Source organism: Perognathus longimembris, chromosome 20 (assembly GCF_023159225.1).
Source record: "Perognathus longimembris pacificus isolate PPM17 chromosome 20, ASM2315922v1, whole genome shotgun sequence".
NCBI lineage: Eukaryota > Metazoa > Chordata > Mammalia > Rodentia > Heteromyidae > Perognathus > Perognathus longimembris.
Window position 1 is genome coordinate 8492804 of NC_063180.1, and position 72089 is coordinate 8564892.

The 72089-nt window shown below is 39.1% G+C and overlaps 1 protein-coding gene across 9 annotated transcripts; it reads right to left on the bottom strand.

Annotated features, from left to right (window-relative positions):
- Positions 1–28517: 28517 nt before the first annotated feature.
- On the bottom strand, positions 28518–51979 carry Insig2 (insulin induced gene 2). 9 transcript variants are annotated; one of them, XM_048369165.1, is made up of 8 exons: positions 51796–51926; positions 44351–44738; positions 36755–36879; positions 33013–33179; positions 32741–32840; positions 31362–31408; positions 30595–30623; positions 28518–29057 (listed from the first exon to the last, which is right to left on the bottom strand). In XM_048369165.1, the coding sequence occupies exons 2-6, from the start codon at positions 44592–44594 to the stop codon at positions 31367–31369; spliced, it is 678 nt and encodes a 225-aa protein (XP_048225122.1). In that variant the 5' UTR covers positions 44595–44738; positions 51796–51926; the 3' UTR covers positions 28518–29057; positions 30595–30623; positions 31362–31366. The 9 variants fall into 9 exon arrangements, with proteins under 9 accessions (XP_048225122.1, XP_048225121.1, XP_048225120.1 ...); XM_048369164.1 differs by having other exon boundaries at positions 28518–29817; XM_048369163.1 differs by having other exon boundaries at positions 28518–30623.
- Between the last annotated feature and the right edge of the window lie 20110 nt (positions 51980–72089).

Sequence of the window (72089 nt, forward strand, 5' to 3'; positions counted from 1 at the left end):
TTAAAGAATATTCCATTTGGGGCTGGAAATATGGCCTAGTGGCAAGAGTGCTTGCCTCCTACACATGAAGCTCTTGGTTTGGTTCCCCAGCACCACATACATAGAAAACGGCCAGAAGGGGCACTGTGCCTCAGGTGGCAGAGTGCTAGCCTTGAGCTGGAAGAATATTCCATCTATTACTGTTCTCTCCAGAGCTTTTAACAAGTATGGATGTTGTATTTTGTCAAAGGCTTTTTGGGCATTGGCTGAGATAACAATGTGATTCTTGGTTTTAGCTCTGTTTATGTGGTGAATTACATTAATTGATTTACAGATGTTGAACCATCCTTGTGTCTGTGGGATGAAGCCTACTTGATCATGATGTATAATTTTCTTTATCAGTTTCTGGATCCTGTTAGCTAATATTTTATTGAGGAGCTTTGCATCTGTGTTCATTAGTAATATTGGTTCGTAGTTCTCTTTTATTGTTGGGTCTTTGCCTGGTTTGGGGATGAGTATAATATTAGCTTCATAGAATGAGATTTCTCCCTCTGTTTCTATTTCGTGGAAGAGTTTGAGGAGTATTGCTATTGGCTCCTCACTAAAGGTTTTATAGAATTCATTGGTGAATCCATCTGGGCCTGGGCTTTTCAGCAATTTCAATTTTGAATAAGAATAATGATCTTAAAGCTGGAAAATGAAATGATATGAAATAACTTACGTGAAGAATGTTGTCCTCATCTATAATTTTATCTGTTCTCCACTCTGGCCCTATTCTCTGCCCCCATGAGATAGTTGTATCATTAACTCCTTAGCTGTCCTTCTAGAATTTTGTATGCAAATACAAAAATACCTTTAGGATCTATAGAGGTTCTCACAGGATTTTTCTCCATAGCTCTGTCTCGATGACCTGATTATGCATTCAAAGAATGAGGAGAACTGGGTCAAGAAGCACAGTGGCCCTTTGTGTCCAGCCACAGCTTCCAAACCTATCGACTCATCCAAATGTGGGCCATACATGTATTTTTAATTACATCTGTATTGAACACAAACTGACTGACTTCTTGTCATTAATATGAAAATAATACAGTAAAAGTACTATATAGTATTTAGCGTATAGTATTAGTAGTACTAGTATATAGTATTATAAGTGATATAGATGATTTCAGTACACAGGAGGAAACACACAGAGCTACATGCAAATACTACTTTTACAGGACATTTGCATGTACAGGTTTGGTTACATATGGGGGTTCCTGGAATGAAGCCCTGTGGATACTGAGGATATTATGCTTTCAGTATGCTGCTGTGCGTGCTAATACTTGATTTGGGAATCAATATTCATGTTTGAAACTAATTTATAATTTCTTCTTATGCAGCAGTTTTTTTATCAATATTGTATTTGCTGGATTAAAAGAATTTGGAAACAAATTCTGATCTTTTGGTCAGTTTGTATAGTGGGAAGCATTTCTCTTTAAAGGTTTCTTTGCCTGAGAAAATTCTAGCACTCATGCTTTTAATCATTAGCTCCTTCATAATAATTTTAGCTCTTTCTGTGCAAATAGGTTTATTTAGGTGTTCTGAGGTTGGTATTCATAGATTATATTCTTTTGGAAAGTACCCATGTCTTTCAGAATCACAGTTTTATATACATAAAATTGTGCAACATAGATTTCAAATTTTTTTGGTTCTCCCATTGCTTTGTTCTTGTTATTTATTACTTTTATCTCTTTTTTTGCCTCTTGGTCTCTGATAAAGCTTTTCATTTTTTCTTTATCATTTAAAAAATTATCTTTAAGTAGTTGTACAAAGAGGTTTCTGTTGTAGGGAACAGAGCTGACTCCATCTTGATTAGGGAAACATGGTAGGAAATATTGGGGGAAGTAGATTAGGTCAACCTGACCCCAAAATTCAGCTTCTGTAAATGGCTTGCTTAACTTGTTTGTTGCTTGTTCTACCCCCTGCATCAAGCCCCTACATCTGTGCTATGCTTTTACCTTTATAAAGCCCAATTTGAGGACTGCTCTGGGTCACAGTGGCAGCTCCTGAGACTATGCTGTGTCCCTGGGTGGTCAGTTCGCTTTTTGCTTCCCCAATAAACCCATCTCTTTGCCTGAGACTGTCTCTGAGTGGTGGACTCTTGGAAAGACAAGGAATCTCCTCCCTCAAACCCGGTAACATTTCTGACCCTGTAACAGTTTCAATTCACCATGTCGGTTTATAAATACAATGCATCTTGATCAATGTCATCCCTTTCATCATTCTTTCCCATCTCTGTCAACTATACCCATCCCTCAATTTTCCTAGTTCCATTTTCACTTTTATATATTAAATATTATGACTGCAGTTTTTCAATTTCACTTTTCTCCTAATGACCCAGTTTCTCATTTATTACTTATTTTCTTTTACTTCCTGTTATTGAACTCATTAATTCACATTATTTTTAGCTTATTTGTTGTTGTTTTTTTCCTTTGTGTCACCTTTTGTTCTTTTATCTATACTTCTGGTCCAGTTTTAATCCCCTCAATGTCATTCCTTTTGTAATAATGTGGGACTGTGACATTTCCTTGGGATCCTGCCTTAATTTTTTTCTTCAAAAGGTAAAGGGTCATATATAGTATTTCCATTATTTCTGAAAAAAATATACAACTTGGATTGGTATTTTTCTATTGGCCCAAAAGCTCATCTAAATGACAGCTTTCTCAAAGTTCTCCAACTATGTGTGTCTTTACTTCATTGCAAAATGAACAGAAAAAAAAATCCTACATTTTTACTAGTTCCTGAAATTATGACTTCTATTGTAGTGGCTTGAGGTCCATTATTTTGACTATTCCCTGGACATTTGAAAGGAATTATATGTCCTTTACCTTCTGGACACATATCCATCACAACTACATTTATGATTGTGTTGAGTGAGTCTTTTATATCATTATTTATCTTTAGTCCAACTGACCTGAGAAGATATGTCATTTCCTGATATGTAGGAAGGCTAGGGAGGAGTTCACACTAGGGTAGGTGAATGGATACCGAAAACCCTGTTGATATCTGTGGGTCATTTGCAAACAAAGATAATCTAAACAGAAGTAAGACACTCACTCCCAAATTCATCCAGTCTATATTTTCTAATTTTATTAGTATCATTGGAAAAAAAGTCAACCTCTTATTTGTTTGTATATTGAGTCATTTGATATCATTAAAAGTCCTTCAAAGCAAGCTCACAATCAAGGGCCCTCTGACCCTGTCTTACTTTTCCTCCAGCTTCATAAACATAGGAAGAGGCTTTCTGCAAAGTGTCTTGTAAGCTCAGTGTCAGGATGTACCAAGGAAATAGTCTGGGGTCAACCTTGAGTATTCACGAATTAAACTCACACTGGGGAGAAAAGCTGAATTCTGCCACCACCTGAACAAGACAAGCTTCCATCATACACTCTTGTCTTTATCTCAATCCCATTAAGAATCCTTTATCCACAGGCCCAACACTTTGTCCAGGGCTTTTTTTTTTTTTTTTTTTTTTTTGGCCAGTCCTGGGCCTTGAACTCAGGGACTGAGCACTGTCCCTGGCTTCTTCCCGCTCAAGGCTAGCACTCTGCCACTTGAGCCACAGCGTCGCTTCTGGCCGTTTTCTGTATATGTGGTGCTGGGGAATCGAACCTAGGGCCTCGTGTATCCGAGGCAGGCACTCTTGCCACTAGGCTATATCCCCAGCCCTGTCCAGGGCTTTTTTATATACTTTAAATTCACTGAGTTCTCTTGAAAATCATGCATTATTCTCCTAAAATCTGACTCTCAGCTAGGGCCAGTGGCTCATCACTGTTATCCTCGTTACTCAAGAAGCTGAGATATGAAGATTGTAGTACAAAGCCAGCCCAGGCAGAAAAGTCTGTGAGATTCTTATCTCCAATAAACTACTCAGAAAAAGCAAGAAGTGGCACTGTTGCCCAAGTAGTAGTATGCTAGTCTTGAGCACAAAGAGACTAAGAGACAGCACCCATAGCCCTGAGTTCAAGCCCCAGGACCAGCAACAACAAAAAAAAAAAAAAAAAAAAAGAAAGAAAAGAAAAGAAACAGGGTCCCCCCACTCCTTTCCTTCCTAAATTAGTATGTTGAAGTTCATTCCAATGAATATTCAATGGGCAGAAGAAAATTTTCTCTCACACATACACATTTATTTAAGCAATTTGTATTGTGCCTTAAATCCACCATAATTCAGTTTGCCTTTTCTATAACAATGGTTGAGGGAGGAGAAGGTCCTATTCTTGCCTTGAGGCCAAAAGTGATGATTACTGGCAATAATAACGTTTGACTATTCACTATGAGCCTTATCCAAGTACTTTGTAGGTGTTAGGTTACTTAATGTTTATAGCTACTGTTAATGTCCACATTTTATTGATTGATTTTAAGAAAGAAAGGCAAAGTGGAGATAAGATAATGTGCCAAATAGGGCCAAACTAGTAGAAAGTAGTAGAGCCAGGAACCCCAATCTTAGTCACTGTGCTCTGTGGCCTCTTTTAGAGACCAGATCATTCAGTGCCTTTAATTTGTGGATGAGTAAACAGAGACTTGAAGTTGTTGATTCAGCCAGCAAGCTCCCAGCAAAGCTGAAATGAAATCCCCAGTATTTAGACACTCCTCTGTACCCTTCCCATTTTATGGCACTGACTCTCACTTAGAAACAGAGAAGGATTTTGTGCAGAAAGAAACCAAAGTTTATTGGATGATACAAGCCAATCACCTCACAAGACTATAAGGCAAACACCATGGTAAACACAAAGATGATTTGATGAAATTTTACCTGAATAATACTTTTTTTTAATTCTTGAAGAAATCACTAGGCTTTAGGATAAATTCACTCTTAATATTATTAGGAGAGCCAGGCTCTTGTAGATCCCACCTATAGTCCTGGCTATTCAAGAGGCTGAAACCTGAGGATTGTGGTTCAAAGCCAGCCCAGGCAGGAAAGTCTGTGAGACTCTTATCGCCAATAAACTACTCAGAAAAAGCCAGAAGTGGTGCTGTAGCTCAAGTACCCTTGAGAAAAAGAAGCTCAGAGACAGAACCCAGATCCTGAGTTCAAGCCACCAAAATAGGGAGTGTGTGTGTGTGTGTGTGTGTGTGTGTGTGTGTGTGTGTGTGTAAGATAAAATAGAACTATATAAGAAGAAAAACTAAAATTTTATAAAGAATAAAGCCTTATGCTGTGGAAGACTGTATTTGTATGTTTTGTGTTGTTTTAATACTTTCCAATTCCCATGAGTATGACTTTCACTGTTTGTTTATAGGCTCTGGGTGTTAGATTTAGAAATAGGTACTTTCTCTGGGCTAAGGAAGAACTAAAGTAAACCAAGGGTAACATAGTCAACCTTTGGGAGAGAGGGCAGTTATTACAGACAATATATGGAAGAGTAAGCTATGCTTATTCATCACCAACTTCAATTCTCAAAGCTCTTCCATGTTGCCCACAGTAATTTTCTATTTGGCATAGCTTGCCTTCTGATGAAGAGATTTTTTCCATTTCATAATCATTCTAGTAGTTATAAAAAGGGAAAAAGAGTACATCATATTTTAGAGGAGACTGACCCAATTGGTCACCTTAACTAAGAAAAACGTAATGGTTTTGGTAATGTAAGAAAATTTCCTTGGACCACAGTAAACCCACCAGCACAACAATGTTCATCGCAGCACAATTTGTCATTGCTAAAATATGGAACCAACCCAGATGTCCCTCAGTAGACGTGTATCAGGAAAATGTGGTACATAAACACAATGGAATTCTATGCCTCTATAAGAAAGAATGGCATTGCCCCATTTATAAGGAAATGGAAGGACTTGGAAAAAATTATACTAAGTGAAGTGACCCAGACCCAAAGAAACATACATGGACTCTATGGTTTCCCTCATAGGGAATAATTAGCACATCTATAGGATAGTCATAGCGGAAGATCACAATAACCCAACATGCCATGTGAAACCATACCTTTCTTTTGTTTCTCTCGTATTATCCCTTCCTGTGATTGCCCCCTGCTCCCAATCACTGTATCTCATCTGAGTACCCTGTCTACTGTATGTACTTGTATTAGAACTAGGGAAGGGAAAGGGAATATCAAAATCGAGAAACAAAGGATAAAAATACAAACAATTCCAAAGCAATACTTATAAAACCATTTGGTGTAAATCAATTGTACAACTTATGGGGGGAGGGGAGGCTGGGGGGGAATGAGGGAGGAGGTAACAAGTTGAACAAAAAATGTACTCACTGCCTTACATATGAAACTGTAATCCCTCTGTACTTCACTTTGACAATAAAGGAAAAACAAATTTCCTTGGAAGATTTGACTTGCCAGAGATGCAAGTTGTTCAACTGGCCAGGACAGGAAGCTGAGCCAGATGCCTGGAGGCAATGCTTTTGGACTGCTCTACACAAGATCCTTCCAACAGTGCTTTGTGGCTGGGCTGCTAGGACTTTTCTGTGATCCATTCATTTCCAGACAGCAAGACAAGATCAACAAGCCTTCCTAGAGAATCTTTGCAAAGTACAATAGTAGAAACCGGTTTTCCCCTCAAATTGTGACACCATAAACACATTTCTCCAAAGATTCTACAGCCTGCCTACTTTGCTGCAGCTTCAACTGAATAAAATGTATTCCACCTCTAAAGAGTAAATTGATCCCCCAGCACTCTAATCGAGTATTCGATGAATGCAAACAAAGACAAGAGAAACTGAAATTTTGAGATGACTTTCTTGGAGTACTTCAGGAATTTCCTTTTCAAACAAGAGACTGAAATGGGAATTTCTTCAATGGTGTCTCACCCCACTGGCCTCAATGTTCTTATTTGCAAAGGGGGATCCTATTTAAAAGAAAGTGTCACCAAATATTAGCTATAGTGGCTAATCAGAAACCTTCCCCACTATGCCAAGTGAGAGAGCAGAGCTGAGTGGGATAAAGGTTGGAAACAAATGTGAGTTTTGCATGGAACAGAGAGTGTGTAGTATTGTCTGAAAAGCAGAAAGCTTCAGAGCTCTAAGTTTCATGGATCTCCAAGATCATTTAGTTCATGTTATACATCTAACTTTTGGGTGATGTGTTTGGAAAGCAGATGTGTCTTTCCATACTGGGGGATATAGGACACCTATAACATGTATTATCAGGAATCCTGTCTTAAGAAGTAGAAGAAATCTGAGGAAAGTCTCTTAGTCACAGTCATTTGAAACCACAAAACAGAAAATGACTTGCCTTGAATCATTTTTAAAGGGTTTAATAGGATGAAAGGATAAGTTTTCATCAAACAACAGATGTATTCGCTCTTCTTCATCCCTCTCTGTTCCTCTCTCCCTCTCTTTTCTCTCAAACTCTATCTCTCCTTCCCCCCTTTCCCTCATTTTCTCTCTGTATTTTGTCCTTTGCCCTTACTTCTGTAATTTCTGCTTCAATATGACTTTTTGACTCTGACATAATGTTTTTTATAATATTCTATTTTCTCTGTACAGAATCAACCAAGTGGATTGGTTTGGGGCAATGGACCCTAGCTTCACAAGAGCCAGTAAGCTGATAAGACTTTGGCTGAGGCTTTTGAGAAGTGAGACATGAATGAGAAAGGACAAGGGCCAAAGGTGCTGAAGCCCTGCATCTGTGAAGCTCAAGACGAACATCAACTCAACAGAAAAGGTGAAGGCATGGAAAAAAGATAAGTCCTCATGGCAACTTTTGAAAATTTGAATTCCAGCAATATGCAACACCAATCTTTGTTTTTAGTCTCATGAACCAATGCTTTTCTCTTTTGCTCAAGCCACTGAGTCATAAATTCTGTCATGCACAGCTCCTATGATTATTTGGAAACAAACTAATAGAACTGTCATAACGGATTACCATCAGGCCAACCCAATTCCTCCACATGAGCTCACTAGTTTCCCCCATGGCCTCATTAGGAAGGTCATGCTCAGGGGATAGTAGAGTTTACAGTGTGTTAGGGACCACACTTTCCAGAACTAATGGTAGGATGACATAGGGGGGCAATAGTTGGCATTTTCCATGTCTATTCACTAGTTATAGTGCTTAATCTGACAATTAGCCTGATTATATTTTTTCTATCCTATCTTCATTCTTCAGTAATGTTTGTGAGCTTTTCTAATCATATGTAAGTCTAGTGCAAACTTAGAAAATGGCATTTACATTTCATAGTTACTCTATTGTGGATGACACACCTGTTTCAATATTTAAAGTGAGAACATCCAAGTAGTTTTGAGGTTCGAGTTTAAATTAAAACTGAAAATATGGGGCTGGGAATGTGGCTTAGTGGTAGAGTGCTTGGCCCAGCATGCATGAAGCCCTGGGTTTGATTTCTCAGTATCACATAAACAGAAAAGGCCAGAAGTGGCATTGTGATTCAGTTGGTAGATTGCTAGCCTTGAGCACAGAGAGGCTCAGCGGTAGTGTAGATACAATCACAAGAAGGTGATACACGAACATCATCAATAGTAGAAACTACAGATACACATGGGATGTTGAAAGTAGTTTCAACTCTGATATAACAATCGTTTTCATAAAATGGAGTTCATTTCACTTAGCATCATCTTATGGGATCATAAGGGTATAGCTATTGGGCCTTAGCATCATCTTATGGGATCATAAGGGTATAGCTATTGGGCTCTTGTGATCCTCTGTTGTGACTTGCCTAAACCTGTGCTAATTAGTCCCAATAAGGGAGACCATAGAGTCCATGTTTCTTTGGGTCTGGCTCACTTCACTTAGTATAATTTTTCCAAGTCCTTCCATTTCCTTACAAATGGGGCAATGTCATTCTTTCTGATAGAGGCATAAAATTCCATTGTGTATATGTACCACATTTTCCTGATCCATTCGTCTACGGAGGGGCATCTGGGTTGGTTCCAGATTCTCGCTATGACAAATTGCACTGCAATGAACATAGTTGTGCTGGTGGCTTTGCTTTGATGTTGTTTGTAGTTTTTTGGATAAATACCCAAAAGTGGGGTTGCTGGGTCATAGAGGAGTTCTACATTTAGCCTTCTGAGAGTTCTCCATACTGCTCGCCAGAGTGGCTGAACCAGTTTACATTCCCACCAACAATGAAGTAGGGTTCCCTTTTGGCCACATCCCCTCCAACAACTATTATTGTTAGTTTTCTTGATATATGACATTCTTACTGGGGTGAGATGGAATCTCAATGTTGGTTTGATTTGCATTTCCTTTATGGCCAGTGATGTAGAGCATTTTTTCGTATGTCTCTTGGCCATTCTCATTTCCTCATCAGAGAAGTCTCTTTGTAAGTCTTTAGCCCACTTGATGAGTGGACTATTAGTTCTTTGCGGTTTTGTTTTGGAGGAAAGTAATTATTTTAGTTCTGTATATATTTTAGATATGAGGCCTTTGTCTGTTGAATGGCCCATAAAGATCTTCTCCCAGTCTGTGGGCTTTCTGTTTATCTTGCAAGCTATGTCCTTTGCCGTGCAGAAGCTCTGCAGTTCGATGCAGTCCCATTTGTCCAACCTTTCTTTGATTTGTAGCCTTTCTGGGTCTTTGTTCAGGAAGTTCCGTCCTGCACCAAGGAGCCCAAGTGTTTCTCCTACTTCTTCCTTTAGTGTTTTCAGGGTGTCTGTTTTGATTTCGAGGTCTTTAATCCATTTGGAATTGATTTTGGTGCAGGGTGATATATATGGATCTAGTTTTAGTTTGTTGCATGTGTTGAGCCAGTTTTTCCAGCACAATTTGTTAAAGAGGCTATCTTTCTTCCAAACTATTGTCTTAGCCCCTTTATCAAAGATAAAGTAGGCGTACTTCTGTGGGTTCATTCCCGGGTCTTCAATTCTGTTCCATTGGTCTTCAGGCCTGTTCCGGTGCCAATACCAAGCTATTTTTATTACTATAGCTTTATAATACAGCTTGAAGTTGGGTATTGTAATTCCTCCAGCACTGTTCTTTCTGCTTAGGATTGTTTTTGCTATTCTAGGTCTTTTATTGGTCCATATGAATTTCTGGATTGCTTCCTCTATTTCATCAAAAAATGTTGGGATTTTAATGGGTATTGCATTGAATTTGTAGATAGCCTTTGGCAATATTGCCATTTTGATTATATTAATCCTCCCAATCCAGGAGCATGGGAGGTTTTTCCATTTCCTTACTTCTGACTTAATTTCGTTTTTCAAGGTTTTAAAATTCTCCTCAAAGAGGTCTTTCACTTCTTTGGTTAAGGTTATTCCTAGGTATTTTATGTTTTTGGAGGCTATTGCAAAGGGGGTTGCTTTCCTGATATCAGCCTCGGTCTTCGGGTCGTTAGCATACAGAAAGGCCATTGATTTTTGAAGGCTTATTTTATATCCTGCAACTTTGCCAAAGTTTTGGATCAGCTCTAGTAGCTTGGGGGTAGAGTCTATGGGATTCTTTAGGTATAGGATCATGTCATCTGCGAAGAGGAGAGTTTAACTTCATCTTTACCTACTTGGATCCCCTTTATATTTTCTTCTTGCCTGATTGCTCTGGCTAGGAATTCTAGTACTATGTTGAAGAGCAGGGGAGAGAGTGGACATCCCTGCCTTGTTCCTGATTTTAAAGGGAATGGATTTAGTTTTTCACCATTTAGAGTTATGCTTGCTGTTGGTTTGTCATAAACTGCCTTGATTATATTCAGGAATGTTCCCTGGAATCCCAGTTTTTCCAGGGCTTTAAGCATAAATGGGTGCTGGATTTTATCGAACGCTTTTTCCGCATCCAGAGATAAAATCATGTGGTTCTTTACCTTGCTCCGGTTGATGTGGTGGAGTACATTAATTGACTTGTGTATATTAAACCAACTTTGCATCCCTGGGATGAATCCAGTTTGATCGTGGTGTATGATTTTTTTGATGACCTGTTGAAGTCGATTGGCCAGAATTTTGTTGAGAATTTTTGCATCTATGTTCATCAGGGAGATTGGTCTGTAGTCCTCTTTCCATGATGAGTCTCTGCCTGGTTTTGGGATGAGGGTTATACTGGCTTCATAAAATGAGTCTGGTAGTGAACGTTCTCTTTCAATTTCATTGAAGAGTTTGAGAAATATTGGAGTGAGTTCTGTTTTGAAGGCCTTGTAGAATTCTGCAGTGAATCCGTCTGGACCTGGGCTTTTCTTGGATGGGAGATCATTGATTGCCGTTTCTATTTCAATACTGGATATGGGTCTGTTTAGAAGGTTTAAATCTTCATGGTTGAGTTTGGGGGTATCAATTTTTTCTAGGAAATCATCCATTTCTTCCAAGTTCTCGAATTTGTTGGCATAAAGGTTTGCAAAATAGTCCCTTATTATTTTCTGAATTTCGGTTATTTCTGTGGTGATGTTACCTGTTTTATCTCTTATCTTGTTTATTTGAGTGTGCTGCCTTTGTTTTTTGGTCAGGTTTGCCAGGGGTCTGTCTATCTTGTTGATTTTTTCAAAGAACCAACTCTTTGTTTTGTTGATTCTTTCGATGGTTTTTTTCGTCTCTAATTGATTTGTTTCTGATTTGATTTTAATTATTTGCTTCCGTCTATTGACTTGGGGTTTGGCTTGTTGTTCTCTCTCAAGAAAATTAAGGTGCTTCCTTAAATTATTGAGTTGCTGTTTCTCCAGTTTGTTGATGTATGCACTCAGAGATATAAATTTTCCTCTAAGTACTGCCTTTGCTGTGTCCCAAAGGAGCTGGTACTTTGTGTCCTCAACTTGGTTGAATTCCATAAACATTTGAATTTCCATTTTAATTTCTTCAATGACCCTCTGATGGTTCAGCAGTGTGTTGTTTAGTCTCCATGAATTGTAGCAATTTCTGTGGTGGCTGGTTGAGTGGAGCTCTAATTTTATTCCGTTGTGGTCTGAGAGAATGCAGGGAATGGTTTTGATACTTCTGAATTTGTACAGATTTTCTTTGTGCCCTAAGATGTGATCTATTTTGGAGAATGTTCCATGTGCTGCCGAAAAGAATGTGTATTCTGTTGTTGATGGGTGGAATATTCTGTAGATGTCGATTAAGTCTAGTTGGTCTATGCAATTGTTTAGTTCTGTGGTTTCTTTGTTCAGTTTTTGGCGTGCTGATCTGTCCAGAGGTGATAGTGGAGTGTTAAAGTCCCCAACTATCAATGTGTTTGGGTCTATGAGTGATTTTAGAGCCAGTAGTGTTTGTTTGATGAAGTTGGGTGCTCCTGCATTTGGTGTGTAGATATTTAGAATGGTTATTTCTTCCTGTAAGAGAGATCCTTTTACTAGTATGTAGTAACCTTCTTTCTCTCTTCTTACCTTTTTTAATTTGAAGTCAATTTTGTCTGATACTAGGATTGCAACTCCAGCCTGCTTATGGGGGCCATTTGCTTGATAGATTTGTTTCCAGCCTTTCACTTTTAGAAGATGTTTACTTTTGCTGGCTAGATGTGTCTCTTGGAGGCAGCAGAAAGATGGATCTTGATTTTTGATCCAACTTATGAGCCTATGTCGTTTGATTGGAGAATTAAGTCCATTAATGTTGACAGTTAGGATTGAGAGATGATCGTTTGTTCCTTTCATTATCACTATCTTGTTTAAAGCTGTGTCTTCCCATTTCTTGATCTGGTGTTTAATAATTAGGTGTTTAATAATTAGGGTTCATTTCTCTGTCTGTGTTGGGATCTTGATTATTTTCCCTGTATAGTACATCTTTAAGGATTTTGTGTAAAGCTGGTTTGGTGGAGATATATTGTTTCAGTTTTTCCTTATTGTGGAAGACTTTTATTTGACCTTCGGCTATGAAGGAGAGTTTGGCTGGGTACAGAATTCTTGGTTGGTAGTTATTTTTATTTAGAGTTTGGTATACTTCATTCCAGGCTCTCCTTGCTTTCATGGTCTCTGCTGAGAAGTCTGGGGGTAATTCTGATTGCTTTTCCTTTATATGTGATTGTTTTCTTTGCCCTAACAGCTTTGAGTATTTTTTCCTTTCACTCTGCTGAAGCTGTTTTGATCACAATGTGTCAGCGGGATGTCCTATTCTGGTCTGGTCGATTTGGGGTTCTAAATGCTTCTTGTATCTGTATAGGCCTTTCCTTCTGGATATTTGGGAAGTTCTCAGCTAATATTCTGTTAAATAGGTTGCCTATCCCATTAACCTCTTTCTCCAAGTTTTCCTCAATACCTATTTTCCTTAAATTGGGCTCCCTGATCGTGTCTTGAATCTGCTGTAGCGATCTGTTTTGTTGATTGGACTGGATTTGTATTGATTTTTGATCTTTCTCCATGGAATCTAAGGAATCTTCAGCTCCAGAAATTCGATCCTCTGCTTCAGTTAGTCGGGACTGTAGGCTAGTTACTTGATTTTGAATCTCTTTTGCTTCTGACTGGTCTTTCATGATAATTTCCATGTCATTTCTTAGGGCTTGTATGGACTTCTTTACTTCATTAACTTCATTACTTTGGTTTTGAGAGTTGTCTCTCAAATCTTTAAGCTGGTTAGCTATCTTTTTGACTCTTGAAGTTCATTTATCTTTCTATTTGTGGATGCCATGAAATTCTCCATTAATTCTTGCTTTGCCTCCTCACGCTCTAGAATAATTGACTGAAGAGATTCGAACTTTTCATTTATCATGTTTATCAGTAGACTTTGTAGAGCATTTTGAGGGCTCTCTTCTATGTCTTTGATTGGCTGCTCTGCTTCCTGCTTGTTTTGAGTGGGAGATAAGACTTCATTGTTTGCCATCCTTCTTGTGTTTCTTCTGCCCATTTGAATTGGGGATGCCAGTCTACCAGCACCTGTGAGCACCATTTAAGACCCAACGCAGCCCTTACCAAGCACTGTGGTGTAAATCTTACAAGTTCACAATTATGTACAGATACCCTGTATACCTGTCTATAAAATTAGATTTGGTGTTCCTAAAGAATACAATCTCAATATAACAACTGATCCTGGGCCTTGTATTCAGTAGTTACTTATTTGCTGTTACAACCCTATACGCAATTCTTGTTTTTATATTAAGATCTTTGAGGACTGGCTTTCTCTATGAACCCCTTTGATTCACTCTTATTAAGCTGGGATACCCTCTATCCAATAACCAGGAGTCATTGGAGACTGGAGGTCCAGGCAGTAAGTCAGGAGGGTAAGTTGGAGGTAGTAAAGAGAATAGAGTAAAATGTATTGGGGAGGGGAGGTGGTGATTTTGGTTTAGTTTCAGTGACGTGGAAGTGTCGAGAAGAGTAGAATCAGTAGAGAGAATAAGGTTGCAATGATAGATAATGGAGAGTTAGCAGAAAAGAGTGGAGGTGTTCTTCATAGAGAAGTAAGTTTTAAAGAAAGAGAATGCAGAGAGAGAAATAAAGTAAAAGTAGTGGGAGACAGACGCACACAACAGAGAATAATTATTTAAAAAAGAAGATAAAATAAAAAGGAACAAAATTTAAAAAATCAGCAAAGGAACAACCCAAACAAACAGAAAAGAAAAAAAGAACTTGATAAAACAAACTGGTAAAAATAGAAAACATGGGGGGGGAAAAAAGACGACGTTTCCGAATTGTAAAAAAAATTTTTTTTTTTAAGTTTAAGAAATGTTGAAAAGATAAAGAAACAAAAATGGCGTCTTCTTTGTTTGGGTCGTGTTTCCCCAGACTCTGGTTTCCTTATGATGGTCTGCAGTCTATATTCCTGATTTTCTCTGTTTGGCAGAATTCAGCTTGCTCCTCTGTTTGCTGCAGGGCCGTGGCCTTTACAGACTGCCTTTGAATAGGCTGTGAACTCAGCAGGGAGGGGCGCCTCTGGCCTCTTTTACCCAGCTGAGAGGTGCTTGCCTGTGCAAGGCTTCTGCCTCCTGCACCAGGCGGCCTCTTTCGCGGAGGTGGCTTGGAAAGCAGCTCCTTTTCGGGCTGGGAATTGGGCTTCCTCTGTGACGGGACCGTTTAACTGTCTCAGGAACCTCAGTCTGGTGTTTCCCTGCCGCTGGGAGCTGGTGGCAGTTTTCGCTTTAAATTTAGAAGTTCCGGCGGGCAGGGCGGGGCACCTCTGGCTAAGCCAAGGCCCAGGGCACACCTCCCACCTGGGCAGGGGGCGTTCTCCTGGGCAGAGTCGGATCTCGCTGATTGGTCCCTCTTGCCCTTTTCAAAGATGGCTAATTTGACCTTGCTTTTCCCAGGCCCGCTTTAGTTCCAATCTGGTCTGACCCTATGCCAGTGGCAAAGATGGCGCTTTGCTCTGGCGGTGGGGGCAGGGCTGCCTTGCCGGAGTTGCTCTTTCCTCGCAAGTGAGAATATCTTTCGTGGGTACTCACGCTTTCTCGGCGATTTCAGGTCATCCGTTCTCAGCCGCCGGCGGGTCTCCGCTGTGTGCTTTACCTCCGTGGAGTGCAGGTTGCTGTGATGGGCACTGTGCCGGTGCCGCCGACACTGGCAGGGCGGTGGGAAACCGCCCAGAGCTGGAATCTGTGTTTTCAGATGTGCAAACTCGGTTTTTCCTTCCTGGCCAGAATCCCTGTACTGTTACAACTTAGGCTGGTTGTATTTCTAGTGGTAAAAGTTTCTAAGGGGTGAGAAATCTGCGGTGCTGGAGGGAGCTGAGCTATTGCACTGCAGCTGCTCTGCTGTCTTACTGGAAGTCGGCAGTACATTTCTTACCAAACTTGTTACCTCCTCCCTCATTTTTCTCCCACCTTCCTCCTCAATTCCCTCCCCACCCCCTGAGTTATACAGTTGAAAACCTCCATCTCTTATGCACTGAAATGTTAACGTCCAACTTAAGCAACTGAAATATCAGATTTTGTCACTGGCTGGTTGTAGGTTGTAGGACAAGCACTTAGCCAATGTGTATCTTTGCCTCTACATTTGTAGAAATGACTGGAACAAATGGTCCGTGTGATAAGTTTTAGTCTCCTCTCAGCTGTACCATTTTTTTCTCTGGGAGTCTTGCAATCAAGCAATGGCTGTGGGATGTATATGATAATTACATTTTAATTTTAAAGGAATCTATATTCCTTCCTGAAGAACAACTGCTGCTAGCACAAACTGGTCACTCAAATATCAGCATCAGGATAAAAATAAAGAGAGGCTACATGAGAACTAATGATAGAACAACTCAGATACTCAGATCTTGGAAATAGTCTGTTCCTTAAAATGTGAAGGTGAAATTGGCTCTTTTTAAAATGTATTTTGTTATTGTAAAGGTGACGTACAGAGGGGATACAACTGCATAAGTCGGGTAATAAGGACATTTCTTTTTGAATCATGTCAATCCTCCCCTAGCTCTCTCCCAGTTTTTCCCTCCCATCACCACCCACAAGTTGTACAGTTCATTTTCTATTTAATGTCTGGTGCATACCACTGCTGACTCTTGATGCATAAATCTAATTAAAGAAAAATATATTCTGTTCACATATCCACTAGACATGTAGTACAGCTCCCTATGCAAAGTTCTGAACCCAAGCTACCTGGAAATTCTAGTGACTGATAGACTTCTATTCTGTAAAAACAAAAGTTTTGTGCTATTAACTGTTCTTGTGGTATTTATTTTGAAGCCAAATACTCATTTCATGGCTCCTTGTGTACCTGTCATGCCAACTCCTTTGCAATTCTATAGAACAATGATCCAGTCCCACTTGCTCTGCCCACTTGGCTTTCTTGCCCTCCCTTCTATTACTGCATGAATGGAGAAAGTCTCAGAAATCATAGTCCCCTCTACATGCTCACCTTTAATAAAGGAAAATCTCAAAAGATGCCTTTATAAGACGATAAAACAAGAAGCATACATTAAATTCTTAATGGACATAGTAACAAAGAAAAGCACTGGGCATGAAGAGCCAGATTCTCCCTGACAGATGGCACGGGGCACAGGCAACTAGCGAGGCAGTGTTCAAGGGCTTGCTCCAATGCAAATACAGAAACAATAAAAATGCTTATTGTTTTTAAGGAGATCACTAAAGTAATTAAGTATGACATTCTAACTGATAGAGATTTAGCAAGGCAGAAATAGCCAGCTTTGAGGGTTCCTAAAACAGGACACTGTTAATACCAGTGCCGATCCTTGAATAGCAAAATTACAAGAATTCCAGTCTAGATTCCTGTGTGTGAGGAGGAAGGTCAGGTTAGGTCTCGTGTGTATGCACAATTAGACCTAAAGTTCTAGGTGGTGTGTGCCCACTGGAAATTCTCCTAGAGCTTAGAAAGCAAATGTCACAATCCTTACATTCAGTCGCCTTGGGCAAGCACGAAACATACTTGTCAAGCCTGGGTCTCACCATTAAGGCTAGAGTTGAGAAATGCCCTCCAAATGCCTTCAAGTCAACATTAGCTATGACAGAAGCAAGACTATTATTTAACAGTAGCAGAAAATGTCAAAAACAAACTGTGCCTGGCGTTTTGACAAGACACTATTGAAAGGGAACCACTTTTTCAGCACTTGTGGAACGTATAACCGTGGGGGAGAATGCGACAATTAATATCCTGAGGTCTAGGTAATAGGATTTCCAGGCAGCTTGGTGGTTTCCTTCTGATACACATGAAAGGAGCAAGAAAGTGGCAGACATGGGCAAAAATAATCCAAATGATGAGGTTTGTAGAAAAGGACTGATGTGTCAGAAAGCAGGCACCTTTGGCTAATTAAGATGTAACTCCTCCTTCAGGAAAGTGCACTCTTATAGGATGACACTATAAAGTATGAGGACCACTATCATCCTTAAGCAAAATAAGATGCAGACAGAACTCATTTCCTGTCTCTTAGCCCCTTTCTTCCATCTGGTGACCCTTGTGTGCACCTTGTGTTACTTTACCTGAGCATCCCTCTAAGAGTAGGAACCCCAGAATCTGCTTTAGCCAAACTACCTCCAGGTTTGCTAATCAGCATGCTGATAGCCAGCCAGTCACCAACCTTCCATCCTTAGGGACCTGCTCTCTGTTAACTATCATGATGAAAGAATCATGGCAAGGTGGTCAGCAGATACAGTAAATTTGTGTTTTAGACACCAATCATTTAGACAGAAACTTGAGCAAAGAGTTGGAATCCAAAGGAAATACCAGAACCAGAAAGTGGGAAAAGAAAGGAGCTAATATTTAACTGTGCAGCCCTTTGAGCTAAGCCACTTTTAATGTTGAAAGCTCTCAAAGGGTGATATTGTATCTCCCTCTAATTGGTGAGAAACTAGAAGTTTACACAGCTTGATGCACTTGTCCATGGTGCTAGTCTGTAGGTAAACTCACTCAGAGTCCAATTCTCGCTTTGTCTGACTCCCAAACCCTACTCTTCTCCCTACTCTGCTAAGGATCATGACTTAATAAGACTTGATTCTTGTTGTTTGGCTGTACAAGGGTTTGATCTCAGTAAGCATTCTACCACTTGAGCCATGCCTCCAGCTCTTTTTATGTTGTTTACAGATAGGGATTGTGGGTTTGTTGTTGCTGTTGTTACTGTTTTTCTCTAGGGCCAGCCTTGGATGGAGATCTGTCACTTGTATTGCTGAGAACATATGTAGGCATGACCATGCCCAGTTTATTTGTTGAAATGTGGGTCTCACTCTTTTCCAAGGCCCCAAATTTGTAACCCTCTTATTTCTACCTCTGAAGAAGCTGGGATTACAGAAATGAGTCAACATGCTTGGTCAGAATGTTTGCAATAAAAGTCTGACAATATTTATACTTCCTAATTGAAATAAAACCATACACTTCAGTAGATGAAACCGTCTCAACTAGCAGGCAACCTGAAAGTAACCCCTATGGACAGTTTTGTACTATGCCAGCAGAAGTGTGCCCTGCTTGTAGATTTTACAAGAGCCATTAAATTGCCAATGGAAAGCCAATCCCTATGTGTTAACTTCTACTTTCTCTCCTTCCTCTATATGAAGTCTTTCCTGCTACCAGACCAGTTGTTTACCTCTCTGTCCATGTGGTTTTCCTGTCTATCCATACCTACCCCTGCCCTCCACCAAATTTTACCCAGGACTTTAATCCCCAATGTCTTATTTTAATGGTTGTTGGAGGGTAGAAAACACATCTCACTGTGGTGTATACAGATGGTGCCTTTGGAAAGTGATTAGATTATGTTATTAGATTAGAGGTCTCATGATTGAAGCCCAGTGGCTTTATAAGAAGAGGGAAATAAAGCACTGAATGAATACATGCTCCCATCATGATGTGATACAACAGCTCAGGGGAAGGGTGTCATTATGATGTTGATTGGACTTCCAGCCCCTAAAAGTGTGCTCCAAAATAAACCTCTTTTCTTTATAAAGTATTTCACCTCAGATATTTTCATTTGTAACAAAAAGTTGACTGATCTGGGTGCTGGTGGCTCATGCCTGTAATCCTAGCTATTCCGGATGCTGATATCTGAGGATTATGGTTCAAAGCCAACCCAGGCAGGAAAGTCCATGAGACACTTATTTCTAATAAACTGCAAAAAAAAAAAAAAGCCAGAATTGGACCTCAAGTGGCTCAAGTGGTAGAGCACTAGCCTTGAGCAAAACAAGCTTACGGACAGCACCCAGGTTGAGTTCAAACCCTAGGACTGCCACCAAAAAAAAAAAAAAAAAAAAAGTTGATTGACATGCCATCCAAGGGGAAGGGCTATGGGTGGACTCCTTTAAACTTCTTGGGCTGTGTTCCCACCTTTGGATAGGTTTTCCTGACCAGTGTGGGAATACTGTTCTTCCTCTTATAGAACTTACCATCTGTATAGCACATTTATCTACATGGCTCCCACTCAGGCCACTCAGGTCACTAATTCACATAGGCTTCTTTCTTGATATCACAAGAAATGTACACACTGCCCTATTATGTAACTGTACCCCTTTTGCACAACACCTTGTCTACAAAATTTAATAGAAAAAATAAAAAGAAAAAAAAGATGGAACCTTTGAAAAGGTCAGAAGTCAAAACTTGTTGCAACTGAGTCTATGGAGGGTATGGTGAAGTTTCTGCCATGGGATAGAGGCTTGATATTCACATTCAAGGCATTCAAGGTAGTGGAAGGTCATTACACTTTCAAAGAAGGTTTTTCCCTAACTAAAGAAATGTGGGTCACAGGTGAGAGAACAAATTAATATAATTATGTCTTCAGAGTCTTTCATTTTTTTTACTGTAAATATTAGAGCTGCATTCATACCAACAATGCTATCTATACTAAGCTATTTATTCTCAGTGATGGTGTCAGAAATCCTCTGCATATGTATGGAGTCACAAACAGCAAAGAGACTTGCAGGGAAAGTAGACCATGTGGTGACAAGACACTCCTTGGTCAATAGAATGAAATCAGACCAGGGTCTGAAATGGTTACACATTATTCAGAAATTATGAACCTGGCTAGCAATCAAAAGGAGTCTATACCTAATACCAGATTGCATGGAGGATATTCAGTTTTAGTATAAAGGAAATGCTTGATTCAGCCCTTCATCTCCCCTTCTCCATTTAGATGATGGAGAAAAGCATCCTAGGACATACATACAAAGTTTATGTATTTAAAATATTTTTAATTTATTGTCCTACGTTTTACCACATTTTTCTTAGTTTGCTCAGAATGAACATTAAGGGAGAATATTCTAGTGAGAACAGAGTTCTGCTTTCCACCAGCGCTGGTGGGTATTACCAGGGATCAGCAGTATGTGGCTCTTCTCTCCTTCCAGAGGTAAGACTGCAAATCCCCTCACAGTCAAACAAGATGAATCCAGGTTACAGCAAGGAGCAAAAATGCAGCACATCATTTCCAAGCTCCAGCAAAGAAAGTAGGCCTAGAGCCCTTCCTTTTGTGCATCTCACCATAAGTGGGGCTGTATGCTCTCAGTGGAGTAACCACAGGTTACTGATGATCCAGGCCTTCAATGCCATGTAAAATAAACCTAGCTATGCCGTCCCTGGGATTTTAAGGGTTAATGTCTTCTTATAGCAGACACTGTTTGAACACTCCAGCCAAGTTATATACTCATAAAAACAAGTAGTCATTTGAAAGAGAAAAACATCAAGCATTTATTTGTCACTACTTTATTGTTCTGGAGGGGGAAAATACTGGATTGAATATTAGGATAAATTTTACATATATTCTGGAAAGATTTGCTTCAACACGTACTGACTTGCTTTCTCTCAGACAGGCAGGATCTTGACAAGCACTAAGTCTGGGGCACTGGAAATTCCACAATTTGTCTTTATGAGCAGCTCTAAGGTTCATCTTCACTGTCAGTCTGCAGGTTTCTGAAGCCCAAATCTGCAGAGTCAAGAGAGGCATACCCAGCTGACCTCGATGATGGGGCAGCATATTCTTTTGCTGTGATGTCCTGTTGGAAAAATCCCAAGCCTTTGTACAAGTAGATAGATTCTGTTTCGAAGCAGAACTGCCACTGTCATACTTTGGTTGTTCAGACATTCCCAAAAGATTCAGGAATGACCTGTGATGACTACAAGAGGACTGGGAATGTTTCATTCAGTGGCACAATGTCCTAGAGAATGCATTTGAGAGAGTTCTCTGAAAATGGGATTAGTACTTGGGTTCTTCCCTCCATCTACTCTATTGCTCATCACTATGAATTGGCTCAGGTTGCAAATTTCCTCAATAAGTGTTTCTAAAAGAGGGTGAACCTTAGATGAAAGTCTCATGGAAGCACAGTAGGAGTTGAGTGAATTTTCTGTTTTCAGAACAGCAATCAAAAGGATTGCTTTTCAACAGCAGTATAGTCCCATGTACTCATCACTTTTAAGGCCATCTTTGGGGAGGCCATAGAACTGGCAAGGTACAAATCCTGCATCCAAAACCAGAGATGGACATAGTTGCTACAGCAATTATGATTTGGAGTCAAATTGTCCCTTGTTTGTGAGAATCCTTTTAATAAAAGGAAAGCAGGGACACAGTGAAAGGGAAAAATCATCTATATATGGCAATCCATTTTGACACAAGACTCATCAATATCCCCGTCTTGCCAAGGCACATCATTATCTATCTGATCTGCCAAAGCTGATATCTAACAATATTGTCTTCAGAACAGTTGTCATTACCTGGAAAAGTCTATCTTGTAAATCACAGCCAAAGATGACAGGTTCTCCAGACCTCATCAATGATAAAAGCAAAGGAGTCTCACAGGAACAGATGCTGGAATTCTTGCTGACAATGCAGTATGAGTATTTCAGCTGTGTGGGGTGGGGTGTGGGGTGTGGATGTTAGCTATGTTCCAATTTATTGTTATTATAAAGGTGATGTATGGAGGGGTTACAGTTACATAAATCAGGTAAAAAGTACATTTCTTCTTGAACACTGTTCCAATTTGTTTTGAGAGCCAGTGGAACACTGTTGGTTTAACCTATATATCTCAGCTCTTAACTAAATGTAAGTCTTTGAAATGCAAAGAAAGATAATTAAGGAGATGGTATGATTTTATGATATAAAAAAGTAGTCAGCCAGGAATCACTGGTTCATGACTGTAATCCTATCTACTCAGGAGACTGAGATCTGAGAATCAAGTTTGAAGCCAGCCTGGGCAGATAAATCCAAGAGGCTCTTATCTCCAATTAACCAGCAAAATGCCCCAAATGGAGTGCCAGGCATGAGTGAAAAAGCTGAAAGAGAGCTCTGAGATCAAAGTACCAGTACAAAAGAAAAGTGGCAATAAAGGCTGGAAGTAAAATTCCTGTTACCCAGGGCTCATCCTCAGAAAAGCAATAAGATAAAATAAAACAATATGTGGTGGGAAATCTTGAATCAAATCAGTAAACGCCTAGAACAAATCCATAAAAATAACAATTTTTTAGAAGAAAAGGAATCCACAAGCATGCTGCAAAGAAATATAACAGAGTAAGAACCTGTACCAAACACAAGAATTTCCTGAAAAGATGAAAAAAAAAAAACAGAACAAATAGGTAGCTGGAAACTGCAGCATGAAATATTCTAAGCTCAGAGGCAGCTAATATCCAGAGCTGAAAATGCCTAGGGCAGTGACCTTCAGGTCCTATGGAAGGAGCTAGGTGGCCAGCCCTTCCACACTGTTCCTCCCAGTCAACCCAACCCTGAGTAGACAGCTCAGTATCTATTCCCATGTGAGTGATCAGTGCTTGAGTTCCTGATAGGCAGTGCTCACATCCCAAGGCTACCTGGTGCTCAGCTTATCCTGCTCTTCCCTGCAATGATTTAGAAGGGTGTAAAACTTTAGAAATATAATTAATATTCTCAGGAATATCCAGTTGTGTAATTCTAGAATATAGCACAACAAAGAACAGCTAAAGAATGTTCAGGAAACAAAAGGCCAATGATGTCTTGGAAGAATTTTAGGGAAAGAAAAAAAAGAGTAGTGATGGTGAACAAAGGAATACTAGGAGCAAAGATAGAAGGAAATTGCCCAGAATTAAAAAATGTCTTTGAGGGGCGAGCAGTGGTAGTAAATGCCTGTAAATCCCTCCTACTCAGTGATCTCAGGAAGCAGAGATCAGAAGAGAGAAGTTTGAAGCCAGCTCAAACCAAAAGTTAATAGGACCCACTTCTCCATCTCAACTAATAGGCTAAGTGTGGTGGTAGTGAAAGAGAAAATTAATTAGAACTCAGGGCCTGGTACAGTATCTTGCCCAAGCAGGCCAAAACCAAAACACATTGTTTCAGAACATCTTGCCTCTGCCCTTCCCTTGCCTCTTATAGTTTCAATGTCCTGATTAGGAATTAACAATCAGAATTCTGTGGGACCCAACCAACAAAGTGTTACCTTCCCAAACACCTAGTTATAATAGGATTAACCAATCAGAACATTACCTAAGATGTAAGAACTTCTAGAGCAGGATGCCCATCACGGCTCATGCCTATTCTCCTAGCTACTCAGGAGACTGAAATCTGAGGATCACGGTTCCAAGCCAGCTGAGGCAGGAAAGTCCATGAGAATCTTATCTCCAATTAACCACCAGAAAACCAGAAGTAGAGCTGTAGTTTAAGGTGGTAGAGCTAGCCTTGAGCCAAAGAAGCTCAGGGAGAGCATCAAGGCCCTGAATTCAAGCCCCAGAACCAAAAAAAAAAAAAAAAAAAAAATCAAAAACAAAACAAACAAAAATGTAGGGGATGGCTATTCCTTTAAGACCTGGGGTGACTGGTTGCTGGCCCGTCCCACCTCCTTCCAGGTTCTGCCGGAAGAGATGCCAAACCAGCCCCCACCTCTCAGCAGCCAGCACATGTGTCATGATGGCGCCAGCTGACCCAGGAGGCCGAGCCAAGAGGCCGGGCCTCTGCCAGAAGTTCCGTGACATCACCGTGATGGACACGCTCATTAGCCTATCGCTAGCACATGGCCAGTCCCTCTCCACGCGTCATTACTGCTATAAGACTGTTAGCCCTCCCCTGAATAAACAGACAGCTCTTTGAAGCTTCTCTGAGAACCCAAGCACCCCGTGTCTTCCTTGGCAGGTATAGGGAGGGGGAGGGCTTCTTGAAACCAAACGCTGACTGAGGCTACACGTGGACCTCGCCTCCACAGTTAATTCCTATTGGCCAGAGGACATGCGTTGAGGGCGATAGGGGACCACACGGAGGGGCAGATAGGCCCAGGATCTCTACACAGAAGGAAGTAGAGCTTAGCCCGGCACAAAAAACCCGAGACTTGGAGATAGACACACAAAGAACCCTTCTGGGGAAGAAAGGATGGATGACTGGCATAGTGGAAGCAGTAACAGCAGCTTTCAAGCTAGATACACCTATTCTGAATAAAGATCTTCATATTCATCCTCCATTGTCCTGGACTTCATTCATCAAGCTCCAGAGATACAAACCCAAGAAGGACACAGCCACACAGAGTGGAGGTGCAACACTAGCAAGCACTATCTGCTCTGAGCTGCAATATGCAATTCTAAGGCATTGCCTCCTTTAGGTCTGCGAGCTTGGTGGTCTTTGTAGGCTACTGAGTCAAAAGGGTTGTGTGGGCCCTGCTGGCTGAAAGTAACAGCAGAAAATCCTCTATCAGTGCATGCCCGTTATTTCACCTACATGGGAGACAGATACAAGAAAATTGGATTAGTCTGAGTTGGCATGGGCAAATAAACATGACTTTATCCAAAAAAGGAGAGCTGAGAACATGGTTTCATTAGAAGACCACTGGCCTAGCAAGTGCAAGGCCGACTTCAAACCTCAGTACTGCCCCCCCATTACACACACACACACACACACACACACACACACACACACACACAAGTCTCTGAACAAGGCTTAGATACTTTTCTCAACATATTGCAGTAAAACTTGAGAATGAATGCCTAGGCTAATGATAAATACCTTAAAAAGACAATAAATCAAAAAGAAGGAATGGGATCCCAATGAAAATCCCATACAAACAAGGCCACCTGGATAATTACCTCATTTCACTGGACTCTTTCTACCCAATCTGAGATTATTCCAGGCGACACCAGCATCAGTGTGAACATCTGGTCATCCCAGGATACATGTCTACTCCACTGCTGTTCCTCTTCCCCTACTTTAGAAAACTAGATCACTTAGATCACTCTTTCAGGCTCATCAGGATCTAGAATTGTTCCCCAACATTTCTTTCCAGTGGCAATCCCACACTTCCCATTTTCCCACCAAACACAGTGTGTAATTCCCTTCAGACATCCTGTCTCGCATGATCTTATTTTATTGTCAAATTGATGTACAGAGAGGTTACAGTTTCATATGTTAGGCCCTGGGTACATTTCTTGTACTGTTTACCTCCCCTCTCATTCCTCCCTCCCCCCTCCCTTTCCTTCTCCCCCCATGAGTTTTTCAGTTGGTTTACACCAAATGGTTTTGCAAGTATTGCTTTTGGAGTTGTCTTTTTATCCTTTGTCTCTCAATTTTGATATTCCCTTTCACTTCCCTAGTTCTAATACCAGCATGATCTCTTGATAGAAGCTTCCATTCTTTTTCACATACCTTGTGACTAGGTAACTGACCCAGGAATCCCAACTGCAGTCAGTCTCCCTCCACCCACACACCCCTCCCATGGATGAATATACTTCTGAGCTGCAGCACCCACTGTGCCATGGCAAAACCATGCTGCTTGGCTCTACTGCAGATACCTGACCTGGACTTTCAAATGGGTAATCAATGGCTTCAACACTAGCAATTCTCCATCCCTCATAAGCTCCTATGTCTACTCTTCATTGATGTCCAAAATCCCACCGTGCTTTCAAAGTCCTTTCACTGTCCCCAGTTCTCCTCACTAATAGTAATGGACCCAGTATAGTATACAGATTTCCTTAAAGATACTTTGTGAACTATTAGAATACAGAGATTTTTTTTCTTTTTTTGATACCAGTTCTGGGGCTTGAACTCAGGGCCTGGGCACTATCTCTGAGCTTTTTTTGTTCATGGGTAGTACTCTACCACTTGAGCCACAGCTCCACTAATGGATTTTTGGTAGTTAATTGGAGACAAATAGTCTTGTGAACTTTGCTGCTGAAGCTGGCTTGAAATTGTGACCCTCAGATCTCAGCCTCTTAAGTAGAGTATTACAGACATAAGCCACTGCACTCAGCTCTACAGTGAAATGTTTAAACTAAGATATAACACATTAGAAAAAAACATTTTCAATGTAGAATAATCAAATATTACTTTCTCTTTATCTGTAAGGATTAATTCACCTCCAACTGCACTTCAAAAAACCAGCTGCGCTCTTCCTCAGACCTTCTCCTGTCTTCATCCATTCACAGCCCTCGCTTTTGGTTTACCTCTTCTTTCCTTCACACTACCTTTGTTCCTCACCAGCTTCTCTGCCAGCATATTAATCCACCTTAGAAGACTTTCTTTTCCCAGAACATGTTCCCTAGGTAATCTCACCCACTCCCTCAGAGTACTACTATATGCTGATGGTACCCACATGCATACCCAGTCATCCAGTCAAATAGCCAACACCCTTGCACACCTCAATCTCAGTAACCAAAGCTCATTGACTTCACCTGCTCACCTACTCCTCTGCATAAAACTCATATTCACTTATTTTCTTAAGATAAGAAAATGAAGTCATTTGTGACTCTTCTTGCTTGACTTTCATGCTGAAGTCTCAGTTTTCTCTGAAATGTACCTCCATGTGTCCTAGTTTATCATTTCCAATGTCACTACGCATCACATTTTTAGCCTGACACTGCATTTTACACAGAACTACACCAGTGACTTGCAACCTAGGCTGTACCTAGGAAACTTAAAAAAAAAAAATCCAAATGCTTGAGATACCACCCTAGACCAATTATCCCACAGTCTCTGCAGGTAGAACCTAGGCATCAGCTTTGTTTTATATATCTCCATGTGAATCCAACATGAAGCTACATTTAAGAAATTTCCAAAACGGAAGATATGAACTCACACATTGAAAATGCATCCTCAATACCAAGCAAGAAAAAAAAAAATCTAAGAAATTGAAACCTCTTTGAACAACTAAAGTAATAATTTAAAAGCATTTACAACTAAAAAAATCTGAGTGAAACAGAAAAACCCTAAGAACAGAATCATGGGAGATAATTGGAATAAAAGACCATTCATAAAAAGAAATGAAATTGTTGGACACTGGTAACTCATACCTGTAATCCCAGCTACTCAAGAAGCTTAGAGCTGAGGATCAAGGTTCAAAGCCAGCTGGGGGATAAAAGTCCCCATGAGACTCTCATCTCCAATTAACCATTCAAAAACCAGAAGCACACTGTGGCGCTCAAAGTGTAGAGCACTAGCTTTGAGCAAAAAGAGTTCAGGGCCAGGGCCAGGGCCCGGGCCCTGAGTTCAAGCTCCATGACTAACCACCCCCCACAAAAAAATAAACCACTGGGAGAATATATTTACCAGCAATACATCTAACAAAGCCTAATACCCAAAATATACAAGGAACTCAAGAAACAAGTCTAAGGAGGGACTTCTCAGAACAAGAGGTAAGAATGACAAAGAAACATATGAGAAGAAAAAAATCAACACCCCTGGCCATAAAGGAAATGCAAATAAAAAAAAAAAAACCCTGAGATTCCATCTCACCCCAGTTAGACTGACCAACATTGTGAATTTGAACAACAAAACAACAAATTTTGGTGAGGATGTGGGGAAAAGGGAACCCCATTGCATGGTTGGTGGGAATGTAAAGTAGTACACCACTCTGGAGGGCAGTCTGGAGGCTCCTCAAAAAACTAAACATGGTTCTTCCCTAAGACCTAGCCATACTACTGGGTAGGCATCTACCCAGAACATCCACAAGCCAGGATACCATATAAAACTTGCACATCCATATTCATTGATGCACTATTCACAACAGCCAAGTTATGGAAACAGCCCAGATGCCCTACAATAGATGAGTGAATCAAAAAAACGTGGTATCTATACACAGTGGAGTTTACACGGCCATCAGAAAGAATAGCATTAGATCATTTGCAGGGAAACGCATGAAGCTGAAACAAATCATATTAAGCCAAGCTCAGAAAGAAAAATAGTACATGTTCTCATTCATATGTGGAAGACAAAGCTAAAAATACCCTGGGACATGAAATTATATAGGACACTAGACACTCATACACACTGAGACCAGAAGAGGATATTCTTAGGGGAGGAACACAAAGGTGCAATGCCTATGTGCCTCTGCTCTTATAAAATAGCATGTATCAAAATGAACTCCAATAAATGGGAATGAGGGTTTTTTGTCACTGTTTTTTTTTTTTTCTTAGTCACTCATTTCTTATGTCTTTGGAAGGATAAGGTGAGGCACAGACATGGTGGGAGAAAGGGTAAACAAATGCAGCAGTGGTACTCAGTAGACACTATGTTGAAAATGAACTCTACAAACTGTGGGTAAGGACTGGAGAGAAAAACATTAAGGAAAGGGATGTGTTAAGAAATGTACTCATTTCCTGACTTATATAACTGTAATCTCTCCATACACCACCTTTATAACAACAATACAACTTTCAAAAATAAAAAGTAATTGTCTGCAATGTGAGATGACAGAAGACATGCAGGTAAAAATCTTCAAAGTACCAAAGGAAGAAAAAGAAAATGGGAAATCCAGACTACTCCAGCCTTCTACCTTGTCCTTCAAGAATGAAAAACATGTTTTCAGATACATACATACAGCCCACTACTATTCAGACCATCACTGAGGGAGTTGCTATATACAGAATACACTTCATTAAATAAGTCCACACTGAGTAATCCTGAATGTGGGTTCTACTTAGAAATACAAAATATGTGAAATATATGCACCGTTGAGAGGTCATGTGGTCTTACCAAAGCAAAACAGCTTAGTGCAAACAAATTCCTAACAAAATTATTGTCATGGATCTACGTATTTCATTTGAATTGTTTTCTTGTGATTTTGTAGATTTAGTCCCAGTTTTCAGTTGATCAAATTCCTCTAACTTTAAATAAAAGCAAAGAAACACTTCCAATATAGTGATATTAAAAATATTTATCACTTTCTTTCATTGCAAAAAGTATCATACATTTATATATTTATCAAAATATTGTAACTATTTCATTTTTCCAGGCTTATATTTTCATGTTTTACAGATTATCTCAAAATAATTGTAGAATTCCAATGACAACTGTTCAATCTCCCCAATGCTATATGTAGTTTTCTCTCACAATTTCTGAACAAATTCAACGACACATACAATTTTATAAGTGATCCATAGTACTATAAGACTTGTCATAAGGAAGAAAAAAAAAGACGCAGTCAAGTTGGTAATTACATATTTAATACATCTTGCTTTTAACAGCAATTTTCAAAGTAAATGCCTCATAGACCTTATAACTTATTAAAGATTTTATAATGCTTACAAAGTTGATTCTAAAAATATACCTTATTTTTTAAATGAATAACATTATCTGGAAGATAGAATAATAAGTTATAGTAATATGTTTATCATCACTATAGATAAGCTTGTATACACACTCAATATGAAATCCTCTTAGGATCTTCACATTTGTGTCTGAAAACAGAAGCAGATTAAAGTTTGGCATAGAAGATCTCTGTTTGATAGCAACTGTTTTAAAACCAAAATATTTAAAGTATCTACTGGACATTGTAGGAAAACAGGAGCCCATGCACATATGTACACATACATACTCTCACTCATGCATACTCAATACACATGCACACAGACATACACACACTAAAGTACTCAGAAGACTGCCCTCATGCATCAGATAATTGTCAACAGTTTCAAAAAGGAAAATTGGGTGGGGAGATGGGAGAATCAACTAAAAATATGTTTAATTCAGATTTAAATGGCTGTAATTAGCAAGATATGCCTAGAATTGTTATCAAATCTTCAACATGTACAGAATGTCATCACAATACATTCTTCAACAGACCCGAACTGTTCCCTAGTGAACATGAACACACAAGGAATCATGTATTCATCTACTCCCCATGCTGCATATGGTAAGGTTGCAAATCCAGCCATTCCACTGACAATGAGTGGAACCACTTTACAGTGTTTTGCTTTATAGAATCTGATAGATTGCAAAGCCCAATAGAATTAGAAACTTCATTTTGATTTGTTGGGTATTTACTGTGTCCCCTGTGCATAAGCAATGAGATTCTGCATTGTAAACGACAGCTCTGATCACTTTACACTCTGTGACACAGCAGAAGGTCACTTTGTATTCCCAAATCATATTTATTCTCATTAAATTCCTTAACTTAAAATTATGTGTACATTTCCAAATTTAGTTTCAAGACAATTTAATGTTAATAATCTCACCTGCATACTACATAGAGCTCCAGTAAAATCTGTAAAGACAGAAAATTATTCTTTGGAATCTCTCCAGAAACAGGTTTAAACCTCTTTTATGGAAGAGAATATATTAAAATACTCTTTGAAACAACACCAAAATAGTAACTAACCAAACATTAGGGCAGTCATGACTCATACTGCTGTGATTACACAAATAAAAGGCACAACAGTAACCACAAAACAAAATACCAGCTACCCATTTGCTTTTTGTTTGCTTGAACTGTGTCTTTCTTACTTTATTTCTCTAAATTCATGAATTTTTCAAAGCATTCTTATAATCCTCATAACCATAACAGAATATTTTGGCACATTAACATTGTGATACAATGGTATGGCATGTTTTAAAATTTTTAAATTTTCATCTACTAATCAACATATTTTAATGTAGTGCACATATAACTTACAGTTATTGAGGTCAAATACATAAAGGTTTGTAACTAATTTGTAAATGAAGCAATCACAGATTGCAGTAATTGTGTGTGTGTGTGTGTGTGTGTGTGTGTGTGTGTGTGTGTGTGTGTGTGTGTATACACCAATCAAGGAAAAACTGCATACTGGCAATTTTACAGTTCCAAGTTTTGTTGGTGTATGTATCATTTACATGCCATTTTCTTCTTTGTATATAAAATATATGCTTTTGCCTTCTATTGGCAATTTTACAGTTCCAAGTTTTGTTGGTGTATCAATAATTTACATGCCGTTTTCTTCTTTGTATATAAAAGATATGCTCTTGCCTTCTTCATTCTTGATGAGATTTTTCTGCAATAACTTTACATTCATACTGCAAAAATTAAAAGGTTGGAAGGTTAATAGTTTAAAATCTCTTGCAAATACGCTAACGATGCTTTCACAAAGCTCCAAAATTCAATACATATGCCCACTTTATTCATAACAGGATTCAATGAAAAATGTGTTGGTGGGGGGAGGTTTGCTGGGGGTTGAGCCCAGGGCCTTATATGTACATGACACTCAACTGCTCAACTTCATCTCCATTCCTGATCACATTCTAAAAATGCCAAAACCGAAAGATGAGTTTTCTGCATTGCACACAAAGACAGCAGCATAGGGCTGGGGGCTAGTGGCTCATGCCTGTAATCCTAGCTACTCAGGAGGCTGAGATCTGAGGATTGCAGTTCAAAGCCAGCCCAGGAAGGAAAGTCTGTGAGACTCTTATCTCCAATTAAATCACAGAAAAAGCTGGAAGTGGCACTGTGGCTCAAGTGGTAGAGTGCTAGCCTTGTGCAAAAGGAGCTCAGGGAAGAGTGCAGGCCCAGAGTTCAAGCCTCAGGACCAGGGTGTGGGGGAAATAGCAGTGTGGGCTTGAGATCAATCCTGTGATAGGAGAGGAAGCAAAGCATGTTTCTTTGAGGTGCAAAAAACAAAAAAAATCAACACAGCAATGTCATCTCAGGGCAAAGTTGAATTCAGATGACTGTTTCCAATCATTTAATCATTCAAAGGAAAATTTTATTACATTATAAAAGTTTTCTGTCAAAGCAGCAATATTAAAGTATAACTATAAAAATCGATACCCTTAATTAAAAATGAAAGAAAACAATAGAGTTAGAATTCGGTGGCCAAATTATCAAAAAAGATAGCAAAGCAAACCACTGACTTCACCCAATTAGCTACAATGGTCAAAGAAACAGGGAGTATAAAATGCTGTAGTTTCCAAATGTTACTCCCCATCCCTGGCCACCATGATACAGTTATTGGCAGTGTTCTTTCCCTTCATAGATATAGTGATTAGAATTCTGTTTTATTGGAAACAGTCTGGATTTATAAATACTGTGTTTATTACTAGTGCCCCTTTTCATTTTTAAGCCTGTTCCCTTTGATGGAATAGAAACCTATAGATAAGTTTAAAAAAATCCCCATATGGTCAATAAGTCATACCACCCTATCCATAGAACATTTTGGCTTTTTCTCTAGTAGCTCTGCAACTTTTAATACTCCCATGATTAAATTCTTTCATGACTTATCTCAATGAACAGTAAACCAGAAATCGAAAAATGTTGCCTTCACAAACTGCTTTCCCTTGAAGACAGATGTCATTTAAAGAAAATTGACACGTGTCCCACACAGAAAAATGACAACAGGAGCACCAACTTACCGTCGCCAGCTGTCGACCGATGTTTCCCATTGTAATGCTTCCAGCAAAAAATATACATGGTAACCAAGAACGGACATAAAGAAAATCTGGAGATGTGTATCTAGAATAATAGAAATATTTTAACAACCAATGGAGGAAATGAAAGGGCACATAAGATAATCATAGTGAAAACAAGTTCTGTAAACTAGCTAACTCAATTCAAAAATCTCAACTCTGAATTCAGTTATCATTTATTTACATAGCAAACAAGCACAGAGAGGAATAATACTTACTGATAAACACCATTATAGACTAGTAGTTGTGTGACCACCGTTGCCAAGAAAGCAATTCCTACTCCAAGGCCAAAGCCACTTCTAGATCTATCAAAAGTCCACCACAGTCCGATGGACAGAGCAGCCAGGGTGAGAGACAACTGTATGTTGTTATCAAAGTCCACCTTCTGAGATCAGTGTTAAAGAATCATCTTAAAACTTATAAAAATGGATATTACCTGCTCATTCTTCTAAAATAAAAGATGCTACTGTGGAGGTAATTGTTTATTCCTGCGTACATTCAGCCTTTCAGCATATTATATGAGCTTAGGTGGAATTAAAAGGATGCAATTCAAAAAATACCAAATTCAGAGGGCATTAATTAATAGATCCTACTGACCTGTACTCACCCCAAAAATAACATTCTATCTATATTTCTAATTATATTATTAGACTCAGTATTTAAGAAATGACTTCTTGACTGAACATGTTACTGCAGGCTTCAGAGCACTAGTATTGCTAAAGGGACACACGTTGGTGAAAAGGGAAACCAGTACTACTTCCCAAAAAGAGGTTTAGAATTACTTGAAAATCATACAGAAACTTTGAAATAGAAGAGTTGACAGCTATTTAACAGGACAGCACATTCTCTGTATGATTTACTGACAGACACATTTTATAATAATGCAGTTCAGAAACAAGCGTACCAAGGACACAGCATCCCTTTCTATTATGTCAACTGTTCTAGTTTTAATTTGTTGAGGATAAAGCCTTGAAGTGAACATTATCTTGCAACCTGCCAGACTATTTTGGTGCCCAGGACTTTCTAGCATAGGGCAGTTTGCTCAAATGATATTTTATTTCTGTCACCTACTTAAGCATCTATTCACCAATGTACCGCCCTTTCCTACTCCAAAATCTATGGGCAAAATGAAGCTTTACAAATTCAATTTGCTCATTTCTTTGCTAGAGGATTACACTAACAGAATTAATTTCAAGTGTCATTAAAAGGGCATTATCTATGCCTCAAAGGCCACATTTTGGCTGTATAACCAGCTCCTTCAAGGGGACTACATATCTCACCAAACTAACTGGCCATGCTACATCTAGAGAGATGTAAAAAAAAAAAAATGCATATCAAGCCATTTTTCTGCCTTCTTTAATACCCATTGTTTACCAGCAAGCCCACAGCTAGAAAAGCAGCATCATGAACATGCATATAGCTTACTGGGATCTTGTGTGCTACTGTGACAAGGTTAGTCCATGGTTAGGCTTGATTTATTAAGAAACCAACAGTTCATGTGGATATACTTTCTAAGCAAGCATTTCTCATGATTAAGTTTAACTCAAAGGAAAGGGCTTGAGTGCTAAAACCTTTGTAAAACATTTATATAAAGAGTACAATTTGATATTAATGGGGTCCACCTTTGCTCAGTCAACTTGATTAAGCAAAATAGGGAAGCTTCCAGGGTAAACAAGTAAAATATATCAATCTTAAAAGTAGTACTTTGTGATTCTTCTAAAGTCTAAATAGCCCAATGTGAAATATTCTATGTTACATACATTTTGTAAGGAGTTACGATTTTTCTTAAAGGACAGAAGATAGGTAAGTTTACTATATCTAAGTATTTCACTAAGAACAAAGAAAAAAGTGAACGAAGCAAAAAATGTAAGTTAATAAACTTTTAAGATTTAAAACAAATTTCTATTGAACACAGAAATCTTAAGAACAGAAATTACAGGGGAAATGTGTGGGAGTGGATGTTTTAATCCAGCAGCTAGAGTAAAATGGCATTTAAAATTTTTTAAATTTATTACAGGAGGGAGTGACACAGGGCTCAGGAGCTCTTTAGAGCACAGGTTCCTAACTCCCTCCACAGTTTCTGTTCCTATGTATCTCCAAAACAGGGTGATACCTTTGATGAGAAATACAGGAATGACCTTGCAGCAGGACCCACCTCAGGCTCACACTGTGGCCCTCTGCCCCATGAAGCTCACTTCTTTTGGGGAGGGGGGTGCAATTGGAGTCCCATTCTTTTCTCTGCTCTATTCCCAAAGCTCCTACCACTTTCACTATCTAAACTACATCTTCTAAAAGAACAAAGTACAAAGACAGGATTAACAGTTCCCAAATTATTTTTCTATAAAGCAAAGTTATGGTTGGGAGAAGGAAGACAAGAGGAAAGAAACAATAATAGGACTAAAACCTTTTGAAGGCAGGATACATGCTCTAGGGTGGGACTTTGTTTTCTTATCCTGCGGGCAGAGGCAGAAGGGTAAAGGAAAATGGTAGCTACCTTTTTCATCTTTACAAAACACTAGAAAAAGACTAATCATGAAATATCAGAATTTTTGAATGATAAAATGGTATACATGTATGTATTTAAACTATGTCTATATATGTAAATATATACATACACACACACACACACACACACACACACACACTAAAAGGAAAAAAGAAAAGTGAAAAGTAGTTACTTTGGGCCTGGTCTAAGCTGATTATTTCTATTTATGTCACCTTATGTCAGTAACATGCATCAATCCGGAGGCAGAGGTAGAAGGATCGCCTGGACAACACAGTGAGACCCTGTCTCAAAAACAAAACAAAGCGGGGCACATGTGACTAATGCTTATTATAATCCTGGAGCAAGATCTGGAGGATCACAGTTCCTAGCCAACCCAGAAAAGTCTCTCAGAGTGTATTTCCAAAAGTAAAAAGCAAAAATGCTGGGCTGGAAGTGTGGCTCCAGTGGTAGCAGCCAAGAACAAATGAAATCCTGAGTAGAAACTCTAGTGCCAGCAAAATGAAATGAGACAAAATAAAGCAAAACAAAAACTTAAGGCAGCTTTATGGTCTTGATTAAAACTAGTAAATTAGTTTACCTTCTTAAAAATGGTAACTTCTTTAAGTTGCAAAAAATAAAATAAAAAAGTGAAATAGTACCTGAAACTACCACATATCCTTATTGATAAATCCTAAGTGAAACTAGAGTAAATTGAACTCCAAGATATGGAAACAAGTGGTTTCTCATTGTTGTTGTTGTTGTTTTAAATGGTGAAATTACTTCCTTTTTTGTGTGTTTTTCTTCCCTATGGTTTAGCCACTGTTGTCACTGTACTTGATTTTCGTACCCTGGGTATTGTATATACATTTACCTGAATTAGGGAAAGGAAGGGGAACATCAAAATGGTGAGACAAAGGGCAAAGGGTGAACCAATACAACAGTGATATCTACAAGATAGTATGTTGTAAACTAACTGTACCACTTGGGGTTGGGGGTTGGGGGTTGGGGAGGAGGGCAGGTGGGAGAAAAACGAGAAAGTAAGTTTGACAAGAAATGTATCTCACCATCTTACATATGTAACTGTAACCCCTCTGTATATTACCTTGACGATAAAATTAAATTTTAAAAATCCTAAATGAAAAAGAGTTGGGGGGAAAGAGTCCTTTGAAAATGTGTCTGCTTAAATCTTAGAATTGCCGAAACTACATGGAAGTAATTAAGTAACCTAATTGAGAGCAAACACATACTTTTTTTAACGTGTGAAGTTTCTAAGTGGTACTGAAAACCAGATTTAATAAGGCCCATACTCTCAACTATAACTGCATAACTATCACTCTATCTATATAGTCCGCATTGTTTTCATGACTACATGGGCACACCACAATTTACTACAGTGAAGTTGCAGGGGCTGCTTAACCTTTGGTTTGCTGCAAGCTGCTTTATTATTGCACATTTCATTATAGCACAAAGGATACAGCACTGGCATGATTTATACCAACAAAGACAGCTACACACCGCATAACACTGGACCACTCTCTTTTAAATTTATGTGGTTCTCCTAGATGCCTGTCAATGCAGGGGTATAATAACCCAATCACAGCTGTGGAAGAAAAGGAAAAAAAAATTAAGTCATCTCCAGTATTGTTCTGGCAACAATTAAGCTACAAAAATCACTATAACCACCATCATAAATATTGCTGTAAAAAATCAAGTTACTTAATATCAGTCATTGACATTATTAAACTTACCTCTCAAAACAAAAAAAATGAGAATAGCTCACTGAAGGAAACACTATAAATGACTACAAGAGATTTTTAATTCTAACAGAGAAAATACTCTTTAAGTGTGGTTCACAACTGAGCAGACTAGAGTTGATTGACAAATGCTACTTTTCTGCTCTGAAATGTCTGTGAGACTTCAAAAGCAATGAATCATTTAACAGCTAAACAATTTTCTCTGAAATTTCTACAACCCTGAGATATGCTATTAGCTGCAACCAGTCTAAAGAGAAGATAGAAGCATAACATGTACAAGCAATTTATCATATATACAATGTCCAATGCTCCTGGATGTCCTGTTATGCAGATTAGTTTTGTCCATACCAGCTTCTTGTCTCAGTCTTCTGTATCTTCCACCTTTTTCTGACACTTACATTCTATTCCTCTAGTAAGACCGAGGTCATATAGTTAAAGTAGCAAAACTTACAACAGCAATCTATGTATATGTTTCATTCTGCACACAGAAAAAAAATCAAAGGCACCTGGCATATAGGAATACAAATATAGAGATAGAATTTCAATTTACTATTAAAAGGGATAAAGAAAACATCTTAGTATATTTCTTAATTTGAGAAGAACATGTTGAAAGCTACCTGTGTAATTATACATCAACTGTACACAAAATATCTATGGCTGAGGTCCAAAGTAGTCTCAACCAATCTTAAACTCAAATACTTGTCAAATCTTAACATTTTATTCACATAGAAGAAAAACGTACGTTAGTTGTTATGAAAAAAAAATACTAATGAACCAAAACTCTATTCAACAACTTATGTAGAGAATACACTTTACAGATGAAGTTTAACAGGAATTAGGTAGGCAGATGTGATTTCCTAATCTTTCTCAAAATAGAATTGTACTCCTATTATTTCTGTAATAAAGAAATACTAGCCACTTCAGTTGAAGAGTATGTTGAAAATAACCAACACCATCTGTGATGTCTAATGAAATTATATCAAAATCTCAGTGCACAAAGGTCAAGTGTGCCTCGCCTCCCATGGAACTGGCTAGCTACATACTACAAGTGCTGAATTCAGGCACTTAAAGAGCCAGAAACATGTTTTGTTTTTTTTTTTTTAAATCACAGACTAATAGACCAATAGGAAAATACTGGAAAGAACTGCCTAAACAGCTCTATCTAGAGAGGAGATGCTGTAATAATATATACATTTTCTTATCCATGACTCTTTTCACTTAAGCATTTGCTGAGTTTGGATGGCTCAGATCAAGAGACAAATCTCAGTAATGCAGATCTCTAACAACAATTAGAAATTTTAAGTTTCCTAAGTTTAAAAAAGGCTGTTTTCTAAAATCTTGTGAGATTATAGTATTTCTAAATTTATACATAATTAAAATGATAATAATCATGCCCAATATTTGAAAACATCTAAATATTATTTCCTTTTTCCTTACTGAGGTTATAAAACTAACATCTCATCTGTCAGCCCTCCCTCTCCCCCTCTCCCTCCCCTTCTCCCTATAAAACATATGTAGGTAGATATACAGATCCATATATCTGCAGATATCTCAATATTATCTGTATCTATATATCTACATCTTGCTTTCTTGTTTTGAGTAAAATCAACTAAGAGGAAACATTCCAAGTCAATTTTGTTCAGCTGTTGATGCCATAAAGAATTATCACATAGAGAATACTGACATGTTTGTACAAAGATATAAATCAGTAAAATCGACTATATTCTTATTCATGTGATGTCAGACTCATAAGTGAGAGACAACTGAGGAAAGAAAGAAAAACCACAAAATAGAAATTGAAACAGCCACAATGCTAACCTTGGGATTTACCAATAAAGATTCACTGAGTATGCATGGTTCTTGGTTGCTCACTGAGAGGGAGAATTCGAAGAAGCTTGTCACTTCCCATTATGTGTCTTCTTTCTTTCCTTTCAATAAAGGCACAACAGAGTCTGATAGCAATAGCACAGTGAGGCTGCACTGTTGGAAAGCTCAGAAGAATATGTCTGAGCTTTTTTTCTACTTCCTGCACTTTTTTCCTTTTTGAAGAAAGACTTCAAGTCATGCCAGTGTAAAATCGTAGGGAAATACTGTCCTGCTTAATCAGATAGTTGGCTGGCACAAAATTACATTTCTTGTGATATTTTTAAATGATTTCCCAGTAACTCATTACAGTCTGCCAAGACCAAAGACAAAAGAGGTGTGTAAAACACCAGTAGTAAGCCATCACTTTTTCCTAGCACCATGCTTAACACAGGAGGCACTAAAAGGAATGCAGTTAAGCATTTTGCAAGAAGGACTGGGAAACATGAGCTACTCCATCAGTTACCCTTTCATGGAAAACTATGAAAAATGAGAACTGATAAGGTTATGTTTTTATTCAGCAAACACTTACACCTCACAATGTATCTAGTTTTTGTGTTTGGTAGGGAAATAAGAAAAAAAGAGCAAGACAGGATACCCGTGGGTAGCCAAGTGAGCAAACGCTTTTGAATATAATGCTGTGTGGTAAGCAGACAGGGCTCTGAGTCTTCCAGACCCTTATTGCAAGTATTGCTGGGAGGTGGCATGGTAGCTATCAGACAGCTTCCCATAACAGGTGATCCTGGAAGCAGCCGCATTCAGCAAGCAGACATTTGAGAAAACACAGGGACAACTGAGAACAGCTGGTATTACCAGGAAGTTGAAAGCTTGGGCCTGAAGGAAGCTTCAGGGTCCAGAAAGATCCAGAGAATGACAAAAATAGGCAAAGGGGAACCCTACTTCATTGTTGGTGGGAATGTAAACTTGTACAGCCACTTTGGAAAGCAGTATGGAGATTTCCTCAGAAGGCTAAACATAGAGCTCCCCTATAACCCAACAGCCCACTTTTGGGCATCTACCCAAAAGATTACAAACGAGAACACACTAAAGCCACCAGCACAACAATGTTCAACACAGCACAATTTGTCATTGCTAAAATATGGAACCAACCCAGATGCCCCTCAGTAGACGAATGGATCAGGAAAATGTGGTCCATATACACAATGGAAGTCTATGTCTCTATCAGAAAGAATGACATTGCCCCATTCGTAAGAAAATGGAAGGACTTGGAAAAAAATTATACTAAGTGAAGTGAGCCAGACCCAAAGAAGCATGGACTCTATGGTTTCCCTCACAGGCAATAATTAGCATAGGTTTAGGCTAGTCACAGCAGAGGATCACAAGAGCCCAACAGATATGCCCTTATGAACACATAAGATGATGCTAAATGAAATGAACTCCATGGTATGGAAATGAGTGTAATATCATTATTGTAATTACTTTCAACATGCCATGTGAAACCCTAACTTTTTTTTGTTGATGATCCTCTTGTATCCCCTTCCTGTGGTTGTCCCCACGCTACCACTGTATCTCATCTGAGTACCCTGGATACTGTACATACTAGTATTAGAACTAGGGAAGTGAAGAGGAATATCAAAATCGAGAGACAAAGGATAAAAATACAAACGACTCCAAAAGCAATAGTTAGAAAAACATTTGGTGTAAACCAAATGAACAACTCATGGGGGGAGAGGGAAGAGGGGAGGAGGGAGGAGGGAAGTAAGGGAGGAGGTAACTAATTGTACAAGAAATGTACCCACTGCCTTATGTATGAAACCCCTCTGTACATTACTTTGACAATAAATAATTATTTTTTTAAAGTAGGCAAAGACCATAAAATAAGAAACTACCATGCCACACTGTGGAATCAGGAAGATGTCAACATTATCTTTGTTCCAGAAAGGGAAGATCCTTCTTATAACAGTGAGTACAAAACATGAATGGGAGGTGTAAAATAAGAAACAGAAAGAAAAGAATTGGTAATGAGGAAGAAGAGAGAAAAGCATAATCTTATATAGAGTTCACTCTCCAAGAATGGGGTAATGATCACCATGAAGAAACAGGAAACATGTTTTCTTTTTAATGTTTACTTTCAGAAGTATGGACTGAACTTGGTTACTTGTGGTTTTTGTGGCAACTTCTCTAGAAATCTTTAGAATGATTCCTTTGTGGCTCTTGGGAATTAATAAGTTTTCCAATTCTAACTCTTTATTCTGCACATATAGGGAGGTAATCAACTTGTAACATCAGCAACATTTAATGAACAATAGGAAATTGAGAAATGGAAAGGGCATCAGGCTTCTGGAGGAGTCCTGGAGAAGCATCATCAGCTCTGCCCAAAACTGCGCTATAGGTAAGCAGAAATAAACAGAGACTTCTTTGCAGGGAGAAAATGCTGCCTGGAGATCCTCCAAAAGATAGCTACTTGGTCTAGGAATGTCATCAAAAGATGATGATTAGTTTGTTTCTGACTAATGATGGTAAGAACCTCAAGGGATCTGGAAAATATTTATCAACATAAGTATCACTCAAAAATGCACACGCACACACTCTCTCTCTCTCTCTCTCTCTCTCACACACACACACACACACACTTCTTACATGACTTACTTCTTTTTTTCCTCATTCATCTGGTTTGGGGGAAGCAGACAGTATGCAGAAATTCATTTTCTACCTTTGAAAACATTCATAAATCTTTACTCTCATCCACTCCACACTGTGACCTCCCAACAAAACCAGCAGCAGGATGAATTAGAATCAAGACTTGAGGATGCTTTTACTTTATTTTGCCCAAGTATAGCATACATTTACAGAAGAAACATTCAAGCAAGAAATATAAAGGCAAATCTACCAAGTGAAAGGGTATGAGGTTAAGTTTGTAAATGTAACAAACTTAGTAGAAACACATAGTAGGGACAAAGTGGCAATGGTACGATTTGGAACGTTTCTTCCTAAATTTGAGTTTATTGAAAAAGAGTCCTTGTGACAGGGACAAAAGAAAAAGCAGATGTACCCCATCTCTCCATGAGGTATGAGGAACTTTCAAAGTTCTCTGCCTCAGCCCAGAATGTATACCACACACCAGCAGATAATGTCCCTGCATACCATCTTACTTGAAGGCTTGAAAGGAGGTGATCTAAGTACAAAAAAAAGTGACCAGCTCTGTTCTGTTCCCCAGTATATGACACTACCATACACTGGCCCTGGTCTAGGGCCCTCCCCTCGTTGATTCCTTCTCTTTTTCTCAGAGTTCTCATCCCCTAAACCAGACACAATATCACCATCTCTCTCCTGAAGTTGACCTACAGAGCCCTGGGGTTAAAGGATGTGATGTCACATTATTAGACCTGTAGTAAATAATCTTGCCTTCCTCTGACCTTCCCTTTGCATGGCCTGAAAGGCACATTCTCCAAAATCCAAAAAGACTTCTAATGACAGCCAGCCAGAGCTGCACCTTTTAGGAAAATAACAAAACTAGAATAAGCTATTGATTTTTCTTTTCTGAATTTAAATACATGAGGACCAGCAGATATTAACAAGGAGTGATAAAAATGTAACTTACGCTTTCTTCTCTTTGTCTAGTTGTACTATTTCTCTTAGAAAATGATAATCCTGGAGAAACTAAGAATCAATAACTGTAAAAGTAAATACTTACATATTTAGACCTCATTATAAAGGTCACACTAAACATTACCACAACAATGTCTTTCTATCCATGCAACATGATTACATGATTGTCTAGCAGGTTTCATGAGGTCATTTAAATATATCACACAAATCAGCCTCACCTTTGGACCTCTAAATCTAGGATGAAAGATCAGAGGACCTACTTCCTATGTGAGGTATTGATATATATTAAATATGGGCATTCAAAAACGCAGTTTTTCTCTCTGAACCAGATTATATTCTGCCACGGTTATGGCTGCCTTCTATGACTTTTATAAAATTGTGCTAACTTATTTGTTTGAGTCATTAGAAAAAGATATTCATGGGCTGGGGATATGGCCTAGTGGCAAGAGTACTTGCCTCATATATATGAGGCTCTGGGTTCAATTCCCCAGCAACACATATACAGAAAATGGCCAGAAGGGGCGCTGTGGCTCAAGTGGCAGAGTGCTAGCCTTGAGCAAAAAGAAGCCAGGGACAGTGCGCAAGCCCTGAGTCCAAGCCCCAGGACTGGCAAAAAAAGAAAAGAAAAAGATATTCATTATGCAAGTGCAACATCAATAAAGTATCTGAAATGTTCTGCTTTATCCATTGCACACGGTCTACAACCAAAACACAAGCCAGAGTAACTAAAAGCATAATGATGATTTTAAGGAAAGAGAGTGTGCCTTACTGATTTCTGTAACTTGTTATTGTCAAGATACATTTCAAAACAAGAGATAAACAATAAAGGCATGTACAAAAATCTAAAGATATAACATGAAGCTTTAAATTCTAATAAAAATGTTTCCACTTTTCAATTTTTTATTTATTTCAAAACACAAGACCATAGCACACCCATCAAACACTTCTATCAAAAATGTGGTGGCCACTGGCACAATAACTTAAAAACCAATGTAAGTGGCTGGGGATATGGCCTAGTGGCAAGAGTGCTTGCCTGGTATACATGAGGCCCTGGGTTCAATTCCCCAGCACCACATATACAGCAAATGGCCAGAAGTGGCGCTGTGGCTCAAGTGGCAGAGTGCTAGCCTTGAGCAAAAAGAAGCCAGGGACAGTGCTCAGGCCCTGAGTCCAAGGCCCAGGACTGGCCAAAAAAAAAAAAAAAAAAAAAAAAAAAAACCAATGTAAGTGAAATGGGACTAAACATCTCATCCTAAAGGGAGGCAAGATTTTTTTTAAGATAAAATTTTAAAAGTTCAAAGGTCAGATAGAAATCAGAGACAAACGAATACATACTCTATAATTCTGACATTTTAGAAAAGGGCTGGGAATATGGCCTAGTGGTAGAGTGTTTGCCTCGTATACATGAAGCCCTGGGTTCGCTTCCTCAGAACCACATAAACAGAAAAGGCCTGGAGTGGTGCTGTGGCTCAAGTGGCAGAGTGCTAGCCTTGAACAAAAAGAAGGCAGGGACAGTGCTCAGGCCCTAAGTCCAAGCCCCAGGACTGGCCAAAAACAAAACAAAACAAAACAAAAGGTAAAAATAAAAGTCTTTGGTGAGAGAAAAGCAGATCAGTGTAGCCTGAGGGTAAGGTAGGGAAAAGAAGCAAGATAGCATTATGGAGTCTGAGGTGAAAGAAACCTTCTATAGATGGACTGTGGACATAATGACATGACTATATCCATGTGCCTAAGGACATCAAGGTTTCACCTATAACAGGTCTATTATTCTGTATTTAAATTATACCCTAAGCTGATTAATTTTTTTTAAGTTTATCATTCAAACCACACCCACTCATTTGTCCTATTTCCTTCCTGTGCACTGCAGAAGTAGCCTACACCTACCTGAAGCTGTGCCACAGCATGGGGGTACCCACCACGCAGAGGAAAAGATGCTTGCAATCACATCAGGTGGAAAAAGTGTCACATTTCTCTGAATCTGAAGCAAATTTAACACTAATGCGAGAAATACTCCAATAAAAAACAGCACTACTCCTCTAATCATCAAGTTCACACTCTGGCTAGTGACAGATGAGATATATGGGCCACACTTTTTGGGTCCAGGTGACTCCGTCTCTCCTTCTGCCATAGTTTCATAAGTCCAAGCCGTAAAAAGAAAACAAAATTAAGTTAAAAAGAAGCTGGCCAGCTGACAAGTCCAGCTGTCTGTAAATCAAAGTGGACAGATATCTCAATGGTACATCTTGTCCTGAAATAGGACCTACCGGAAATCCTGCAAGAGAAAAGAAAAAAGAAATCAATATACGTCTGACACATTATTATACACTTTTTACTGATTTCACCACTAGTTAATATAAACACATGCATAATGAAATATAAGTATGTATAATTTATTTAAGTTAGATATTTGCTGGATGAGAAAAGAGTTTAATGGTACTTTTATAATATGTATGCCATAAGTTTTTAAGTACCACATTTAGATTTACTAGGTCAGAATAAGTAATCTAGGAGACACAAAGAATAATAGTTAAAAAATGTTAGCCTCTCCTGTAGGAAAAACAAACAGCTAACATAAAATACTCCCAACAGGATATGGAAGACGGAAACCCAAGGTATCTTCTACCTAACATTAGTTACAACAGGGTATTTCATACTTTACAGAAAAGCAACATATTCTGACAAAGATACTGTACTTTTTACAATAAAATGAAACTTTTTCCATGAGGCTGTCCTCCATAGAAGAATAAAATGACCCTTTGAATGTTTCAATGCTTACATATATTTAATTTCTTCATAAAAGCATTCTATAATCAGCACATGCTAATACATACACCAGCAATAAAAGCCAGAGCTGACCCACTCTCCCCAGGGTCACGGCTGTAACCCACACTACTTTCACATAGGTTGGCAAATATTGTAATCATGGCAGTGAAGGTAAGCAAGCCAGAAGAGGAAGCAGAAACAAAGGAGGCCTATGAGTAACTTATGACAATACTCTTCAGAAGTTTATCCTTATGGCCTGATTCCCAAAACCCAAAATTCTACCACAATCAGTCTAGGTAAAGTGACCATCTGGTTCTGAATGTTCTTTTTACCCCCAGAGATTCACATGTTTGAGGTTTGGTCCTTACTGTGGTGTGGTGGGATGTGGAGCTCTAGGCAAGGACTGTGAGACCCCAGCCTCTTTGCTTCCTGTTTGGTAATGTGATCTTCCCTCTCACCAGTACTCTAGCCATCTACTGTGTAGCCACCAAAGCAGAATTGATGCTGGTATGATACCCTTGAAACTGAAACAATGAGCAAAATAAAGCTCTTTCCTTTATAATTAGCTTGCCTCTAGTATTTCATTATAGTAACACAAAAACACGTGTTTAAGACAAGTAACATGTGAAGCGTTTTGTATGACTTTCTAAGCACTGACTAAGGTAACTTACTAAACCCTCACCCTAAGTGAGTCAGATAAATTGGCAAACACCTGTAATCTTAGCCCTTGGAAGGTTGAGGCAAGGGGGAGTGAGAGTCTGAAGTAGCCAGCCACATAACAAGACTGCCTCAAAAGATAAAAACAAACCCTAAGAGGTAAGGATAGTTTTGTCTATGACAACCACTGTGAATCAAAACATTAAATGTTAAGTCACCAGGAACCCAAACAAGTAATAGGAGTTGGGATTCAAACCCATTCATCCTTACTACAAAGCCCTTGTTCTTATCATGACCTTCATCTTTCCAAACTGTCACGTATACTTTTATTTGTTTTCTATGAATACTAGTAATTCTTAAATAGGAAAATACTACACAGGCTATTTTTTTGTAAGACACTTTCATTCTACCCAATTGTGATCCATCTTGGATATCTTTACAAGTCAGTACGTAAGTGATATTACCTTTGACTCTCAATGCAATTTATTTAAAACTATCAACAACAATACTTCCACTTGCTATGTGGTAATTATATGCATAGTTGCTTTACAGATGATAAACTTTTTATGTAAGTCTTATTCACTATTACATCTCCCACAGAGCCTCTGCTAAGTCCACAGGGGAACTCAACTCCACACAGTCCTACTTGTTTAATTAAACCAAGCTCACTCTTCTGGATTCAGCAGGTCTTTTAGAAGGCAAATTAAGAGCTTAATCATCATTTAAAATTCATTTAGTTTTTAGATTTCAAAGCACTTCACAAATAAATCTTGGAACTTATATGCAACGAATGGGGCTAGCAGAAATAACAATTATGAAGAAGAGAATATAACAAGTGCTCCCAGATTTCACAGCCTATCAATCCTATGTGATAAACACTTAACAGAGAGTACCATTTCCAAACCAGTCCTTAAAACCTAGTCTATAGTCTGAGCTCCACAACTTACTAGATGGAGGAAATGTACATTATGGGCAATCTGTAGAAAAACAAACTCTGGAAATGTGCAGAAAACACCACCTGACCTGGTTGGTATGGAATTGATATAATTAGCCTTTCATGCATTCTAGGCATTCAGTGAGGTTTACCAGCTACAGAATTCACCCTCATCATCTTTGTTGATAAGAGTACTATATCGAGAACTTACTCCCTGCCAGACATAAAGCAACTCATCTTCAGAATAATCCTAACAGGAAGAATTGTCATCCCCATGTTACAGATGAGAAAACTACATCAAGGAATTTAGCAATTGAACATAAACCATGCAGGAACAGAACTAGAATGTTGGCTCAGGTCTGATTCTAAAGCCCATTTTATTTCCCTAGTTCCCACAGTCCAAACCACCCTCCTCTTCTTTTTAAATTAACATGGGTGGGCATAAAATCAGCTACTGAATACATTAATTGCAATGTATTCTCAAAGCAGTAATGCCAATGGAAGCAGGAGACTATATAGTAGCACAAATGATGAGAATACACATGCAACACCTTGAAGTATACTATAACGAGTGTGCTTGTTTAAAGAGAGAAAGATCTTTTTGTGTGTGTGCCAGTTCTGGGGCTCAAACTTGAGGCCTGAGTGCTGGCCCTGAGCTGCTTTTGCTGAAGGCTAGTGCTCTGTCATTTGAGCCATAGCCCCACTTCCAGCTTTCTGGCAGTTTATTAGAGATAAGAATCTCACGGGCTTTTCTGCCTGGGCTGGCTTTGAACTATGATCCTCAGATCTCAGCCTCCTGAGTCACTACGATTATAGGTTTGAGCCACTGGTGCTTGGTGAAAAAATATTTTTTAAATCAAATGTTTACCATATACATCATTGTTAAGAGATTGCCCTTCAGAAATTCTAACAAATTCCAAAAGGCACTGCACTCACTCTATGGCTAATGGAGTAAAAAAGGATGGATTTAGCAAATCACTTGCTTCCATCTGAGAATTATTTCAAAGGGGAATTAACAGCAATGGATACTTTATGTTTAACAGTACTTTCTAAGGAAAGAAAATAACTTCAGTTGAAGCTATTTCAGTTTTGCTGGCCCCAACCCATCATCATGTGCCAGGACTTGTCAGAGTACTGTAATTTGGAGCAGCTAATTCTTTAATGTGTGTAACTGATCTAAGCCTTGCATATCATTTAGCATCCCTGGTTCCTGCCCACTAAATGCCAGCCTCCCCATTTGTGATAACCGAAATTGTTCTCCAAGTATGTCCAAGTGTCTCAAGGGAGGCACTGTCCTCCAATGAGAGCCACTGACTTCCGGAGCTGTCTTTCCTCATTCTACTTCAAGGCTAGTAAAAACTTTCTAAACTATTTTATTTTTTGCCACCACTATTTACTCCACCTTTCCTGGTAGTGCTTCTTGACAATTACCTACTTTATTCCACAAGTTTTCTTTTAAAATAACATTTGTTTGATGTTTATGTGAATGAGATCCAAAGTCAACTTTACATCTACACAATGGTATAATTACTGGGGACAAAAATAAAAGTTACAGGGCTTTAGAATCATTGTATCCTAAAATTTAAGAAATAGAGGGAGCCAGGAAATCATCTATTACAGGGTTTTCTGAGCCTTGTGAAAAACCAACAAAAATGTTGTATATGTGTGTATTTATACCAAGGACTCAAAAAACTCCAGTATCCAAACAAAGCTAAGAATCAATGTTGTAAGTGTTCTCTCACTTTACCAGCAAGAATACCACATCAATGATCAAGTGAAGTGAGGAATTCAAGACTGTACTACTGGAACATTATTGTTTTTCCTTTTTGGGGGGAGGGTGTATGGAGTGGATGTATTGGATCTTCCCATCATAAGCATGCACAGTGGACACCTGGTGATGATCAGACGCATCAAAGGGATAGCAAATTCCACAAGGTCATACGAGGAAACCATAAACTTGCTTTTGAAAAGTCATTATCTAAATGACACTCCCTAGTGCCATTATTTTAAAAGATCTAAAGAATAGGTGGGTACCAGTGGCTCAGGCTCATAATCCTAGCATCTGAGGATCACAGTTCAAAGCCAGTCCAAGCAGAAAAGCATGTGAGACTCATATCTCCAATAAACCACCAAAAGGTTGGAAGTGGAGCTGTGGCTATAAAGGTAGAGTGCTAGCTTTAAGCAAAAGAATCTTAGAGATTGCACCCAGACCCTGAGTTCAGCCTCAAGACTGGCCCCAAAAAAGAAAAAGACAGATGACAAGGAGAGAAGCAATGAACTTCCGAAGTCTGAGCATCTGCTATTCCAGACAGAGTGGTTGTCTGTGCAAAGATTGGAAATTTTTTAAAAGTACCAAGTTCCTGAGATTTAATAAAGTATTTTTATTAATTTTAATGGAAAAAAGATATCTGAAGAATGAATATAGCTTAAGTTTGTTTTGATAATTACTGGCTTTCTTAAAGTATATTTATACATTTAAATATTGCTAACAGCAACAAGAAATTTGACTCTCCATATTTAATTTCCATTTAATTAGATTACTTGAAAAAACTGAACAGGGAAGAACTTTCAGATATAAACACTACTTAAAGGACAAATCCCAACAGTTCCTGATAATCTTGGCAATAAAAGCTTATGCTTAAAATTCTCATTGTACGGTCAAGTAAGCCAAATAACTTTGGAAGAACACAAAACTTCTCAGTAGGCACAATCACACTAACTCTAGAGTTCCTTCCACCTTACCACACTGCCTCTTCTGTAAATACCACACAAAAACAATTTAAGTGTCACACAGGAAAGGGTTTAAAGTTGTACTGGTAAACTAGTATACATTCCAAAGTAATGAGTTCAACAAGGCAAAACAAAAACCATTCTATGGGACATAAAAAAAATTCTACCTACATACCTGCCTACAATTGCCATAAAGTACATGACTGAACAAGGAAAAATACTTCACATACCTTGAACCGAGCAGTGACAAATCATCAAAACTGGAAAAAATAGTATTCCATATGTCTGCCTGGTAGTGAATGGATAGTATTGATTTAAAGTAAATAAAAAAGGGATATAAGTGACTCTGGTCTTGTTGATGAAAACTGAAGTTTATGTTGATCACAGAATCAACTTAAAGACAATAGGCATTTGAAAACAAACACAAAATAGCAACTTTAAGAATCACTTGCATTTTAACAAATGCCATATCCCCTAGAGAACCAGTTGCATTTTAACAATCATAATACCCCCTGGTTTCCAAACAGCCCTCATTTTCCATTGAGATTATGAAGCTGAATGACTACTTCTTTTTCGCCATATGCTCTCTTAATTTAGAATGTTGTCTACAAAACAGAATAAGTATTAAGCTTAGAAAGACACACAAATCAATGGGATAATTTAGCTATCCTTAAAAGCATGGGTGTAGGAAGCATAGGCTAACTGCACTTATACTTCTAACAAGAAAAATGTTTGCATTGAATATATTGTCTTTTTCCTCAATACTAAAATCCAATATGATAAGCAAGAAACATTTAAATTATTGTACTACTTTTAAATATCAATCTCAGTCTCTAAAAAAGTTACTCTACCATTTGGGGCTAATTTTCTGGTAACAATGAAAAGAAAGTTTTTTAATGATGGAACTGCATCTTATTCTTCCTTTTCAGTGCAACTATGTGTAAATGCAACTCTTGTCACGTTTAAAAAGAATCAGCCTCTTTTCCAAATATACATGATTCATAAACTGATCACTTTACACTAGATATGAACCTGAGTATAAAAACTCACTATGTCACAACACTGTCAAAACACAGTACTGAACACAAAGTCCAGAGGAAGAAGCGGGGAGGGGGGAGCCGTGGGATAGGAAGAGTGCATTGGCTATTTTTCTCCCTATGGGGCCCTAACTAGTGAATGTATCCCTTTCATTTGTTTTCATCAATGGTTCACTATCAGGGCCAAACCTCAAAGTTAGAAAATATAATCTATCCACTCCTCAGCTGCCTTCATTTTTCTACACCCAAGACTGGAGCTTGTTTTTTCCCCTGTAGTCTTCAGTACTACTACAATACTGATGCTAGGTAGTTTTGGGGGCCCACCTAGCAAGTCTATGGGTTCCTTCTTGAACCATCCATCCTACAAACATCAAGCTCTTCACAGTACGTTTTTCTTAGACTGACTAGTTAGTATTCTTCTTCTTTTTTTTTTTTTTTTTTTGGCCAGTCCTGGGCCTTGGACTCAGGGCCTGAGCACTGTCCCTGGCTTCTTCCCGCTCAAGGCTAGCACTCTGCCACTTGAGCCACAGCGCCACTTCTGGCCGTTTTCTGCATATGTGGTGCTGGGGAATCGAACCTAGGGCCTCGTGTATCCAAGGCAGGCACTCTTGCCACTAGGCTATATCCCCAGCCCCAGTATTATTCTTTAAAAACTTTTTTCATCATTAACTGGACACGGGTCATTATTACTGTTTGTTTTAGTGCTCCTCTCTACACTCACCCCTATCTTGGGCATTGTTTTCTTTCCCAGATGGCCACATCCCCGGGCCGACCTTAAAATCCAAGCAACTATCAGCAACTGACTTTTAGGCCCTGCCAAGAGTTCTCTTTGGCTGTACCCACAAGATCTACTCCCAATGTGCGCAGTCCCAATCCAAACAGCCAAAGTCCTACTGCTCAACCCAGTGTTGGTGGATACCAAGTTTACTTTGATACCAGTCTAGTTCTGGTCCATTACTCAAACCTGTGTCTTTCTTTCTCCCAGGCTACAAGCTACCTAAGTCCTGACAGCTCTGTTTGACAGCTGGCCGACCTCCACCCCCATCAGACCTCAGGGTCACCCCCCGTCCCCGTCCCCCCCCCCCCCCCCCGCCGTACTCCAGACCACTGTTCCGGGAGCCTCGGCCTCCCCTGCGGCCTCCTTCGAGCCGGAAGTCCCCCCTAGACCTCTCTCAGGTGAGAGGAGCCCCTCCATCTACAGGCCCCACCTGCGGTCCTCGGTCCCCCACACCTGCCACCAGGAATCCCAGACTGCAAAACAGCTTAGGAACTTCCTCTTCCCGAGGGCTACCCTCCTCCACGGGCGGCTCGCCTCGGCACCACGCCACCTGCGCTGTGCTGGGAGACTCCCCAACTCACCCCCGCCTCCGCCATCTTCTGGGACCTGCCCCCTTGCCCCCCGTGCTCCACCTCTTCCTCCACCCCTCCCACAAGTCTGCCGGAGCTTCACTACGCATGCGTAGCGGACGCACACAGCGCCGGCGGTCGGGGCAGAGGAACTTCCGGCTTCCGCTGCCTCCGGCTTGCCTACCAGTGAGACGGGGCAACAGAGCTTCCGGTCTGTGGAAGATTGGGGAGCTGCAAGGGGGCGTGGTCAGGCCAGGTGGTGGGTGGCGGCGGGATCAGCTGTTTGCTGACCCGTCTGGGTCGTGACAGGAGTCCCGACGCTGGCGGGCGGGCGGAGGCGGGGAGTCGTGCTAGAACTCACGCAGACTCACGGAGAAGCGCCACCCTCTGCGCCTACCTTGTCCCCCAGGAAGGTTGCGGGCTCTGGAGTGCTGCCGGCCAGCTTCTCCGCCCCTCTGTAGACGCTGGCTGCCAGTGCCGCAGTGGTTTGCCCCAGCTCTGCCCGCCGCCCCGTCTCCCTCCTCGGCAGTCACTGCCTGTTTCGGGGCAGCCTAGCTGCGGTTTCCCCGCGTCGGTCCTGCCTCGGGACGGTGTGCGACGCGGGACGGCGGCGGCGGCTGTTCGGAGGCCTTTGGAGGCAAGGTCAAGTGTGTAAACCCCTAGCTTGTCCCAAGTATTGCTTCAGTTGAAATGAAAACCGCAGCCTTCTAGAACATGAACCAGTCTTTAGAATCTGAGCAAACCTGGTCTGGGAAGCCGCCCTTGAGCTTTTGTTTTGAGTGGAAGAGGCGCAGGCAGTGCGCAGCGCGGCCACGCGTAAATGCCCGCGCGCGCCCGCGAGCGCACATTCTGTTCCTTAAAAAAGGCCTGAACGGCCTATCTCTTTGGTTGTATTATGTGGCTCAACTCTCCCACATTACTTTTTCCGTGGCTTGGCCCCCAAATGTATCACAGACGAGGCCACATTACAGTGGTTTAAGGAAAGTTGTAGATGAAGTGTGAGCATACAATAATGAGCACAAAAATGTCTTAATGTTTACTTTGTTTTGTTTTACTTTGGGTAAATGATCAGGTGGGTTTTTAACGCTTCTGGTCTTTTCATCACTTTTACCTCCAAACAGTGAAAGAAGCTACATTTGCCACAAAATTAACGTGAAATTTGTTTTGTCTAGCTCTTAATTCCTGTGGGTTTTTACACTTAAATGACGACCTAGGTTTGTTGTGCTGAATAGATGAGGGATTTCAAGAAGAAAAGCACCCATAAATAAGACAACTTTACAGTGGTGGAGATCAAACCCAGAGCCTTCCGTAGGCATGCTAAGCAAGCACTGAGCCACTGAGCCACAACCGTAGTCCTGCCATGACTCTTAAAACAACATGAGTCCTACGTGGCCCTCTCATGCTTATTCCAACCCACCATTTTCAAATCCTATAATACTACTTTAAGGAAAATCATGCTTGGGGAAAAAATTCACTAATTGCAAAGAGGGCTAGGACTTAGAAAGTACGAACTATGTGGCAGCAGTTCATGAGTGTTAACATCCACTGAAGTTATCCCTATTGCACTACAAAGCAGAATATAAAATCCTGAGGAGAAATACAAAGAGCCCTTGAGCACCAGGATTATTTTCATGGAAGAGATATGATCTTTCAATGGTGGTGATTGAAGATAGGTATGTACTTACTGTGATGCTATGAATTCTGGAGGGAAATCAGAGTTGGAAAATATGAATTGCAGAGCCTGTATGAGGAAAGATATTTAATGAGACATAAGATTGGATGTCAACTCAAGAATTTTGACTAAACTGCTGTTATATCTGGAACATTAAATTATTAAACTACTTGATTCCAGGATGTAAGTTACAAACTTTGAGAAGCCCTAAGAGTTTTGAAAGACATAGGTCCGGTATTATTAATGAATCCCTGGTGAAGGATTCTTGAAAACTGAATTGTGTTTCAGTGGAGGAGCCTCGGGTCACCTTCCATCCGTTTGACATAGATCCAGGGAAGGAAAAGCCTTGTAGTCAAGGCCCGGGGCTGAGATGGCTTCTGCTTCTCCTACTTCTCCTTGCATTGCTAAAGACATGCTTTATAATTTGTATATTTGTAACATATTTTCTGAGAAATAAGGGCATTGCAGAGAACAAAGTACATGACTATGTGACTGACACAAAAATAACTACTTCCTCACCAGTGGGGGAAATGGCAGCTGTTGAAGCCCAGGATTGCTGCAAGGAGAAAAAAACCTGCAAGAGAGCTGTATGAGCAACTTAGAAAGAAATCTATTAGAGATGAAGAGAAAGACCCAGAGTCCGAGAAGCCTCCCATGCCCCTAGCTTTAAGAGCTAAAAAAAAAAAAAGCCCATCTTAAGTCCCAAAAATTTGGACTTGGTATTGGGGCCCTACAACCACAAAAAAGAAACCATTTATTCCCACCATAGGGGGACCTTTCTATGAGGCATATATGACAGGAAGTAGGATTTGGAAGGCCCCCCACAGGAGCAGCAGTTAATGGGAAAAGGTTGACCACACTTATCCCAGAGAGATTTTATTTATTTATTTATTTTTGTCCAGTCCTGGGCCTTGGACTCAGGGCCCGAGCACTGTCCCTGGCTGCTTCTTGCTTAAGGTAGCACTCTGCCACTTGAGCCACAGCGCCACTTCTGGCCATTTTCTGTATATGTGGTGCTGGGGAATCAAACCCAGGGCCTCATGTATACAAGGCAAGCACTCTTGCCACTAGGCCATATCCCCAGCCCCCCAGAGAGATTTTAGACAGGCTATTATGACCATGAGGGAGAAAAGGAAGTTAGGACTAATGGCAAAACAGTGAGATGGACAAATCTTTCTATTTGGGAGAGAATAAGGCAGTTTAACGGAAAGCCATGGTGCACATTGATTCAACATAAAAAGGAAAAATGAGTAAATAGTTACAATAGTGCCCAAAGAAGGAAATGTGTGCAGGAAAATATCCACAAAGAAGGTGTACCTATGCCTGTTTTTTACCTGACAGTAAAGTAAAAGGATAATTAATTTTAAAGCACAATTACAGAAAAGAGAGAGGCCCTTTGATATTTTACAATTAGTAACCATGTTAAATATTTGCTTAACTTACTTGGCATTTGGTAGGATAAATAAAAATAATGCAGAAACTGCAAACTTTAAGATAAAGAGATGTCTCACACCTCTGACCAGAGCTTTATTGTGGTTAGAAACCCAATATCTAGTCAGACAGGATATGTTAAAATAACGATAGACAGCTGAGCAATATGCAAACAATTGGTCAGAGTTTACTGGAAAAGAAAAAAAAAACCTTGGAGTCATGTGTGAAAGAAGCTTACGTAACTTTTTTTTTTTGCTTAAAATAGTATAAATAGGGCTGGGGATATGGCCTAGTGGCAAGAGTGCTTGCCTCCTATACATGAGGCCCTGGGTTCAATTCCCCAGCAACACATATACAGAAAATGGCCAGAAGTGGCACTGTAGCTCAGGTGGCAGAGTGCTAGCCTTGAGCAAAAAGAAGCCAGGGACAGTGCTCAGACCCTGAGTCCAAGCCCCAGGACTGGCCAAAAAAAAAAAAAAAATAGTATAAATAAAGACCTCTGAGGTATTTGGGCCAGAGACTAACTCATCACTTTTGACTCTGTTTCTCTCATTCCTGCGTCGACTCCACACTCCTTCTTGGTACACTGTTGACTGCTGAAGCTGGTCTTCAGTATTTCAGCACTGTGACAGCCTGTATGTAATTATAGCCAGTAGATTCACTTTTTATAGGCTTCTGTCTTCTCTGCAAAATGAAGTATTAGTCCAGGTGATTACTAAGGTCCTCATTCCTAGTAGAACTATCAGTGATTTGACAATTTTGTGACTTGTTTCCATTATCTTTGCATGTTGTTAGTTCTCCCAACTGAACAGATCAAGAGGTAAGTTACAAAGCAAAAAAAAAAAAAAAAAAAAAAAAAAAAGAAAAAGAAAAGAAAGAAAGAAAGAAAAGAAAATCTTTAGCTAGGTAATACAAACATCAAGAACGTTTATTTACCTTGTTGGAGGAAGATATTGTTAGACTAACACTCATGACTGTGAAAGGTTGAATGCCTAAGCCTTATGATAAGTTTCTAAGAACCTGAGCTTTGGACACCTTACCAAATTAAAAACATCTAAAAAAATTTTTAATGAAAATTATGATTTTCCTACTCAATAATAGGAATTAAAAATATTAAAAAGTCCTACTTTTTTGACTTCTGGTTTTATTATAATGTTTCATGTGGGACACTGCTGCTGCTTGGCCCCCTAAGTTGACCTGCTGGAAGCCTGATGCGTACAGTGATACTGAAAAGGTGGAACTTTGAACAGATGGAGACCAAAGGAAAATAATTAGGCCAACAGGGCTGCACCCTCATGAAGGTTTCACTGTTGTTCAGAATAATTGGGATTTGTTAAGAATGCATTCATTCCCAGTAGAGCAGATTGTTATTTAAAAGAAATCCTGGCCCCCTCCCTGGTCTTTTCCTGATCCATCAAGTATTCTTTTCTTGTCACATGAGCTTTCCACATAATGGCATCCACAGTGTTTTGATCTAGGCAGGTATCCTCATCAAGGGCTGAACAGTGGTGCCACCTGACCAGTGCCCAACATTAAGCTAAAGAAATCTCTTTACTTTAAAAAGTTTCCAGCTTTGGGTATCTTATGATAACAACACAAAACAGACTAAGGCCAATACATATAATCAAGAGATACCATAGAAGGACTTGTGCCTGTTTAAGATTATCACATGGATCATTTATCAATCTCTTCATTCTTTACACTGTTTTAAGAGTCTAGCTGGCACCAGACACCAGGCACTGGACCTTAAGAGGAAAGCTCAACAGGAAAGCCCCTTCCCTTGTGAGGCTCACAGTCTGATGGGGAAATGCAGCAAACAGAGTATGTAAAGACACACTGAGACAAGTGCTATAAAGATGCAGCATCTCCATACTGAAACAGTAGATAGAGGGAGATAATACTATGTGTGCTGTAAGGGCAACCTGAAAATTGAGAGGAATCTGTTAAGGGCAGGATGAAGAGTGAGTACAAAGTCACAAAACTTGGAACCTTTTGGTGTCTTTTCAGGAATTGAAAGGAAAGTATTCTCACTAGAATTTAGCAATTGAAAAGGAAAAAGTGTACAAATAGAGGTTACATATTAATATCACAAGTGACCATTTATCCTATGCCAGGACTACGCTGAATTTATTTTTACTTTGTGTGTCTGTACTCTTATGATATGGATACATTCCAAATAGCAGGTGAGAAACTTAAGGCAGAAAGTGGCAATCCTCAACCCTGGATGTATGTATCACCTGTAAATCTATTAAAATAATACATCCAGCTGTGAGCTCCAACCTTTGTATATTCTGATTTAATAGAGCAGAAGGTAGGACTGGGGCTCTTTTTTAAATACCTTGTACAATATTGATGTAGTCATCTAGTAGTCCTAATGTGGTCAGGGTTGAGAATCACAAGCTTCACCTTAATTTGTTCAAGGTTACTCTGCAACTAAGGAAGCAACAGAGGAGGCAACCTAGGTCTATTCAATACCAATTCCTGTGTTCTTAGCCACTCATTAGTGCCCCACAAAGATGAATGAGTCAGTCCTCTTACCTTCAATAAATTCACAGCCTAGTAAGGTAGAAGTCTCAGTAAACCACAGCAGGGCAGCCCATGTAGACAGACGCAAGTCAACTTAGAATTCTCAGTGAGGTTAGCTACATTCTATTTTAACCTAGATTGTTGTGGAAGCCAACTGGCAGCAGGAATGTAGGTAGGCAATGATTTCAGTAGTCAGCTGAAAAATAGTATTGTGCAAGCATGAACTGAGGCAATGGGAAGAGGGAGAGAATTGTTAGAGCTTCTTGACCATTGATGTGAGGGTGGTGAAAAGAAAGGTAGGTGGCTGGGAAGGTTTGAGTTCAAAATATTTTAAACATTTAGATGGGACTGGGAATCTGGCTCAGTGCTATAGTGCTTGCCTAGCACGTATGAAGCCCTGGGTTCAATTCCTCAGTACCAGATAAACAGAAAAAATCTGGAAGTGCTGCTGTGGGTCAATTGGTAGGGTGCTAGCCTTGAGCAAAAGAAAATCAGGGACTATGCCCGGATCCTGAGTTCAAGCCGCAGGACTGGCAAAAAAACAAACAAAAAAGATTTAAAACATTTAAGTAGTGCTGGGAATATGGCCTAGTGGTAGAGTGCTTGCCTTGCATACATGAAGCCCTGGGTTCGATTCCTCAGCACCACATACATAGAAAAAGCCAGAAGTGGCTCAGTAGCTCAAGTGGTAGTGTGCTAGCCTTGAGCAAAAAGAAGCCTGGGACAATGCTCAGGCCCTGAGTTCAAGCCCCAGGCCTGGCAAAACAACAACAACAATGAAAATTATGTAGAAATATGTACTGGAGCAGTAAGAAGATGCATTTAAAGCTGAAGTGAACCAATGAGACTACAAATAGAGATCTGGAATTACTGATCACTTTTTCTTTTCCTTTATCTCTGCCTATCCTAGGCCTTCGATTCAGGACCTAGGTGCTATCCCTGAGACTAGTGCTCTACCACTTGAGCTACAGCTCCTCTTTTGTTTTGTTTGTTTATTTATTTTTGTATTTAATTGGAGGTAAGAGTCTCACAGGCTTTTTCCTACCTAGGCTGGTTTTGAACCAGAATCCTCAGATCCCAGCCTCCTGAATAGCTAGGATACTAGGTTTAAGCCACCAACTTCCAGCTAGAATTACTGATTTTTAAGAAGATAGTTGAAACCACACTTTGTATAATGTATATGCTGCACACAAATTTCTTTGGAATAGATAACAGAGATAGGAGAGGAAAAATCTTCCTGACTTTGCCATACTTCAATATGCCAATAAAGCTATTATTTATCCGCAGTGATATTGAATACAGCCAACTCATGATTATCCATGATGAGTTTTTAATACTTCCCAGACTTTCTCTGGCCACATAAGAAATTTAAAAGCTGATACATAGCCTTGGAATGCAAACCAATTTTAAACATCGGCTAAATATTTAAAGAGAATGCTGTATGATGCATTCAGAAATGTAATGGGAATATCACAATACACTGTTTCCACCCCCAATAATTTTTATGTACCTCTAGCTTTGTCTTAAATTATTTTGATCGTAATTTTAGTTAAGCCTACAATCGTTACAATGTTCTAAACATAAAGCTAGATAGAAATTCTTAGGCTTAAGTACATACATTCATAAAACCAAACAAAACATTTGCAAGAACATTAAGTAAACTTTTTTAAAAATAATGTAAAATATATTCTCTTGAAATTGATGCTCAAAATAAACATTGAAACACTTGCAAAATGATTCAATGTTTGAGACAAAATATGCTTTTACTATTATATTGAATGGCTCAATTATTTGACAACTTCTCTATGAAGCTTTCTTTTAGTGATCTTTTTATTACATTAATATACTTGAGATGAATTGAATGCTTAAGCCCTAAAACAGTAACAATAAAATATATACCATATTTTATAATTCTGTTACCTGAAATAAGGACAAATAGAAAAGCATGTTAAGACACGAAAAAGTTGCAAGTTTTTATGAAAAATATTTACATCTGTGTTCTCATGTCAAGAGAATTGTACAGATGCAATGTATTTAAATTAGGTTAGTTAGAAAATAAATTATGAAATTAATAACAATAAATATTAAATATCCACAACATATGCATAAATGAAAGTTCAATTATTAGTATCCACAACATATGCATAAATGAAAGTTCAATTATTAGTGTCCAAATTTATATATTTAAAAATGACCTTTAGTACAGTCTACCTCAAAATTTTTTACCCTTCACTTGGAACACATGGTAACATAATATCACCTCTGCTTTTCAAAAAACCGAACCCAAGGCAATTACAGGCCAGGCTTTGTTTATTTGTTTGTCTCGCTTTGTAGCCCAAGCTACACAGAAACATGTGATTCTCCTGCCTCAGTCTCCCAAGTGCTGAGATTACAAGTGTGTACCACCACACTTGCTATAGATCAACCTTAAGAGAAATTGTATGGCAATACCCCATATGTTTAATGTGATCCGTAACATGCTTATATTAGTGTTGTAAGGTTATCATATAATTCAAGTCACAGCATGCCAAGACTCTCATGTGGACTACTGAGACTATACTAATTCTCACTAAAGATTCACAAGTGCTACTTGGAGAAACACTATCCTAGATTGTCCAGTGCTTTAGGTTTTTGAGACCTTGTAAAATTCTCTAATATAAATATACAATCCCACCAAATGTGTCCTATAGAATTTATGTTAACAAGCATTGGGTAGGAGGGAAAAGGTAGGAAAGAAAAATTGAAGTTTTCTTCTCAATTTTGGTATGTATGGAATTTTTTAAATTAAGAGATTTTCATTATGGGAATTCTGAGATTGTTAGTATACACACAATTTGACTATTGATATATTTGTCTTTTGTCATCTTCAGAGCATTTACAGAACTAATGTTGACTCTTTTTGTATATTTAAAATAAATTACCCAGGGGAAGTTTACATAATTGACGTAATTTTCAGTGAAAGGTATTTATAGAGTGATCTATCACTCAGCATGTACACAGAAAGCAAAAGAATCGTCAGGCACAGAACATTATTTTCTGTGCCTTGTATAGTACATGATTTATAATTTGGGCTCCACGAATACTTGTTGAATTAATATTCTGTTTTGTTTGTTATTTTGTTTATACAAAATAGTTCATCTTGATTGTCATCTCAATTGGATTGAGAAGCACCTATGAAATTCGTAAATCAAATCTTGATGTATATTAGTGAGGGCATTTCCAGAAAGGATTAATTAGGAACTGGTAGGAGCTACCTTGATTGTAGTGGGACCTAGATGAGTGAAAAACTAAAAAATGAGCCCACTTGTACATCCCCCCTCTCTCTCTTTCCCTCCCTCCCTCCCTCCCTCCCTCCCTCCCTCCCTCCCTCCCTCCCTCCCTCCCTATCTCTCCCTGTCTCCCTGTTTACAGTAAAGCAGATAGCTTTTTCCTCCTCTTACTCTAGATCTGCCTCACTACAGGCCCAGAATCAAGACTCAAGGACTACAGACTGCAGACTTCTGAACTCTGGACATTGGAGCCAATATTTAAATACTCTATGTCATATTGTTTATCACAGCAGAGAGAAAAATAACTGACACATACACCAGTAGTAGTTGCTTCTATTTGGGTTTTATAATCTACATACAATACATAGCCTTTGAAATAAAAAAAAACCTGTAATCACAAAACTATTTTTAGGTAGACTTGTTATGTAACTGACAATTTCCTGAAAAATCATAAACCTATTTGTCACTGAATGTGCAAGATTCAATGGAGGCACTAGCCATATGTAAATATTTAAGTTATTTAAAGTAAGTGGAAAAAAATACACTAGCTACATATGTGATTGTGTGAACAGTATAGAGATTACTCAAAGCTTTACTGGAAAGTACTGTATTCAATGATAGATTTATGAATTTATATCTATTTATTATATAAAATTTATAATATGTAATATATATCTACATATTATACATTTACATATGTGAATTTGTGTATTGATATAATATATAAATTTATCCTCAAAAATTGACAAAATATAAAGAAATTTTTTTAAGTAGAAGAGATATAAAATCATTACCTACCAGCTATTAGTCCACCTAAAATATACAAGCTCTTTTCATGTAATAAAGACAAACAATGCAAAGGAGCCTAGTGGTTTTAGTTTTAGGAAAAGGATTAAGTATGCCATTCTCAGCTTTGATTGGCACCAGCCTTTTCCATCAGGACAAATCAATTTTGAAGGATAGTTAGGCTTCTTAACAAGAATCATAGGTAGGCGGCCTCTAGAAAGTCCACAGCATGTGACATTGGGAAGACTATAATGGCAAAAGTGCTTATTGAAATATATTTTTAAGTTATCTGAATTGCATCAATGAACTGAAATGGTAAAAAGGAATCAGCAGGCCAGAATCAAAGGGAACGTTGGACCACTAAGAAGTAAGCACAGTGAAGAACTACACTTGAACTGAAATTATTTGCTAACTTGAGAAATGTCAAATTCTGTTTTGACTGACTTTCCAGACAGGAGAACTGATATAAAATCCCAGGACCTGATTAACTGAGTCAAATTTCTCAAAATTAAAAGGCGAGAATTCAAAGGACAGCACCCTACGCATGTGGAAAATCAGAAGTCAAATTCCTCCCTATTCACAGAGAAATGAGAAAGGAAGAAATATAAAGTAAGCACCTGTGAAAATCAGTCACAAAGCACTCCTCAGGCAAACTTCTATCCTAAATTCACTCCAGCACAGTATATACCAAAACTCCATGTCTTTAATTTTCTAGAAAGTGGTGTTAGATTAATAGAGTCTGATGTATCTATACACTGAATTCTTTTGTTTTTATCAGTCTAGTTCACACCTACCACATTTTCCAAAAGCACTTTCTGCATATTTCCATAGCTTTTTAAAAAACATTTTTGTTGCTCTATTTTTTTCTTCTTCTTTATTGTCATAGTGAAGTACAGAGAGGTTACAGTTTCATATGTAAGGCAAGTACATTTCTTTTTTTTTTTTTTTTTTTTTTTTTTTTTTTTTTGGCCAGTCCCCTGGGCCTTGGACTCAGGGCCTGAGCACTGTCCCTGGCTTCTTCCCGCTCAAGGCTAGCACTCTGCCACTTGAGCCACAGCGCCACTTCTGGCCGTTTTCTGTATATGTGGTGCTGGGGAATCGAACCTAGGGCCTCGTGTATCCGAGGCAGGCACTCTTGCCACTAGGCTATATCCCCAGCCCGCAAGTACATTTCTTATCCAACTTGTTACCTCCTCCCTCATTCCCCCCATCTCCCCCCTCCACACTTCCCTCCCCTCATGAGTTGTACAGTTGGTTTACATCAATAGGTTTTGTAAGTATCACTATTGCAATGGCTTGTCTTTTTATCCTTTGTCTCTCAATTTTGGTATTCCTTTTCCCTTCCCTAGTTCCAATATATGTATATACAGTATTCAGGGTACTAAGATCTGGCTCAACACCTGTAACAAACTAAAACTAGATCTTTCTATATAACCCTGCACCAAAATCAATTCCAAATTGATCAAAGACCTCGAAGTAAAATCAGATAACCTGAAAACACTACAAGAAGGAATAGGAGAAATGCTTGGGTTCCTTGGCACAGGACAAAACTTCCTTAATAAAGGCCCAGAAATGCAATGAATCCAAGAAAGGTTGGACAAATGGGACTCATCAAACTGTAGAGCTTCTGCATGGCAAAGGACATAGCTTGCAAGATAAACAGAAAGCCCACAAATTGAGAAAAGATCTTTACTGACCATACAATGGACAAAAGCCTCATATCTAAAATATACACAGAACTCAAAAAATTCAGTTCCTCCAAAACAAATCCTCAAAGAACCAATGGCCCCCTCAACCAATGTGCCAAAGACCTAAAAAGAGACTTCTCTGAAGAGGAAATGAGAATGGCCAAGAGACACATGAAGACATGCTCTACACCACTGACCATAAAAGAAATGAAAATCAAAACAACACTGAGATTCCACCTCACCAATAAGAATGTCCATTATCAGGAAAACTAACAATAACAAATGCTAGAAGGGATGTGGCCAAAAGGGAACCCTACCACATTGTTGGTGGGAATGAAAACTTGTTCAGCCACTCTGGAAAGCAGTATGGAAGTTCCTCAGAAGGCTAAACATAGAGCTCCCCTATGACCCAGCAGTCCTGCTTAGTCCCACACTAAAGCCACCAGCACAACAATGTTCATCACAGAGCAATTTGTCATTGCTAAAATATGGAACCAACCCAGATGCCCCTCAGTAGACGAATGCATCAGGAAAATGTGGTACATATACACAATTCTATGCCTCTATCAGAAAGAATGACATTGCCCCATTGTAAAGAAATGGAAGGACTTGGAAAAAAATTATACTAAGTAAAGAGAGCCAGACCCAAAGAAACATGAACTCTTTGGTTTCCCTCATAGGGAATAAATAGTACATCTCTAGGATAGTCTTAGCAGAAAATCACAATAGCTCAATAGCTATGCCAATATGAACAGAAGATAATGCTAACTGAAATGAATTACAAGTTATGGAAATAAGTGCCATATCATTGTAGTTATTTTCAACATGCCATATGAAATAGTACCATTTTTCCTCTCATATTCTCTTCCTGTGGTTTTACTCCTGATATTGCTGTAACAGATCTATCTTAGTACTCCATAGCTTTTAACTCACATCTATCGGAATAAGAAGCCCTCTTATTTTCATTTATCAGTTTACAAATTTTGTAATTTCAGAGACATATCTGAAATTTTCACAATGGACTCTTGTGGACAGCCGGCCTCATGGAGAGAGAGAGGGCGGAAGTTCCGGGGAGTGAGCCACAGGCAATGTGTGTGCTGCAGACATCACCCTGTCTCATTTTCCTTGAAGTACAATATCTCATTAATCATGGTATGAAGTACTCAGGGGACACTCAGAGAGGGTGGATTTCCCTATGATATACTAGTAGCAGAATTGAGGCAGATATCAAATCTTCTCATTTTTAATTCAGTATAAATTTTTACAATAGAATTTACCTGGATCTCTAAATTATGCTTTAACCTATTATTCCTGCAGTGATGAGGACTAACCCTAAGCTTCATGCATAACCACTAATTACACCCTCAGCCTGAAATCTTTTAAAGTATCTAGAATAAATATGTTTTCTGCTGTATTAGTTTAAGAGATTCTGAGAAGCTTAATAGATAATTCTTGGTGTGTCTATAGATAAAGCTTCCTCACATTTTCTAATCTGCTTGGAATGTTCAATATAAGTTATTTGCTTCATAACTCTATACTAAAAACATTACTGAAGTAACCTATTATTGTAGGAATTACAAGTATGAGATGGTTTCATTACAGGGATGCTGTGTTCTTGGACCAGTCTTTAAACTCATCAAATGTTTTCCGCAGTTACAAATCTGAACCTTTACTATATAATTGGCACCAAACTCTACCATAAATAGATTGGTGTGGGACATGAAATGATTCAGAAGTGGCTTGGAATTGATCTAGCAGGCGAACCCAGCTGAATTCTTATGGTTGTATGCCCTTCATCTGAAATGATTAGCTAGATCAATGCAGGTTACTGAAAAAAATGCCACGTAGCTAAAGTTAAGAGGTAGGGGTGGGAGCTGATTTGAAACTCTGAAGCTCTAAAAGAAGAGGTCAGTGAGAAGGATTATACCCTTTAGTGGCATAACCTCTTAGGGTATTTTTGGAAGGTTCTGTTAGGAAGCTATGACAACTAATGTCAATAAATAAAGTCAAATGGTTCCTGTAAGGCTTTGTAGGTCTCATCAGGCAATAAATAAACTAATCAAAGCCTAAAGGAGGTCACATGGATGAGTAAGCAAATGAAAAACAGTTCTAACACAAAGTCACTGACGTATAAAACATCAGTGAGAAGACAACAGCAAAGATTATAGACTATAAACCTCTTGTAGGAGAGGCAATGATAGAGACCAGGAATAGAGAAGTGACACTAGCTATCAATTTTTACAAGGGCCCATACAATTTAAGGTAAAAAAACAACAACAACAACAAGGTATTCTCTAAGAGATTTCTGCTCTGGAACACACCTCCATTCAAGCTGAATTCACACGCAGGGGTTTATATACCTTTCAATCCTTCCCAAAGTCAATTTATACAGAAACGAAATGCTAGTTGTCTAAAAGCATGCATTGTTTACAAGAGCATGGTAGAAGAAGAAGAGAAATTTAATTACACATAAATGTGTGTATATATTAACTGAAAAAAGAGAATTTTTATTTGATAACAGAGTGCATAAAGAATGGGTATTAAGCTAGGTGATGTGGTTCGCATAAAACATATCTCAGAAACTCAAAGATTTGAGTTTAAAGCTGTTCTGAAATTAACCTAAACAAAACCTATTCAAAGAATTTCCCATGAAGACAGGTGCAGGTGACTCACTTCTACAATCCTATCTAGTGAGGAGGCTGAAATGTGGAGGAATGAGGTAGTAAGCTGTGATACTCTCTTAGCAGGCAAGCAGGGCTGAGATCCTGAGGGCCTGGGTTGGCAGCTGGGCCACAAAACCAGGATTTCAAAATAATAGTGGAAAGAGCAAAGAGCCAAGAGCTTGGACTACCTGCAGTCATCAAGGCAGGCTGGCTGGACATCACCAGATGGAGTCCTGATGTAGACCCTCACACATCCAGGCATCAGTGGCTCCCACCTGTAGCCCTAGCTACACAGGATGCTGAGATCCAGGAGACTGAAGTTTAAAGCCAGCCTAGGAAGTGAAAGTTTACTACACTCCATCTAAGAAAAATTAATTAAACTTAAAATAACTAGCAAAAAATAGAGCTGGAGATGTGGCTGAAGTAGCAGAGTGCCATTTGATGTGGGGGGAGAAGGCTAAAGGGGTTGAGTCCAAACATTAGCACCACAGAGAAATTCCTTGTGTAACTATAAAAATTATGTGGTGGGGCTGGGGATATGGCCTAGTGGCAAGAGAGCTAGCCTCGTATACCTGAGGCCCTGGGTTTGATTCCCCAGCACCACATATAGAGAAAACGGCCAGAAGTGGCGCTGTGGCTCAAGTGGCAGAGTGCTAGCCTTGAGCAAAAGGAAGCCAGGGACAGTGCTCAGGCCCTGAGTCCAAGGCCCAGGACTGGCAAAAACAAACAAAACAAAAAAAAATTATGTGGAATTATTTTAAATTTAAGCCCCTTAAATCTGAAAAGTATCACCTTTGTTAAGTGTTAGGAAATAATGCTTTGATAATGATTAAAGAAAACTTTTCCTCCAGTACTAGAGATTGAATTCTGGGCCTGGGCACTGTCCCAGAGCAACTTTTGCTCAAGGCTAGCACCTCTACCACTTGAGCCACAGCTTTACTTCTGGCTTTTTCTGTGATTAATTGAAGATAAGCATCTCAAGGGCTTTCTGCTCAGCCTGGCTCTAAACCTCAATCCCCTGCTGAGTGGCTAGGATTACAGGCGTGACCCACTAGTGCCCAGCTCAATTACAGAGATTTTTTTTTTTTTTTGCCTTGAACTCAAGGCCAGGGTACAGTCCCTGCTCTACTTTTGCTCAGGGCTATCACTCTCCTAACTGAGCCACAGTGTCGCTTCCAGCTTTTTCTGTTTATGTGATACTGAGGAATCAAACCTAAGGCTTCATACATGCTAGGCATGCATTCTATCACTAAGCCACATTTCCAGCTCAAGAGAATTTTTTTCTTTATTGTCAAAGTGTGATACAGAGGGGTTACAGATTCATATGAAAGGCAATGAGTACATTTCTTGTTCTACTTGTTACCTCCTCTCTCATTTCCCCCATCCCCCCTCTCCTTTCCCCTCTCCCCCCAAGATTTGTGCAGTTGGTTTATACCAAATGGTTTTGTAAGTGTTGCTTTTTGAATGATTTGTCTTTCTGTTCCTTGTCCCTCGATTTTGGTAAAAGCAGACTTTCATAAATGGATCTTACATTTATAAAATAATTTTAGTATTAAACCCCATGATGGAGTCAACATCAGATAAGGCATGCCAAACTGACAAGTGGCATGTATTTTTCACTGATGGCCTGGAGATGCCTGCTAATGCTTGATAGTCTCAAAAGGCTCAGTAGATCCCATCACCCCCTACTATTTTACAAGTGCACACAGTATTCTTGGGTATAAGAGCTCAGTCTATCTGAGAAAGGATGTTTATGCAGTTGAGAGAAAGGAAGATCTGCATTCTGGTCTTTGCTTTCTACTATCAGATGGGTATTCTTGGACAAGGTACATGACAATTCTGATCTTCTGATTTGACAATCTCCAATTTGCTCATCATTAAAATGCATCCTGTTGTAGGAAATATACTTGATAAAGTGGTGATATAAGGTCACAGTTTTGTAAGTATTACCTTAAGCACTTTGATATTATCTTTGACAAATGACCTGCCTTCTCAGGGCTGTGAATTTTTCACCTCTTGAGAAAAATGCTTTCGTCTTTGCATAGTTCTCAGCCTGAAAGTTTCTCCTGGAGTTCAACTAGACTCAACTTCTTTATGTTTCCCACCTACTTCTACTCCATTCTATAAGATAACAACCTTTAAGTTGTTAAACCCTTCTAAAACCAAACTACCCACAGATTCTTGTCCTGGATAAATATACCCTGTTTCAATAGGAATTTTCCATGTGTTTCCCTATCCCCTTGCCTCAATTGTGCCCCTTTTTTGCACATGTTTCTGTCAATATACTCTTTGTAGGGTCACTTCCCCATCACATCTTTGTCCTGAGTATTTTTTTTACCACAATACCTCATCTTAGTAACATTTTTGGCAGCTACCTTCCACTCACTATTAAGTTGTACAGAACTGTTAAGTTTAGGCAACTCTGAAATATTTTCCATGTGCATAAACTACATTTTCTCTATCTCATTCTTTAATCAACAGGGTGAAACTTGAATGTCAGGATTTTTTTCCCCACTGGTGGTGAGGTAGATGCCTAAACACAAGAGTTGATCATTTCCATAGTGAATTTCTTCTTGTTCAACGTGTCCATATTACTATCTCTCAAGAGCTTGTTGGCATGAATTTCACCATTCATGGTACTCTTGACCCTCTCAGTTCTGTCTTTCCTCCTCCATCAGCATACTATCATACCACCAGAACCTTATGATAAATATTAGTAGACATTTTAGAAATGATAGCACAAGTACAGGCTGTGGTAGACTCTGGAAACTTGCCTGTAGGATGACATAATCCATTCAACAGAAAGAACTCTGCTAACAGTGTTTCCAAGTAAGTGCCCAGCTCCCTTGCAGAGTGGTATCAGAGAAATTGACAGATCCATATAGAAATTCAAGCTAAACACTTCCTCTTCATTAACTCATGCTAACTTCATAGCTGAAGAATTATAAATCATCTCTTTCATGATTTGCTCTAGAAGATACACCATACAAAGCCCGCCTACATTGATTTCACAGGAGTCACCCATTTTGAAGATATTTGCTGAAAAGCTGAAGCTTTTATTAATTCTTAAGATTCCTAAAAAGTTGTTGACAGGAGTTCTATCTTTTCCCAAAATCCTTTCAGTGTCTATCATATGTAACTAATTTAGGTATGAGACACCCATTTTGAATAAAGTGGGTGTTTTTTTACATGTTCCTCACCTGTCTGGTTTTACAAACCAGTGCTAGTACTGTCTTCCCTGTCTGCTGATATTTAACTACAGAGAGCACAGGAATGAAAGCAGGTAAGTGGTTTTGCTCCCCTCTTCTTTCCTCTTAAATTTGTAAGTGTCTAGGATTCCTAGATTCCTTAACCTTGGGAACATTTCTGCTCATCACATGAACATAAGCCTTGAATGACTTAACACATCAGTCCTGAAACAATTCCAATCAACACTGTTCATAGTGAATACTTGCACTCTATACCCTGACTGCCTTCCACTCTGATCTTATAACTGACTTTGTTCTTTCACTTTCCCCTCATTCCTTATACCTTATACTTCTCACCTTTTGACTATGTCCTTTGGTTCCCAAAAGTAAATGCCCCACCTCAGCAAATGAGCTTCTTTGGGTACTCTTGGGTTTGACACTCACCAAATGTGCCAGCATCACATCAGGTAGCAGATGAATCACTTTTTCTATCACACAGCATCCTTCTGAAATACTTTGCTAAATAAACAGTTAACCCAGATTCGAAGAAAGAGACAGAAAGAGACAGAGAAAGAGTCAGAAAATTTGCAGACAGTTATAAAAACACCAACAGAGTATAGGTACCATGCCACACACATATATGTTCCTTCTTCCTCCTCTGCAACACTGTGAACTTTCTTTCACTAACTTCACTCTGAACATTAGCATCTAACATTCTAATAAGCTGATGTTGCTACATAACTTTAACCATGATTGCTTTTGTTTGTCTGCTTAAATCATCAGAGAAAATCCTCTGAGCTATTGTCAGTTTATCAAGTTTACTAACACTGCTTTCATACCATTGTATGACCAAAAAATTAAACCCTGAGAATATTTCATTTCTTTACATAGCTTCACTATAAATGGAATACTACCAATCGTTTCTTTCTTTGGTTGGTACAAGGGCCTTCACACGCACACACACACACACACACACACACACACACACACACACACAGAATATTTACATTTTGTTAATGCTTGTCACCCTTTCTTAGCCTAAAGAAGCTATGATAGAGTGAGTAAAGGTCAAAGAGTCCTAGTTTTTATTCCTGTTCTCCTCATCTACATAATCTTGAGAACATTATTTTACCTTTTTGAACTTCAGTGAATTTCATGTGATAGATGTGGATGACTGAAGTTTACTAAAAGATTATATGTGAAGAACTCCACGATCATAAGTACTCATTGGTGATAACTTAAAATTATTCATCTCTTATCTTTTAACTGAATAACTGTAGCTGATAACTGTGCTGAAGTAATGAAGCACTCACTGTCTCAACAAATAACTTTATAATACCACATTTTCTGCTTCCTTTGTTTTTGCCTAGCTTTATTAACAACTACGGAAAGAGCTACTCAAGTCATTGTATTAATTTGTTCTTTATCTTCTTTTGTAAACATCCTAGCCCTAGTTAGATAAGAACACTTGGAGGCACATCGGAGATAATGCACATTGCTCATCCATTGAACAACTGGATGTCAGAGCCAAGACTGAGTGTTGTCTGAATTTCTGCATACAGCTCCAAGTCACATTACTGCACAGAAGCTAATGTAGAGGAATGTTGTTTGTCCAGAATGATTGCAGTGCTTGCAGGTATATAATTAGTCACTAGTCAGTGTGTAAATACTCTTTAAATTGCTTTATTTGTTAATGTGAAAAGCTCTGCAGAAATAGGTAGTATTATAGGATCCAGGGCTGAACATAGGAGATAAGGCATTGTGGGGGAAGAACAAGTGGCTGAGGCATCAGTGTGTGTCATGTATCCCTCTGCTGGGACCGAGCTTATATCTTCTCCCTCCTCATTTTCTAAGAACATTGACTCCCCTGGGTGAATAATTTAAAGAACAAATTGCCATTCTTTCAGGAACCAAAGCCAGCTATAAGCTAAAATCAAATTAAATCATAAGCCCTTACAAGAAACTGAGGGAAGAGTCAGAGGTATAAAACCAAGGGAATCCAGAGCTAAGCATGAAATATTAGTCTGAGCAATGTCATTGCCTCTCTGTGCTGATGAAATGAAAAACTGAAAACCACTATCAAATGGCCATTGTGAGGTACTATTGCAGTGATTTCACTTCCAGTGGGGTGTCAGAGGGAAGTAAGAGATAGAGAGAACTAGATCAACTTCAAGTCCTTGCTCAGCAACTGACTTAGCTAGATGACCTTGACCCAGACACTCACTCCCAATCTAGTCTTTCAAGACTGAAATAGATAAAAAGCAGATATTATAATTGTATTTTCCTATCTGCTCATAGATAATGAGCTAGTAAAGTCATGTATAAATGTCCAATTAGCACCTAAAAAGCCTATAATTTCTGCAGAAGATCAGCCCTAGCACCTTTATTAAGTTTCTCATGTTAGTTGGGAATCCGATCTCATAACAGAGAAGCCACATTTTGAGAAGTCAAATAGGGAATCTTTATGAGAAAGCCAGTGACTGTGAACAAACACATGCCCCCTCCCCCACAAAAAAAACTTACAGCCTTGAATAGACTTAATACTTTTAGGAAACTGAGCCATGAGGGTAGGTAAGTAACAAAAGAGCAGAAAAACAATCTCAACAAACCACATCAACTCATGGAGAGTTGAGGGATGCCATGGTAACCTGAGGAGAGTCAGGAGACATAAGGCATGGTGTAGTATGGCAGCTGAGGTGGTGGAGCCTAAATAGGCTCATGGTCAGGGGGCTCAAGAGTTCAAAGAGTGTCCAGAGTTTATGGTACAGGTCTGGCAGGTCCAGTAACCTATTCTCCAAGTCCCCACCAGTGCCTCTAGGGATTCAGTCAAGCCCATCCCCTGGGGGGTGGAACTCCACCTCAAAGAATTTCTGGAAATTCCCTATCATCCACCACATTGCCAAGATGAGGCCCATTAAACTCAATATCCTTA

Bases quoted from the DNA above. Each gene is read 5' to 3' on its own strand.
- Insig2 (XM_048369161.1), bottom strand. From the start codon at position 44,594: ATGGCAGAAGGAGAGACGGAGTCACCTGGACCCAAAAAGTGTGGCCCA. The intron at 33,180-36,754 runs GTATCCTTTGTG...CACTGATCTCAG, and splicing joins GTATAAATCATGCCAGTGCT to AAGGTGGACTTTGATAACAA. The intron at 32,841-33,012 runs GTAAGTATTATT...CTATTATTCTAG, and splicing joins GTCTATAATGGTGTTTATCA to ATACACATCTCCAGATTTTC.